A 72,089-nucleotide genomic window follows, 5' to 3' on the forward strand; every position below is an offset into this window, starting at 1 on the left:
GCACAGGGCTGCCCATTGCAATGCCTTTAATCTGCAAGAAAAACTGGTCACAATATTGAAAATAATCGTGTTCTAGAATGATATCTACTAAGTCAAGAAGTAAATGTATAGGAGGTTCAGTATTAGGTCCCTTTCCAAAAATAGCCTACAATGCTCCTCTAGCGTCTAAATGTGGGATGTTGGAGTGGAATGAAACTGCATCCAATGAAACTAGAATAACATCGGGAGGAAGAGATTCTCCTACCAGTTTGCTAGTGAGATCCTTGGTATCTCTCAAAAAGAAATCGATATTTTCAACAAATGGTTGTAGAATCTGGTCAAAATATTTTGCAATTTCTAATAACAAGCCACCACCAGATACTATTGGCTGGCCTAGAGGGGAGCATGTTTTCTTATGAATTTTAAGTACTGTGTAGAACACTGGCATATGAGGAAATTCATTGAACAAATATCTGTAGTTTTGTTTAGAAATATAAACAAGAGATAATGTGTTTTGGAGTGAAGTTTTTAATATGAATTTAATATGTTCTGTAGGATCTGCATCCAATTTCTGATTATATAGCATCATTCAGTTGTTTTAAATTCTCTTGTTCATAGTGACAGGTGTTTAATTCCTCCTCTTTTGTCTGCCTGACATAGAACGATGCTAGCTATAGTTAGATCCTGTATAATTTCCCTATCCCTTAAAATAAGGGTGTGTTTCCTGTGGTATTTTTTTGTTTTTCCAGGGTGGTTAAGTCCTTAAATCTACTCTCTCAAAAATTGTCATGATTGGATCAGTATTAGGAGGAACAAAAGTAGACTTTGGACATAATGGGTTAAAATGTTGTTGAAGGCTTTAATGGCCAGAGTTCATTAGTTGTAGATTTTCTGGCTGTATAGTCATGATCTTAGCATTGTGAGACCTGATGTTTCACCAGCAACTGTGGTTGGGACCACACAATGTAGCATCCAAACAAGAATAAAAGAACATGAAAGATACTGCAAACTTGGCCAGCCTGAAAAATCAGCAGTGGCCTAACTCAAAGAGGACACAGTATCTTATTCCAAGACACTGTAATGCTGGACAACACATCAATTATCATCACATGGAAAGCCATTGAAATCTGTATACAGAATTTTGACAGGAAGGGAGTTTAAAAATGAACAGGGCATGGTTTCCACTCCTGAAAAACACAAGATGCTCTACAGCTTACAACAGCACTACAGATAAGATTAGAATTTCAATAGCCAATCCATATACAAAAGAACCTCCTCAGGAAAGCTCCTCCATTAGCTTGTCACAGCTTTGGGAAGTTCCTCCAAAATAATGACTCAGCCCCACCTCACCTTCCTGAGTAGATATAAATTACCTGCCTACCATCTTCTTCTCACTTTGACCCAGAGAGAACTCCAGTTTTTTTGGGTTATACCTCTGAGGATGCCCATCACAGTTGATGGTGAAACATCAGGTCTCACAATGCCAAGACCATGGCCATACAGCCCGGAAAATCTACAACAACTAATAATGGGTTAATATCAATAGATTCTGTATGCCCCCAAAACCTTCTTAATTTCAATAATCAAATCATTTATACAATGCTCAATTGAAAAGGATCATATTTCAGGGTAGGAACAAAAGAGAAACCCAAATTAAGAATCCATTAAATTCTTCCATAATGCCCCAAATCACCATAAGTATCCAAACACAAAGAACACCAAATATCCATGGACACAATATTATATATAAGTATTAAGTATAATTCAGTACAATTTATTGCCATGCACAGTTGCAGGTGTGAAGGCTCCAACAGAACTGGGGTGATTCTTGGCTTTGTGGGCTTGACTAGTTGGTTAGAAAGAGACTTTGGAAGCTGCAGTGAGTTGAGGTGGTGGTAGTTGGTCAGAGTACAAAGAACAAGGCAGGGCTATATCTCAGGATGAAGGAGCTGACCCAGTCTCCTCAGATTCCTGGACCATGAAGGACGCTCCTAGGGGCTGCCTCCATCTGGGATGTTCCAAGTGCTCAGCCTCCTCATTTGAACCTTCTATCTCCTCACTTGGCAAAGGAGTCCATCTTCCCTTTCCCCGTCCCCAGCCTTAATTTCTTGCCCCCAAGGAATTGAGGAGAAAAAAATGTCCCTAGTGGTGCTCTAGGAGGCAGTATAGGGCATCACCTGGAAGTGATATCACATCCTGCCCAAACTGTGCCTGCCTGAGCACTTGCCTCCAAAGCTCCTTGCATTTGCTGAAGCAGTGTACACTAGAATGAAAGGGATAAAACATTAGGTGTTGTTACATAGAATACCATTAAATATTTTGTGTTTTCTTTCTCTTCCCTTTATCCCCCAGCTGAACAAGAAGGAATAATATGCACAATGTACCAAGTTCTCCTGAACAAGCTTCATTGAACTGAATGCATGGTAATGCTGTTATGCAGTTAAAGAAATCTTGCTTGGGAGAACATTCAAGTGGATTGTGTTTAATGTGCTTTTATTTTAAAAAATCATAAGCACAGTTTTTTTGGGGTCAGATAACACTGAAGGTTGAACATGTTGTTTTAAACTGCCAAATGATTCTGGGAAGACACAAGCAGGTCATGAAAGCTGTGAGGCAATCATTTTTCCCCCCTTCTATTGCCATGCTGATTAAAGGGGAACAAAATGTCCACACGTTTGATTTGGAGTGAGGCGGGAGACAACCAGATGGAATTGCCAACATGGATTATTCCTTGTTTTAAATCATTGGCTGAGGCACAATTGATTAGCCTTATTATCAACTAAAAATTGTGCTGGCTAAAGAAAGGAAGAATAAACAAGACAGAAAAGTCTTTCCAGTAAACAACATGAAAGGAAATTAGCTTCAGATGATCCAAATATAACATTATTAACATTTACCAGAATAAGAACATTCATTCTTTTCACATGGGAATAAAATCTAAAACTATATGGAGGGGACATATTCCTTTGTTCTTCTAGCTAATATAGTTCTTATTTTAAATATTTCTTTTAAACTGTGGACTGTCTTGCAGAGACAGAAATCACAAGAGCACCTTAAAAAAAACCTGTATATCTTGCAGTAAAATCCATTACCAGCCCTTTGTTTGAATTCAGTTCACATCATCTTCTCATGGGCTATAAAGAGGTTCACTCTGTTCCAGAACAGTAATCACAATCCATTAAATTCTGTTCCCTGTAGTCTTTGTTCCCAGTTACATTTGATACTGTAGGACTGCATGTATGTGTATGAGAGAGAGAGAGAAATCTTTCCTTCATAATTCTGTAAGGAGCTTCATAAAAATCAAAGTGATTTCTTTCCTGTTTAATGCACTTAAGTCTATTTGTTTTCCTTTAATGATTATGTATCTAGGAAGTTAAACCAAAAGAGGATGTTACTTGCTAACTATAAAGAAAGAGTGTGTGTGGGAGAGAGAGAGAGAGAGAGAGAAAGAGAGAAAGAAAGAAAGAAAGAAAGAAAGAAAGAAAGAAAGAAAGAAAGAAAGAAAGAAAGAAAGAAAGAAAGAAAGAAAGAAAGAAAGAAATTTTGTTAGGATAGTTTCCCAAAGTTCTACTGTAACCTCAGGGGTTTACTATAGTCAGCGCTCACTTTCTAGTTGACCCCTAACAAGTCCTTCGGATGCTAGGATTTTTGTCATGAGCAAGTGTTTGCAAGAGCCTCTCTAATGATGGGAAGTTGATGAATGGAACAGCTCTGAGACAGAGCACCCAAACAAATTATTCCACCCAAACAAATTATTCCACTTTTGCCTACAATTGTCTTTGATGCTTCTGGGAAAACCAAGACAAGGAAAGCCAATTACTTTCATTTTTCTAGAGATGTGCATCTCTAGAGATGGTGTACCTGTAAGTGTTCTGAAATGAGACATGCGAGTCACAGCAAGATATGCTTTCCAGTTTGGGTGCAAGTTCTATGTGCACTCTCTGTATATTTCCCATAACCAGAGTAAAACACTGTGTGCTCCAATGCGCAAGTCAGACACCTCAGAGATAGAGTCCCATGCCACCTGTCCTATTATCTGAGCTATGGGTTGTCCTGACTCAGACTTATGCAGTGCTGGGGGCTGTGATGGGGTGCAGGAGAGGGTGTAATTGGCTGCATCTATAGCTGGCTCCCGTGCTGTGCTTGGGCTTGTGGTGACACTGTGCCTTTGATGTGCATTTTGCCTTCTCTGTTGTATGGGTGCATAGGCACTATAGCAGGAGTGGCCAGCAGTAGCTCTCCAGATGTTTTTTTGCCTACAACTCCCATCAGCCCCAGCCATTGGCCATGCTGGCTGGGGCTGATGGGAATTGTCGGCAAAAAACATCTGGAGAGCTACCGTTGGCCACCCCTGCACTACAGGATGGCTTCTGCTGGCATAACTCTGGAGGATGGGTGCTCCCAGGCTGGGTCAGCTTAGGGAGCCAACTAACTGCTGCCACACTTCTTGCCCTGCCCTTCTCCCACAAGTTCAGAGGGTTGCACCAGCAGTTCTCTGGTGGGGAACCACAGCACAGCAGGGCACTATGCCAGCATATCTACAAAATATGCCAACATATCTCAAAGATACACTGGCTGGTGGTCAGCTCCCTGGACAGCTGGTATATCTCCAAGATACACTGGCTGGTGGTAGCAGGTGGTCAGTTCTCTGGACAGTTTTGCCCAGCCACCTCAGGACTGTGCTATGGGTGGAAATGTCAGGCAATTATTTTGAAACATAATTGTCTCTTTCCTTTGGTCTGTTCCTCACTCATTTTCAGCTAGTAGTCAGTGTGACAGGAGATACTGGAATGCTAAGTGTTTTCCTCACAGCAGTCCCTTGACTGTGTATACATGCGCAATGAATGCCAGTACTGATTGCAACAGCATGAGCCAGCTTGAAGGAACAAAAGCTGTCTTCCCCCTCCTCACTCAATTACCCTACCCTGAGTACTATTCTCACCGCTCTGCTATTCAAGATCTTTTATCTGCCTCCTCTGTGTGCATGTGTACGTGCGTGCGTGCATGTGTGTTTGTTTGTTTGTTTGTTTGTTTAAAGGTGTATGTTAAGTGTAATTAAGTATAATTACCAAAAATACACAATATAAGGGTAGTTTAACAGATATTAAGGACACTTCTTAACTAAAGTACATACATGCATAAGAAGAGTATATGACATAATAGCTTAGCAAATGCATAACAATATATATATTAGATATTGGCATGGGAATATTTCATGAAGATATATACATAAAATAATATAGGTATAGCATAATATAGTTTAGAGTAAATGAATAGCATGATGTATGTAATGTATTGAGGTGGAAATGTTTAATAAAAGTATGTATATAAGATAATATATGTATAGCATAATAATATGGTATAATAATTTAAAAAATCAATATAAGTACCTATTTTAAATTTGAATATTATATTGTCATATATAAACATATATACAGAAACATATAAACAGTAGAAATCCATACAGAAATACAAACAAGTTTGCACAATGAGATGGGATTACAAGATTAAAACAAGATGAAGTCAGCCTATTTTGTGGTAGTTTACATTTAACCAAGTCATTTGATTGGACATAATCAAAAAAAGAAAACTGTTTTTCTAAAAATTTATCTTTTTGGGGGACACTTCAGTACATAGTATTTACCTCGCTAATGTATCAATTATAATTATATCCAATGCCTTAGAAAACCACTGGGATAATGAAGGCATCTTAGCTTCTTTCCAGGTTTGTGCAATAAGAATTTTTGCTGCCATTAATAATAATGACATTAATTCACCTTTATGTGGTAGAATCTCCTGAGTTGACTGAAAATTCACTAATACAGATGCTGGAGTTTCAGATACTTTTTTTTTTTTGCTGTGTAATTGCTTCAATAGCAACTAAAACCTTTTTCCAGAAATCAAAAATTGCTGGACAGCTCCACCAACAATGAAGGAATGACCCTACACTTTTACATCCCTTCTAGCGAGTACATGTTGCTTTGAATTTGGAATGGAACAGTCTTAAAGGTGTGAGGTACCATCTCGAATAGATGTTAAAGTTTTGCAGTTTTAGGTTTAAGGCAGGAATACTATAAAGAGCTGATAACCAGATTTTAGAGCAGTGAGATTCAGTTAGGACCTTAGAACAGTCTTTATTCCAAGAACTTTGTTGCAAGGTTACTTTCTTCCACCGAGGACCTTGTAAAGCTTAGTGACTGTACCCTTAAGGAGTAGGGAGCCATTTTTAAGGATTTCCTCAAACTGTGTAAGAGGCCTATGTAGTTGAGACAGTTGGCTGTTTTAATGCAGTAAATGATGAACTCGATGGTATTAGAACCACTACATGTCTAGGTTATGCTTACTTTTGAAGTGTTGCATTGAATACATATGGCCATTCAGGGAGGCCCCTAGGCAGTCAAAACCTTGGGGGCTCCCTCAAAATTATCACAGAATTGGAGCGGCCACCCCATCATCTGTGGGCCCTGCTGCAGCCTGCAGGCATTGTCTCAAATGCCCCTTTAACAAAGCTGTGGGGGAAAGGCAAACTTGGCAATGATGCTGGCATCAGCCGCACCAGGCAGGTCAGGCAAAGAGCAGCTCAGTTGCTGGCTGTGTGGGCAGGCTGAGAGGGCTGCAAGCAGGGGGGAAACCGGGGGGAAGGCTGCCTGCAGCCTCTAAAGGTATGAAGGCCCATAGGCCTGTACCTATTTGGCCTAATTGTTAATCCAGACCTGTGGCCATTATTAACGAATGTCTATGAATCTATACAGTCCTTTCTTTCTTCATTCCTGATATTGAGATGTTGGGCGACCTGCTAGAAAACATGATTGGCCTTCAAAAGCTACAACTGGGGAGGAGTTTGGTGCCTGAATAGATCTATATTTGTTCCATGTGTCCAGAGTGCGTTTCAAAAAGAGGTTAGCAGCAATTTTTTCATTTCCTTCCCTATAAGTGTTCCAAATAATTTCATGAAGGTGATCTGGCAAAACATAGGTTTTTTTCAATATTAACTCAAGCCTTATCAGTTTGGGGGGAAGCATATAGGACAATATGTTTTAGCAGTGCTGCTGCATAATACTATTCCAGATATGGGAGTGCAAGGCCCCCCAAGTTAGATGGCTTAGTAAGCAGTGGAAAGTTTACCCTAGGTTTTTTGTTTGCCCATATATAGTTAGTAAATAAATGTTGCCATTCTCTTGATTCTTTCACTGAAATGAAAACAGGTAAATTCTGAAACAAAAATAGTTGCTCAAGAAATATAAATGTTTTAATTTGATCAATTTTTTCTTAAAAAGTCAAATTTAACTCCCTCCAACCATCCAAGGAAGATTTAACAGAGGCAGTGATCGGTTTAAAATTTACTATGTAAAGTTAATGTAAACTAAGGGGGATAAGAATCCTTAAGTGCCTCATCGATTTAGACACCCACTTGAAGGGGAACTTTGATTTTATTGTTTGTTCTACATCTGGGAATATAGATATCAGATTAATTTTTGATTTTGTATAATTGATAGTAAAGCCAGAAACCTTACTAAATGCACCAATGTTCTCCAATAAACAAAACTATGAATTTGAAGGGTGGGAACAATATAAAAATTGCATCATTTGCAAAGAAGCTCATTTTATGACATTCTCCATTAATAGTTATTCCAATTATAAGCAGATCTTTCTTACTGCATGAGCTAATGGCTCCAGGGAGATCACAAACAAAATAGGAGATGGGGGCAACCCTGCCTCATACCTCTGGTTAACCTCAGGTTTTCTGATCTGAATTCATTAATAGTCACTTGTGCTACTGATAGCATATATATGGCTGTTCTCATGAATTTAGGCCCAAATCCAATTTTTCATATCCAATATGTTTCAAATATGAGGTCCATCATATGAGGGTTGGTTGGCTGGGGGAAGGAAAGAAGAAAATACTTTGACGCAATTATTCATTCTTTAAACATTCATTATAATCTACCTTATCAAAGGCTTTTTCCACATCAAGTGATAAGTGATTGATCAAGGGTTGATTCAGTATGATTCAATCTAGTGCATTCTATACAAGGTCTAGAAAAATTGTAAGGGGGCTGAAGAATGCACTGAAGCTAATTTCTTAGCAGCATTAATAGGACCTGTCCAAGACAAGTAATAAGGAAATAGAAAACCCAAATAACTAAATTTGTTCACCTGTTCAGCTGAGTGACCATTCATAAACCAAGTTAGATGGCATGGTGGAGGATCTTTAGAAAATGGCTAAAAGCTCCTGGGAACAATAAAGTGCAAAAGAATTGAACAAATGGTTTAAACCAAAGCGTCATCACCATAAAACAAATTTGAAACAGGTGTTTGAGACAAATAAGAGCAGTGAAAGAATTCACCAGAGATGACTATCAGTGTAATTTATATAAAGGTGTTGCACCTGAACTGCCCTTCTTCAAGGGACAGCTTGTTTTTCCAACATCTTTTCTTTCAAATAAATGCCTTATAGCATCAAATCATGAAATCTGGTAGTAAACAGTAAAACTAGTATTATATACAAGTGTTACCATTGCTCAATTATTTTTGTGGAGCTCTTTGCAATCTGGTGGATCTCAGTTGAGGTGGCAGTCTGTTCTGTTCTTTGATCTATAGAATGCTGTGTTCTTCATACCATGTAGCTGAAAGCTAAACTAAGTCCTGTAAATTACTCTGTGTTCCTTTTCCTACCTTAATCCAAAGCAGTTTGTATAACTATCTTTTCTTTAAAGTTCCTAAACAGAATCCTTCAAGCAGAGGAACCTCCAAAATATTCCAACAAGGAAAAAACAAGAAGAAAAGGGAAAATACAGCCAACTTAAAAAAAAAATGAAATAAAAAACAAGCAAATCAATAGAGCAAGGCAAGAAGGGGGGGAGGTCATTGCTTAGAGGCAGCCCTTCTCTTTCTTGTGAGAAGCAACAACTTTCTCTGGCTTATCTAATTATCTAGTTGTACTATATCCAATTATTTTCTTTTGGGAGTTCAACATGACGAGTGTCTTCCAAGAAAATTCCCTTCCTTGTCCATAGTTCTCTTCAAAGGAATCCTGTCTTTAATCGCTATAAGGCCAGTCCTGTCCTCAACTAGGTCCAGGGACTTTTTGGCCCTGGCCCCCACCTGGTGGAACTCTCTGCCTATGAGATTGACTACCTTTCCGTAGGGCTTCCAAGGCAGAGATGTTCTGCCAGGCATTTAATTAAGGACAGCAATGGTCTGGCACTCTCACATCTCTACCTTCCCCCTCCTCACTAGATCTCCTCTACCCAGGAGGCTAGTGGACAATGAAATTATCTGTAATCTTTGGTATAGTATTGTCTTTCTAATGAATTGTTTTCATATATTTTAATGTTTTAATCTTACTATGTACTGTCTTGCCCCTGATGCAAGCTGCTCTTGAGCCCTGCCTGCAGGGAAGGATGGCCTAGCAAACAGAACATAACAATAATAATAGGAGGATGCAGTGCTGTTGGCTCATCATATAAGCAACTCTGTTACTCTTCAACTTTTATGTCAGCAATTACACACTCCTGTCTTTTCATTAAGCATACTGTTAAATTAGGACCTTCTGGCTTTCACTCCATCTACAGCTCCTGAGATCACATGGTTAGATCACTTAGAAAATATATTTTTTCACCATCACAACTAGGCCCATAACAGGCCAAACTCACAGTTCTTCAAATATCAGATTTGGGTACCAGATCAACAAGCAGTACAGGAGCATGTTTTATAAATATTTCTGCTCCCTCACTCCCGTTAGATACTGACTCATCCTTTAGAGTCAGCTGGCACTGGGTGGTTGCTGGCCCCAGGGCCAGGGAGGCTGTGCAGGGGTGGGGGGTGGGGGTGTCAGAGCTGCTGGTGGCAGTTCTGGCCAGGAGCAGGCGGGACACAAATAATTCTTGTTAAAAGCTTGATAGAATGCAACCAGAAGCTTAGGGTGTTTTCGCACTCACCTTCAGCCGGCGCCGCGACCCTCTTGACGACGGAGGATCTGTGCTGATTTCCCACACGAAGCGCTGGAGCAACCAGAAGAGCCGCCAATTTCCGGCGCGAAGCCCGCTCAAGCGTTTTCCTGCTTCTTGGCGATTTACGTTTGAGCGGGCTTCGCACCGGAAATTGGCGGCTCTTCTGGTTGCTCCAGCGCTTCGTGTGGGAAATCAGCACAGATCCTCCGTCGTCAAGAGGGTCGCGGCGCCGGCTGAAGGTGAGTGCGAAAACACCCTTAGTGTATTTGTATTCCACATCAAATCTTGTGAAATGTTACATAAAGAAAATGATATATTATAGTGTTTATAAAGTGTTAGGCAATATGGATGTGTCCATGCCACCACCAATTTCCCTCTATGATCTGGTCATATATCCAGACCTGACTGGCCACATGATATTGTGACATCAATGCATTCACTACATAATGGCTGGGATCCTACAATGAAGAGGGCCATTTAAGTTAAAGTTAGTGGTGAAGCACTGGCTGTGAAAGAACTTAAGGTAAGTCATTTTCACACAGATTTTCTCTCTTCTCCTGTAATGAAAACTTCAATCAAATTGAGCACCACATTTAAAGAAGCAAAGAAATGAACTCTAATCATCTAATGGAAATTGCAATAAGCCTGGAGCATTGAAATCTACCATGTCACCAAACTTTTCTTCATGAGAGAACAGGCAAAAGTGGTCCTTCTTAATTTATATCAGCTCCTTAATGTCTAAACATAATCTCAGTTTTCCACCTTTTTTTGCTATTTTTGCTAATGGGTGCATCCATTCTGTTGATAGCTTTACCTTTCTAATTTTGTCAAGGTCAACAAATACTTCTATGTACCTTCAAAGAGTTAATATTGTCAAAAAGTTCTTCAAGCAATTTTATCAGAGCATGCTATCTAATGTATTTCTTCTATTGATCCCTAAATCTGTAAAGGAAGAATGACCCTCTAAAAACATTCTTCTATTCTTTGTTCAGCTGCATTTTCTTCTTCAAATTACCACATGGGCCTCTATTATTGTTTCCCTAAAATTTCATTTTGGAAGATAGTGATCATAATTTCCCTCTTCTCTCTTTCTCTCCTCTTCTGCCAAACCAAAATTGCATATTGCTTTGGCAGAACAACTTCCCTTATGTAAATATCCAGAACTATCTATCTATCTATCTATCTATCTATCTATCTATCTATCTATCTATCTATCTATCTATCTATCTATCTATCTATCTATCTATCTATCTATCTATCATCTATCTATCTATTTTACTGGATTTATATCCCGCCCTCCCTGCTGAAGCAGGCTCAGGGCGGCTCACAAAAGTAAAAACATTTACAGGTTAAATATTAATTAATTAAAATCGTACAATAAAACAATGAAAATTACATTGAATAGACACATCATTCTATCATTCATCAGGACTTCATCTGAATTAAAAATAGTATCTCTCTTCTCTCTTGTCTTCTTTATGGGATTCACACACACCTCCATCACTTATGTTTGCGTGATATTGTCATTCCTGACACAAACGTAGGAGAGGAGCATAAAACAAAGCAATGAAAGTTGGTCAAAATAGATTTTCTAACCTGGTGCCTGCCAGACACTGAAGATCCAGGCATATGAGAGTGGAGTGGGAATTCCACAGTCAATGGAAAAGGCCCTGTTGTTGAGGCTGCCTGCCTGATGTCAACAAATGGGGGCAAAACTCAACAGCTTCTGTGATCGTAGCATCTCAGTATGCTCACATAGGGAAAGGACCCAGGTTCCAGCCCATTAGGGCTTTATAGGTAAACCCTAGTGCTTTGAACTGGGCTTGGAAACAAATCAGCAGTCAATATAGATATTAGCAGATGATTATTTATTTATTTATTAGTTCAGTTTATACCCTGCCCTCCCTGCCGAGGCAGGCTCAGGGCGGCTTACAACAGCTAAACCAGCATAGTTCACCATAAAACAATTTTTAGACATTAAAAACAGTAAAAATATTATAAAGTGCTATACATGCAATGGCAAAATGCAGCAGTTCATGATTGCCATATACAGATAGGAGATCCAATCAATACTAGATGGCTCTCTAATGCATAGGACACCAATAGGCTTGCCAATCCCCAGGTCCCAGTGGGGGTTTCTCTGCTTTTCCAGGCTCCTTCCCACCCCCAGTCAGCTGGCCAGCAGGGGAAACCCTGCCCCCACAGCTGCCATGTGCTTTCAACCCTTGGAAGGCTTAGAAGACGTGAGAAGGGCTTGGGTTTTTGTTTTGTGTTTTGGAAAGGTGTGTGTGCCTTTAAAACTTTGCTAGGCTGATTGGGAGTAGGGTGAGCCTACAGAACAATGTGGCTGTGGGAGGAAGTTCCTTCTGTTTGTTTTACAGCCTCTCCAGAACTTGTTTGCACAGTAAAATAGAGCCTCTGATTTCCCTGTGTTAGTCTGACGAACTGGGTTGAATGTACAGCTTTCAACAACTCCCATGGCTAGTAAAGTGTGTGTTTTCAAACTGTGTTTATTTCGGCTGGGTGTGTGTGTGAGAGTGAGAGTAAGAGAGAGAGAGTGCTGTTAGGAATGAGGAAATGAAGACTGTATTCAGGGGAACTGCACTGTTGTATTTTTATTTATTTTAAAGAAAGTCTCCTGGTTCCACCCCCAAAGTCCCCAGGTATTTTCTGAATTAGACTTGGCAACCCTATGCACCAAGCACAGGCGGCCGTTATTAGATTAGTGGGCACAGCATCTTAATTGAAAGCCTGGTGGAAGAGCTCTGTCTTGCAAGCCCTGCATAATTGTAAAAGATCCTTCAGGAAGCTCATTCCACCAGCATGGGCACACAACTGAACAGGCCCTAGCCCTAGTCGTAGCCAGTCTGGTGTCTTTAGAGCTGGGGAGTACAAGGGGATAATTTGAAAAGCTTCATCATTGAATAAAGTAAATGATCTCTAGACACAAGAAAGGAAAGTATTTATTAAATATGAGAGAATAGGAAGGGATATCTCACACAAGGAAAAAGCACAATAATAAAAATGCTTGCGAAAATAATCGTTCTTGTTGTTCAGTCACACAGTCGAGTCCGACTCTTTGCAACCCCATGGACCAAGTCATGCCAGGCCTTCCTGTCTTCCACCATCTTCCGAAGTCTGCTCAAATTTGTGTTAGTTACATCAGTAATGCTGTCCAGCCATCTCATCTTTTGCTGTCCCCTTCTTTTGCCTTCTGTCTCTCCCAGCATCGGGATCTTCTCCAGTGATTGTTCTTTTCTTATTTGGTGGCCAAAGTATTTGAGCTTCACCTTCAGCATCTGTCCTTCCAGGGAACAGTCAGGGTTGATTTCCCTTAGGACTGACTGATTTGATCTTCTTGCAGTCCAAGGGACTGTCAAGATTCTTCTCCAGCACCACAGCTTGAAAGCATCTATTCTTCTGTGCTCGGCATTCCTTATGGTTAACTATTACACTATAGATTTTAAACAATCTTTATACACACAATAATCACACACAGAGCATGGAACACTTCAGTACATACATATTTTAAAATAATGTATTTTTCCACTGGTTGCTCCTGTCTTTACATCATTTTCTATACTATGACTCCTATTACATCTCCTTATTATTGGCTAGGCTCTATATTCTCATTTAAAATACCAGTTTTAAATAGGTTAATACATATTTTTAAATCAGGTACTGCACGATACCTTTTCCAGTTTTCTTACGTTAAGAAATTTGTTTTTCATGATCAGTGACTTGCTCAAGGACTACAAAGGACATTAATCATTTCTTTTGTACATACATTAGTTGACAGTGTGCAGGAGAAGGGATGAATCACCCAACCTAAAACGTACAAGGCTAATTCTTATTGTCTGCTTAGTAAGAGGAGATGGTACAAGGTGAAATATTTTGGACAGGACATAAAGATAAAATCTTTTTTTCTGATAAAAAAATCAGGAAGTGAAGAGCCAACTTTCAGGTTCAAAGGCAAAAATATCAGATGTGTACTACTGGTTGGAGCTGTCATCTTGAAGTTCATTTGGTAGATTAGAGACACAGTAACCTAAAGTCTCTGCTTTGTACACTCAACACACACATGGTTTCTTTAAAACATTCAAACCTCCATAAAAACATACTATTGCCATTTTCTCAGTTGTTCCTAGATACTGAGAATGCCCCAAAGTGTCTTAAATACCCACCCCCAAATCTCTTTAGCAGCAGACTAAGCACATGCAGTGGGGTAACATATGTAGAATGACTGGAAACTTGGCAGAGTATTGCAGTAAAATAAAATGAATTAATTATAACATGTGGAGACTTGATACTTGTGTGAGGATCTCTTTATCCTCTTAGCTTTCTTGCTGCCCCTCACTGCTTCCAGGCCCACTATAGTTTCCTCCCCCCCACCACCATCAGAGATGTTATTGGGTCCACTGTGGGTCCCCCAGCTAGTGCTCCCTCTAAGGTTAGTTAGTGTGAGCCTAGCTCACAGTTTTTTAGCCTCCGGCTCACACTGTTTGGTCTTAGCTCAGGAAGGATGGCCCCAGAACAAATTAATGTATACAGTAGCTCACAACTTTAATGCTAGTACCTCATGAAGTAGAATTTTCGTTCACAAGACTCCATAGCTTAGAGGGAGCATTGCCCCCAACCCACCTCACAATCACATGTATCATTGGGAGACTCATCTGCCAAAGCACCCATTCCTCATGGATGTTCATGAGTGCTGTGAGAGAAGAGAGTCTTCCGACTTCCCCCTTGTGTTGTTTTTATGAGAGGAAATGGATGGGAAGGCTCTATTTTCCACTTTCTCTGGGTCCTTGTATCTTAGGCTTCCCAATCCCCCGGTCCCAGCGGGGGATCCCCCGTTTTGACAGACTTCTCCCCGCCCCCAGCCAGTTGGCCAGTGGGGGAAGCCCTGTCCCCACAGTCACAGTGTAGTTTTAGAGCTCCTGCAGGTTTAGAAACCTGCAAACTGATCTGTTTTTAAAATGTGTGCCTTTAAGGCTGAGCAGGAAACAGGAAGGGCTTCATAGGAAAGGGTCAGTAACGGTGTTTTAGGAGAACGGCTCCTCCCTTTCTTTTGCTTTTGTTTTCAGAGCAAGTACAGTTCAGCAGGAACAAAACCCAGTAAGTATTTGTGTGTGTGAGAGAGAGGGCGGGGGCAGGGGATTCCCTGGTTTGGAGGCCCTCCCCCCACTTTAGAAAGCGTGGGGGGAGGGAAATGTCTACTGGGCACTCTATTATTCCCTATGGAGAATGATTCCCATAGGGAATAATGGGGAATTGATCCGTGGGTATTGGGGGCTCGGGGGGGGCTATATTTTGAGATAGAGGCACCAAATTTTTAGTATATTATCTAGTGCCTCTCCCCAAAATACCCCCCCAAGTTTCAAAACGATTGGACCAGAGGGTCCAATTCTATGAGCCCCAAAAGATGGTGCCCCTATCCTTAATTATTTCCTATGGAAGAAAGGCATTTTAAAAGGTGTGCTGTCCCTTTAAATGTGATGGCCAGAACTCCTTTGGAGTTCAATTATGCTTGTCACACCCTTGTTCCTGACTCCACCCCCCAAAATCTCCTGGCTCCACCCCCAAAGTCCCCAGATATTTCTTGAATTGGACTTGGCAACCCTATTGTATCTGGTATCTTGTGTCTAAGGACATGTGAAGCCCAAGAAAAGAACAAAGGAACTCAGGGAAAACGGCATGGGAAGGAAGCCTGAAGCTCTCCTCTCCTCTTGAAGAGTTTATGAACTTTCACAAGCAATGGGTACTTTGCCAGTGAATTCCCTGACTGTACAGATGACTGTAAGCCAGTTGGAGGAGGGGGGAAATCACTGACCCAGTTCAAATTACATGCATTGTAGTATCTAGATTCTTAGAAAGATATAACTCTGCTTAGGATTGCCCAGTAAGGATGGTTCTGGACAGAATGAGTTATAGCTTTCATGTGAAAAGCATGCAAGGTTTTAATTTTTATTTTTTTTAATGCATTGCTCCTTACTCTTGGCTTTTTTACCCTTACTTTTTTAATGCATTGCTCCTTTTCATGCCATAGGCTCCTCCCAAGTGACTGTTCTACTAGGCATCCTTCTCAGTCTCTTTCTCACATTCTATTGCTCATTTTCATGTTTATGGTTTGTAGGATAATTGCAGTCTTAATCAAGATAGTTAAAGGGATTGTTAAATGGTAACTCTATCAATTATTTTCCAAGAATACCAATACAAATAATGGGTATTCTAATAAATATCCATGCCCAAGGATCTGAAGATAATACGCAGCCAATGTTATGGTGTAATAGTGTGAAAGTTTAATTAACTACAGTTAAAAATAAGATGATCCTATCTTATCTATGTTTGCTGTTTTAATTTTGCAATGTTATGGCACTCCACATACAGTAAGGCATGAAAGAAAGGGAAAAATATTAATTTATCTACCCAGGTCAACAAAAACCTATAGAACAAGACGGCCTTTGCCTGCTGGCTCCCTCTTGCAGAATACACTGGGAAACTTTGCCTGCAAGGGAGTGAAGATTAAGGAATCTTCCTTCGACTGTTCCTGTGGCACAAATATTTTAGTATCAAAGCTAAAATTACTAACATCCTTTCACTATATACAGTTAAATTGAACATAGAGACAGAAAAGGGTTGAAAACTCGCAAGGAAGATGGGAAGAGTGTTTCTTCTTGCTGCAGTTCTGTGGGTAATCATTAATAAAAAATAAGAAAAAGCTTTCTGTAGCAGCTGTCATGGATGCACACCACTAACTTGTGCATAATGAGGAAAAAAGGCTCTTTCAGTAATTGAAAATCTGCGGCAACCTTTTAAAAAGAAAAGATCAGCATGGAATGAACAAAAGGCTCATTCAATATGCTATCACTTCTGTGGGGGGCGGGGGGTGAGCCTTGTTTTCTTCTTCTGGGAATTTTTGGAAAATCATTCCATCAACTGTTTAATTAGTAGGATTGCCACCTGGCCATTTTAAACCCAGACAGGGAATTCAAAATTGGTATTTGGTATATGAAACAAGTTTTGGCCAGGGCACTCATAATCTGGGCTACTCATACATTCGGAATACAGAGGGTCCCCTGAGATATATGCAGTTTTCCTTACAGGACAAATAGCACCTCTAAGGAATGTTTCAGGTTAGAATAATGGCACAGATGGGAAGACTAAAGTCCATTCTCCATGCTGTTGTCATACCAATCTAAATTGCTTCTATGTGTTGGGAAAATGTAGCAGAGTCCAACATAATGCACAGCAGAAAAATGAAGCTGCCAGAGCCAGTGTGTTTAGCTTATAGAAAAATAACTTTACTAGAAAATAGGAAAGGTTACATGGAAGAGAAAAATAATAAAGGCATTCTAAGTAAGCTCCATTTTGTCTACATCACAGATAGGACTGTTTTGGTGTAGGGAGAATGTGAGAACAAAGGAAAGGTTGTTGTTCAGTCACACAGCCAAGTCCGACTCTTTGTGACCCCATGGACAAAGTTACTCCAGGCCCTCCTGGCTTCCACCATCCTCCGAAGTCTGCTCAAATTCGTGTTTGTTACATCAGTTTCCCCAAAGCCTTCACTTTCTTGTGCATGTGCCAAACTACACATAGCATCTCTCAAAAGAATGACAGCCAACAGTCATTCTCAAACTAGGCTCTTTAGGAATGAGACCTCCTCTTCCTTGGTGGGAAGAACTGCATGATAGCTAATTGGCTACATGTTAACTAGCTAGCATTAACATAATAAACAGTTTAACTTTTTCATGAGGGCATGACACTTGCAAACTTCAACAATATGTTCATGGGAATTTAGTCAAAGACCAAGGTGCTCCTGAGGAATAATGGCATATTGTTTGAAACTGGAGGCCTATGACACCACCACTGTAATTCTGCATTCCCTAGCAGCTGACTAGATTCTACAGACACACTATTTTAATTTTATCATGCATTTTATTTCACACTGTCCATTTGGGTGGGATGTACATTGGGCCCCAGTGGCGATAGACTTCCTGGGTGTTAGCCCCACTGAGCATAGCAAGCTGGGGATGTGCTCCATTTTGGTCAGGAGCTTTGATAAAGCACATGAAACTATAAGTTTGTGCAACAGACTGCCCAATGGAACCTCTTTATTTTTTTTCTTCTTGTAACAATCACTCACCACCAGCCCTATGCGAAATGGTTCCTTTATAGTCCCTAGAATGCTTTGCTTGGCCCTTGGTAGCAGTTCTGACCATTTTGCTTGTCAGCCATAGAAATGTATAACACTCCTGCAAACTTGGAGCTAAGCTCCAGTACTAGCCAGCAAGCCCCAAAGACTGCTGTACCCTTTTCTTGGAACTACAGTGGACCCAGTTTTAGAGAGTATGAAGCTCTGCTTAGCTTGTAAATCTTGCACACTTGTTGCTAGATATAACTCTCACTGTATAATTCTGTCACTATCTTCTGTCCTAGGTAGTCCCTGCAGGGGTCAGTCCCATTGGCTGTAGTAAGTTGGGCTGCCAGTCCCCCAGGGGGTTCCCTCGTTCTGAGAATCTGTCTGCTGATTTGGAAGAATCTACCAGTGGCGAGGGGGGATGGTGACATCATGTGACACTCTAACCTCTCCTCTTAATCTCTACGGTAGGAAGGCTAGAGTGTCCTGGCTGCTGGAGGACTCCATGGTCCCCCCCCCCCGGCCTGCACTAGCACATTGATTTCTCTCCTCCCCCAGTGCATGCACAGCTTGGTCTTCATGGGCTCTGAGGAATGGGTGGCCCTGTTGCTCGACCCTCCAACCTCCTGCTATAAAGACCCCTCTGCTCTCAGCAGCCCTCTTTTTGGCTGGAGCAGAAAATAGGTCACATGAGCTGCTGTCTTGAGTCACTGAGCAGCCACCATCCAGGCTGCCCACACCACTGTAATTGGAGGAGGAGAACTGTGTTGCTGCTGTGTGGGCCCCTTGCTGCAGGAGGAAGGTGGGTAGAGAGGTCTGTCCTCCTGGAGCTGTGGGGCTCGGAGCTGATGGGTAAATTGGTAGAAATGGAGTGAGTAGGGTTGCAGCCCCCTACTTGCAGGTGCCACTGGGATGCTGTCCTGGTCTGACAGGCTCCTGGTGGGCCAGGCCAGGCAGGCAGGTCAGTATGGCAGCCACTGACTGTTCTCCAAAGAAGCAGCCAGGTGGGAGAGTAGAGGTGGGGGCAAGGCTGCAGGTGTCCTTCTCCACCCTGGCAAATGGCCCAGTGCCCCTTGTGTGCTTGTCGAGCTGTCCAAGGGCGGTGCATGTGTGTGGGAATGAGTGGGAGAGTAGTGTTGGGACTGGGAGAGAGGCCACTGGCATCCTTCTCCTCCTCAGCAACTGGCCTGGTGCCCCTCATGAACTTGCTGGCCAGAGCTGACAAAGGTGTGTGTGTGGGTGGATGTGTGGAGAGTAGGGAGGAGGAAGCGTGTATCTGGGAAGTCTCCACTGTAGCCCAGAGTATCCATTCACAACTTGTGTGTGTCCTATATTTTTACCTGAGCTGAATTTTTTTTTTAAAGATACATTTAATTCAGCTGATGGCTATAGGAAGTGTGCCTGTTGCTTCTCAGCCTGCATCTAATACAGGAAGCCAAGCCCTATCTTCAAAATGTGAAGATGTTTCCAAATTTCCTCCCTTCCTTTGAGCTCCCAGCTGAATCATACAGTACAGCTCTGAAATCTGGGTCCTGTTGTGTCCCTCTCCCCCTAGAATCAGATTTGGGGGTACATTTCAGGCTGTATGGGTGGAAATATGTTGATTTTGAAGAATAGAACAGTTAACATTTAGTACTCATCAAAAGTAGAGAGATAAGCAGGGAGTAGAGAAAGTAGAGAGATATTAGTTACTTCTAGAGGAGTTGTAATAATTTACTTTAAATATTATTTGAAGTTATACATATAATGTAGGCTGGGTTTTTTTGGTTATATATGATAATTTAATCAGTTGTATGCAATTCTTCAATAAAACTCAGATTGTAAACAACAAATGCAGTGTTGAATCCCTAACTACAGACATAACAGAGGCAGGTTGTCATTATTCAGTGGTCAGCAAAAAAACCCCTTCGCACATGCCTTGAGGAATCCAATACCTTGTCCTTTTCATTTTTTTCTCTGAAAGTATTATTCACACACATGCTGCTCACTGACACTAAGACCAGGCTGCATCCTGGCATCTAGTAGTAAGCACTAAAGAAAAATATTTCTAAGTTACATTGCCAGACTGGATGATTGGAGAATTGACTTGCAAATCAGTCCTAAATATTTCTTCATCATGGGGGGGGGGGGGGGGATGGTGGCTCAGTGGTAGAGCATCTGCTTGGTAAGCAGAAGGTCCAAGGGTCAATCCCCGGCATCTCCAACTAAAAAGGGTTCAGGCAAATAGGCGTGAAACACCTCAGCTTGAGACCCCAGAGAGCCGCTGCCAGTCTGAGTAGACAATACTGACTTTGATGGACCAAAGAGGGTCTGATTCAGTAGAAGGCAGCTTCATATGTTCACATATGTTCACAAAGTGCCTTTTTATCAGAAGGGGGTGGAGCTTGGGTGCTGAAATCACTTGACCTTGAACCTGGAAGTGACATCACAGGACATGACATCATGAAAGTCTCCTGGCTTCACCCCCAAAGTCCTCAGATATTTCTTGAGTTGGACCTGGCAACCCTAGTGGCATGCTAGGAAGGGGTAGTTGCTCCGTTCTGGCCTAGGGCCTTTAAAAAGCATGCAGGGCCTTGAATTGGTGCAACGATCTCCTGTCCCAACCTCTCCTGAGCTTCAGTTTATGCACTGTTATCTAGCAGTCAACTCAGCTTGTCTACACCAGATTTATCAAATGAAAAGGAAAAGTAGAATTGTATGTTATACACACCTATAGGTGGAACTAAACTTCAAATCCCTTGACGACTTTAGCCAGTGATCGTTATGCATGTATTCACAGTTTTGCTTCCAGCTTCTTTTAAATTCATGTTTTGATGCTCATAATTATATTTTATATCAATATTTTTCACTCTACCTGTCTTTCTTTCCTTTCACCAAACTCACTCTATGTATCTGGATTTTTTCTTTGTATTTTCATTGTATTTAGGCATCCTCTCATTAATTTGGTTTTTCTTCCACAGAACCTTTGAAGCATGTGTGTTGTTCTATAGACACATAACATGCTCAATATAATTAATGCACTGTGTTGCCTATAAAAACTTAGTGCCTGATAACCTGGCTAGCAAAGTCTTTAAAGCTCCATGTGTCTCTGTCTCCTCCCCAACTGAGTTGTTTTTCTTTTTCAGCAATGTATAAGCACAATGAGTCAAGCTAAATATGATGAGCCACCAACTGATGAGAAGTATGAATTATTTCCTCTGAACTGCAACGTGAGTGATTTGCAGTGAGGCAATTATGCAGTATTTTCTGTTTTATGTATTTTTGTCTCGTTTTTTTGGAAATCTGTAGATGATTTGTTAATTGCCAGATAACTGAGTTATCATGAGCTTTCTTGCTCATATGAAAGTAAGTTTTTAAAGAAAAATATTGTGGTGATTCTGACTAGAACTCTGCTTTTCACACTCTGTGGCAGTTGTGTTTGCCATGGGCATAGCAATCTTGCAATGCATTTTCTACGTCATACATTTTTTTCCCTGGTATAGAATAGAAGTAGTAAAATGGCAGCCGGGTAAGCTCTAGAGCGAAATTGTCTGCAGCTGCTTTTGAGATTGCTTCTGATCTGAGGAAATGTATGGAAACCCTTATAAAAATAGAGAAGTCACATCCTGTAACTATAACGTACTGCAAGATTTTCAGAAGTTCTTTGTTGTTGTTGTTTACTGCTTTTACAAACCATCACTACCTGCTTCAGATTACTGCTTGATAAAGGGAAACTATGATCTTTTTATGCAGATTATAGAACTGAAGCCAGCCTTTGCTACATTTAACTATAGACAAGAAAAGCACTTTGATGGAGTGGATTTTATTAAATCTCATGCATCTCTTTTCCATACTATCTGTTCGATAACAAAATCTTACAAGAGGCTTTCAGAGTATGATCGAATCCAAAAGCCAAGAGAAATTTGCCAAGGAGTGCCACAAAATGATAATGTCATAGAGGAAGACCAAATTTCAACTACAAGCTCGCAAGACCCAGTTTTGTCTGAAGATAGGCAAGAAGATACACCACTGGGTCCACTTTTGTCCCAAAATGGGCAGGTGGTTCCAGATTGGGCTGAAAACGGGCAAGTGGTTCCAATTTTGGCCCAAGATGAGCAGATGGATCCAGTTTTAACTGAAGATGGTCAAGGGGTTCCAGCCATAGCTGAAGATGGTCAAGGGGTTCAAGTCATAGCTGAAGATGGTCAAGAGGTTTCAGTCATAGCTGAAGATGGTCAAGGGGTTCCAGTCATAGCTGAGGATAAGCAGGAGTATCCTGTCTTCACTGAAGGAGAACAGGCCAGTCCTGTCTTGACTGAAGCAGGACAAGAGGGTCCTGTGTTGACCAAACAAGAATCTGTTTTGGTTGAAGAGACACAAGAAGATACACAAGAAGACAAAGGTCTCTGCAAATCTGTACATTCCAAACAACTCCTTGCATCAGAACGCAAAAGTGTTATTGCTGTAAAGCAACATATACTGAGTTGTGAAGAACAGTCACCGGCACAGATGATTCCTTATGTGATTTTAATAAACAAAAGTATTCCCCTGCCAGTATCCATTATCCAAAGCCTATGTCTTGCAAAGAAGATATTATGCAGGTTGCAGTGTTTTACACTGAGACGAAAAAAGAAGAAGCTGCTACCTCAACCTGCATCAGTAAAACAACCCATTCTGAAAGTACAAACAGATCAAGGTTAGCAAATTATATTTGAATTCAAGTAGAAATTAAGTAAGTTTATATACAGTGAGTACAGAACTTTATAATGTATAGCCCAACAAAGTCTGTGGGGTTGTTATACTACTCTGACTTGAGTGGTTCATGGTTAGCCACCTTAAAGTGTTATATTGTGGTTATGATATGAAGCATTTGCCCCCCCAAGTCGGAATAAAGAGACGGACACAATTAGATTGGTGAAATTATGGGCCACTTTATTAAATAACATAGCAATGGCAAGGGCAACCGAACTGCGGCCAGGTCAGGGCCAGGGGTCTCCTCAGACCGCTCCCATGCCTTTTTAAGCGGGCGAGAGACCCGGCCCCCAAGCCAGAGCTGTGTGCCACAGCTCCCGCCCAGCAGGCCCAGCAGGGAGGCTCGCACTGGAGAGCCCAGACAACAGACGCGAGTCTCAGCGAAAGGCACCCATCCAACCGAGTCTCCAGGACAGTCTGCATTCACACACCCTGGGCCACACCAAAAGGTTGATCCTGCCAGACCTCCAACTCCCCAAAAGGGGGAGGCTAACCGCATGGTGCCATAAACCCCGTAAAACCTGCCACTACTAAGGCCAAGTCTCTACTTAGGGCTTAGCACCCACCAAAAGGCCCAAAGCCAACACAAGCCCTTGCTGCAGATCCCTCAGGAAAAGCATATTACCCTTTCCCGAGAGATGCACCCCATCCCCTCTGTAGAGGTCGGGACATTCCCTATAAATATCTGGATGAGGCAAATAGTGGCCCAAACAACCCTCCAAAACCTTGCGAATCTCCTTTTTCGCTCTGTAACGTGCCCTCTCTATCCCAGCTGGATTCCAAGCACTGCGCCACACCAAGCGCAGAATCATGGCCGACCAGACTATAAGGTACCAGGCCATCTGTTCCATATGTGCTTGAAATCATCTCGGGCTTGCAAGATCAACGCCTTGCCTTTTACCAGCCCGAGATCATTCCCTCCCAGGTGAACAATTAATACCTGTGGAGGAGGGCCCAAACACCCATGAAATAAAAGGGGGGGAAGCAAGCCAGGCCACTGAAGACCCCTGCGCCCCCGCCATTCAACCGTAACATATTTGCTGAGCCCCAGCTGAGAGCCAATAGCAGTTCTCCAAGCTTGACTGTGCCCGCAGATGAGAACTCTGCTCCTCCGGCCAGGAACAACAGCATCTAAAAGGAAAAACAGACAAGTTATAAAACCCGAACTTAAACTACCCCCCCCCCCCGCTCCTAATAAAAAACTACCAGTGGAGCAAAGGGCGAATAGAACTTTTGTAAGCCTGAGACCACCAACGGCCAAGGCTGAATGGACAAAGTAGGATAACCCAGAGCAGCAGCCGTAGAGGCCGCGCCGATTCTAAGAAATGGATACAAAACCTCACTCCAAATAACCCCAAAATTGATGTCTTGCCAGAGGGCTACCCTCAAAATGGCAGAACAACAACCCTTCGCAACCTCAGAGCTACCTTACCCTCTGATACTTAACATCCCTACCTGAAACTAAAACTTTTAACAAATATAAACTGTCCCCCTTACGTGGGTACCTGCGAAGCCATTCCTCAAGAGGACCCACCTTCATCGGGCTGAGGCCTTTCTCCAGATTGAGAAGGCCCTCCCCTGATCCTTTCTGACCCTTGCGCGGCCGGACTCTCAGGCAGTTGTTGAAAGAGTGTGGGCCGGCGCACAGGGGGCATTCATGCTTGAACTGGCAAGCTTTACGACTGCACGCCCCCTGGGCCCCAAACTCCCAGCAGAGCAAGCGGGGCTGAACCGCCTGCCCCGCAGCACTGCGGGAGGATACTGAAGCACTGGAAGGAGAAGAGGAATCCTTGGATACAAGGTGACCACTGTCGGATCGGTCCCCCAAATTGGGCCGAGCAGGTGACATCACCTGCAGCCACAACTGCTGGTGAATCCGATCCCAAGGGAGTGAAGGGTACAAAGCAGCCCTCATCCTGAACTCCTGGTCGTATTGGATCCAGGCCGGGCCGCTGAACATCGTATACCCCTTGTATATGATGTCCATATATTGAATCAACGCAGCAGCCCGCCAGGGCTGCGCACACGCTATCACTCCCACATATATGAAAAACCTCGGAAGCCAATTGGCCCAGGTCTGATCAACCTTCCTTTTCCTGAGCTTCTCCTTCTCTTTATCATCCAGTTCCTCCTTGTACTTTTTTTCCAACTCTCTAAATAAAAGGGAAAATATGTCAACATACTCCCCTTTTAAGATTTTTTCCCTAGTGGCAGGCAGCAGGTGATCACCCAAAGGCAAGGCAACCTCGCCAAAAGGCATAGCGCCAAAAGGGACCACCCCGTAAGGAGAAGGTAAACCCCAGCCACCTGACCAAGCCGCTGCCGACCCCTGCTGCCCCACCCCAGGCCAATTACCCAAGGGACAGAACTGACCCTGAGGCCACATCCAATTGTTCTACTGCCCTAAGCCCAAACAGAAGGAGTCCCTAAACTACCTGACGTAGCACCAGCCCCAGTAGGACCAGCAGCCCCCCACGCCCCCCAAGGCCACCCAGGCCCAGTGAGAGGCAAGGAGCCATCCCCAGACTTACCAGAAGGTATAGCAGGCACCAATGCTGACCCAGCACCAGACGATGGGCCCGCTCCCGCATCTGAGCCCACCAGCCCTAAAGCTCCTCCAACAGCAGCTGCAGCAGACCTGCCCTCTAAAATAGACAAACGGGTCAGTATATCTGCCTGCAAAGCCCGTTTAGGAACCCGCCCCTTATTAGGCAACTAAGAAGGTGGGAACCCTGATGCCTGCTCCAGTGCCTGCAGTCGCTGAAAAATGACTGCGTTCACTTCATCCTTCCCCCTCCCTCATCAGAAGGCGAGGGGGGTGGAGGACGCTTCAGGGGCGCCTTAGGAGCCTTAGGGGCAGGCTGCTTCCCCTTCGATTTCCCACCACCTTTACGTCCAGACATGGCAAAGCACAAAATTAAAAGGGGAATAAATTGCCCAAAGCTGTTGCCTAACTGAGCAGATGGCTAGATCCCAGAAAAGTTTGCACCTAAAATGGCCGCCTGAGAGCAAGGTGTGATGCAGAAGAATGGAGCATAAAATGGCCGCCACGCCCCAGAGGGAAGGAGAAGAACAACCACCCCAGAGACTATGAAAATGGCCGACCCACCGATTGCCACCTCAGCCCAGCTCAAATGGCCCAAAAACCACAGGCCACTCAAAACAATGATCTGCCCCCAATAAAGAAGAAGATGAAGAAGAAGATATTAGATTTATATCCTGCCCTCCACTCCGAAGAGTCTCAGAGCGGCTCACAATCTCCTTTACCCTCCTCCCCCACAACAGACACCCTGTGAGGTGGGTGGGGCTGGAGAGGGCTCTCACAGCAGCTGCCCTTTCAAGGACAACCTCTGCCAGAGCTATGGCTGACCCAAGGCCTTGCTAGCAGGTGCAAGTGGAGGAGTGGAGAATCAAACCCAGCTCTCCCAGATAAGAGTCTGCACACTTAACCACTACGCCAAACTGGCTCTCCAGGTAACTGGGGCCTCTAGAAGAAGAAAGCCACCCCAATGACGCTCCCCTGCCCACTAAAATATGGGCAGATAAATTCCTGAGTGCAGGTAGCTAACGACCCCCCATGAAACACTGGGCCACCGTGACACAATAATACAGCCAGCCACGTCCCACGCCGCTCCGCTCTTCAAACCCGCGATCCTCTTCAAACCTCCGACGCACCAGCCTCAAAGCCTAATCCCCTCCCTTGCTCAAGCTGAGAGCGTGCTAGCACGCACCCTGCTGTCCAAGCAAGCCAAGAGGACTGACGAGCCGGGGATCGGAGGCTTCAATAAGAGCGCTAAAGCCCCGCCCCCTTCAGACACGCCCGAAAGCACACCAACAAGTTTGCTCTCCCTCTGGTGGGGGCAAAATCTCCCCTGCAGCCACGCCACGATGCGACGGGCTGCAGGAGGCTCCGATGTATCAGAAATTGTCCCTTTTCAGCCAGTAAACATATATCAAATTGAGTGGTAGAAAAGGTGGTACTTTGGCTGGATATTGTAAACTTCACAGGTAGGGAAGAGAAGAGCTGGCAGCATTTACTCAACAGGAAGCTAGGGTTAAGTATTGTTTGAAGCATTAATTCCTTAGGCAATAATTCTCACTCATTCAAAAGTTGATCAGCAGTCTGATGCAGATCATTTGGCCTTGAATTTATGAACTATGGATCTCTTTTTCCAGATATATTTTGTGATAATTTTCACTACAGGCAGACACAAAGTGTTAAATAAGGTCTCAGTATGTGAAATGGAATTAACTTGGGAAGTGATGACCATGGATGTTAGTCCCATTTTATTCTGTACATATTCCAGAACCAGTTTCAGCAGAAATAACATCTGGCCATAATGTTCATCTATAGGAAAAGAAGTTGATATATTTGATATATTTGCTTTCATTCAGAGCATGTACATGATATTAACACTGTGTGCGATCATGGATTAGACACCATTTGGAAGTGGTTGCTAACATGATGAGAATACTTCAAGGTAAATATGTGTGCAAATACATTTGTTGCATGGTAGTTGGTGTGTGTGAATGCTCTGACATATTCATCATGCCCTCATTCATCCTATCTTGGGAGTTTTCCAGGGGATTGGGAACTGAGATCTTGACACATCTCTACAATGTGCCAAAGCACTGTAGATACACATCACAGTACCCTTTATGCAAATTTGAAACTAGTTAAATTGCCATGCCCAAGGTAAGTTCCCAGTTCTGCGCTGACGCCAGAATAAGTGGTGTCTTTTTAAACCTTTGGATCTTTAAGTGGGCTGCAGCCGAAATTCAAAGTTCTATTTACTCTGTCTTTTGTTAAAAAAAAACAAACTGGACCGATTTCACATTCACCTTACTCTGCCCTCACATCCGTCTTTTCCGTGCGGCGTCCTCCCGATTTCCCACTATTTGTGCCGGGGCTGCAGCAAAACATTGCGGTTTTTGCACAGCAAACGGAAACCGCTAAAAACTAGTTTCCATTTGCTGCGCAAAAACCGCGATGTTTGCTGCAGCCCTGACGCAAATAGTGGGAAATTGGGAGGATGCCATACGGAGAAGATGGGCGTGAGGGCGGAGTAAGGTGAGTGTGAAATCAGCCCTGGTGTGCAACGTAGCAAGTCTCTGGGGTTTTTTTCCTACTACCAGCACTACTGAGTAGCTGAATGTGTTTGACTTAATAGGCTTCAAACATACATCCAGTTAGAAACTGCAAAGGTGTCATCCTAGTTGGCTTGCTGTTCTCATGAATCCTTTGATCAAACTGGTATCAGCCTGGGTGTCCAGATTCTGTGGACTTTGTAGAGTGGAGTTTTGCACTTCCTTCTCTTGCTGCAATCTAATGAACTGCCTGATATTTTGTTCCTGGGTGGGTCATCAGACTTCCAGGAACAATGTAAGGAAAAAGTGGTGGTCTGCAGTGGGAAGAGGGAATTAGTAAAAAATGCCATTCTGTTGGAGGAACTGCATGGTTGGATATGTACTCCACTATCTTGAAAGCATACTTGAAGTATTGCATATTAAGTTCATTTTAGGTATCAAAGTTGGAGTGGAATAAAAGTGCTTGAAGTAATGGTGTGCAGCCAGGGAAGGCAGAGGAAGATTAGCTCCTACCACCTGCACATTCCTTTATGTGTAAAAAACAAACCAACCCATAGGATACCTCCCATAGTGCCACTCAGTATGTTAATGAGGCAGATACATTTAAGTAATCATATATGTAAATTTCCAGGCAAGCAGTTTGGCTTTTAAAATGGATACTGGTATTGTGTAAGGATGACGTTTTTTTCCTGCTAGATCGTAGATAAAATTCTAAGGAATTTCAACAGTGAAAGTAACTCATGCACCTCCTTAAATGAACAAGATGAGTACATCTTAAGATATAAGTCTTAAGGTTGAAGTTGATGGAATGAAATGTTGGCAGTGAAATAAGGTAAAATGTGCAATGCAATATTTACATCTTATTTGTTTTTATAAGCAGATTTTGTAACATTTGACACCCTGAAGAATTTGCAGTGGAAGTTATACAAAGGCATAGCAAAACGGAAACCAAAAACAACTGTAATACGGAAGAAATCCAATTACAGCATTGGCAAAACTCCAGCTCCCTGCCCCAGAGATGCTGAGTACATCCTGCCGTTGATTCCCAAGAACTGGGTAATTCATGAATCTCTCAAGTTGACCAGTGCCATATTTCCTCTGATTACACCAAAGAGTTCTACAAGTGGGAACTAGCAAATGAACTTCTGGAGAAAATCCATAAAAAATTCATTGAATAGCTAACACTGCGGAGTATGTTTTATGATGCTAATCAGCAATTTGCTTGTATCCAGTTTCTGAATACATTTTGATCCTAGCCTTGATAATTTTGTTTTAGTTTATAATTCTCCTCACCTGGGTTGCTTAATTATTGCTTGCTATACTGAATTTTCTAGAACCAATGATCTTATTTCTTTCCCTTCTGACATATTTCTTGAGTAGCCCAGACTAGCCTGATCGCATCAAAGCTCAGAAACTAAACATGGTTGGTACTTGGGTGGGAAAATGTCAAGTAAAGCTGGGGCAGCTGTGCAGAGGAAGACACTGGCAAGCTGCTTCTGCTCATCTTGAAGCAGGGCTGAAATAAAAAGATATTAAATAAGGTAAATTGAAAGCCATCAATGAGGCACAAGGACAAGAAAACAAAAGGTCAAAGAGATTTTAAAAGTGCTTGTTAGATGCCTCTGTGAAATAATCCTTCTAGAGTGCAAAAGGGAGGAAAGGGGAGTTAGCAATGTGTCTAACTTGTAGAAGCATAAGGCAGCAAAAGAGGAAGTTAATCCTTCACCCACTGACTCTGCTGCAGCTGCCTAAAAGAGGAACTAGAAACTGGCTGGAAAAAGCACTAAAATAAGCATTGAGCAAAGGTACCTTGGAAAATGTCTCAGGAGCAGGTCAAAGGTGCAAATGTGTTTTTGATGAAGAATATTGCTGCAAGAGTGTTAGCAACATCAATGTCATGTATGGAAAGGCCCTCCTTGTTCCTTTAGTAATATAAAGCTTGTAATGATGTATGGGATATGGGGTGGTCCTTTCCTGTAATTGTGCAATTGTTTACTGGAAATGATTGTCTGTGACTATAAAACTGTAGATTTTCCTGCTATCGGGGCTCCCAGATTCATTTAGATAAGAGTCTGATCTGGGGTCCATGTACACATTAAATAAACGGCTGTTTCTTTCTGATTTCGCCTGTAGCCTCATTTCTGCCTGACCAACAATGGCTAAGGTTGCTGCTACAATCTCATGCCTCAAGGTGGAACTTTGTGGGGTCACTATGAGTCAGTTGTGACTCAATGACACATTATAGCTTAAGGATACTGTTGTCTTTGTTGCACTCGGAGCCAGAAAAGCTTAGCTTTGTCAATTTTTTTTTCAGAATAAACAGTAATGTGATGGTCCTTCTGAGTGACTGAAAAGCCACCACATTCAGCTACAATAACACATCACGGGCTATGATCACACACACTAAACAATGCACTTTCAATCTGTTTTCAATGCACTTTCCAACTGGATTTTGTCAGTTCACACAGTAAAATCCATTTGGAAAGTGCATTGAAAGTAGATTGAAAGTGCAATATTCAGTATATGTGATTACAGCCTTATTTTTCATGGGAATGAACTAATGAAGCCCATAAGAGAACATAAGAGAAGCCATGTTGGATCAGGCCAACGGGCCATCCAGTCCAACACTCTGGCCATTTTCGCACTAGCGTTTTCTCCGGCGTGGCATCCCATTTACCTCCGGATCTTTTCCTGGATTTCGCACTTGTTGCTCTGGCGCTGCGGTTTGCTCCGGGGCTTCAGGGGTTTCATGCCGGAGTATCTTGATCCACATGCTTCCGGAGTTTTTGAAAACCTGCGGATCCACACCGGATCCACTCCGCGGAGTTTCCTGTGGGAAATCCATCCACCTGCGGATCGACCCCGCATCGACTGCTTTGTGGGCGGCACCCTCTGCCTTTCCGTCCTCCCACCCCATCCACCCCCTTGGCCAATCATCAGCCGTTCGCGGCGCTTCCCAAAAGTGCCCGCACGGCCATTTTTTTTAAAAAAACTTCATATTTCTTGTGTAATAGCGATATTTCGAAATAAACAAATAATAGGGGGAAAAAACCCCTCCTGGAATAGCCTCAATTGCCACTTCACTGTTCTTGTAGTTTTACGCTGTTCCTGTAGTGTTACGCTGAGTAAACCAAAACCATTTTTAAATTGGTTTCGTTAGAATTTTTTTAAATTATTGACTTTAGTTGCGTTATTTCGCTGAAGCGGCGGGTCAATTTATTTTCTATTTTCTACGGAATTGCATTATACATTATACATTGTTGGGGGGGGGAATCTAGTGCCGGCGCGGGCCAAAGCGTTCATGTTCATCTTGTGGAAAGGCCGGGAGGGAGCGAGGCTGGGAAGGGAAGAAGCTGCCACACACACACACACACACACAAACACACACACTCTCTCTCTCTCTCGATTATTGCGTTATCCGACCCATTTATTCATTCCCCTCTCGCGATCCCTTCACGATTGAGGCATGTGTTAGGGGAGCCAGGGGGGTTCTCCCCCCCTTCCCCGCCCCCACTCTGAATCTGCGCCTTGGGCCGGAGGGACTTGCCTGATTGGGCTTGTGCTTTTTAGTGCAGACTTGCATTTTCTTCCCGGCCCGAGAGATACAATCGGAACCTCCTGCTTTCTCGTGTGTGTGTGTTTTAAAAAGGCAATGCCTCCCTCAGCTGTGCCACCAGCATTTCTGGACCTGCACAAAATCGCCATGTATAAAATGGGAAGTTGGAGTCCTGCATTCTCCTCCCTGGCTACATTCCGCTCGGTTAGAAAATAGACGCGAGCTCGCTCTTCACACGCGCCACAGAAGGGAAAGGAGAGGATGGGGGGGGGGAGCTCTGGCAGCAGGAGTCAGTCAGGTCCCCGTTGCAGCTGCAAGCGCCAGCCGGGGAGGGGGAAGAGCGGGGAGGAAATCCCAGCTTCGCCACCCGGGAGGGAGCGAGGCTGAGAAGGGAAGAAGCTGCCACACACACACACACACACACACACACACACAAACCCCTCGATTTCTCTCTCTTCGTTATTGCGATATTTCGCAACTCCGGAATTTGTGTTGGGGGGGGGAATCTAGTGCTGGGAGGCTTCTCATGGAAGTGAGACTCCTTGCATATGCATTAATCAGTTATCCAGATTCTCCACTGTGAATGCTTCTGTTAATACATAAAGGGCTGTGGAGGATGCTACAGCTGCAGCCAATCCATAAGCAGAAGTGGCACACGTGATGCGGTTTGTCCACGAAAAGAAGGGGAAAGAACAGCTGTGACTGCTCGTTGTTACGTTGTTACGTAGTTACGCAACCAGACTTGCACTTAAAAAAAAAATGATTGACAGGGCATCGAACTCAAGTCGATGCTAGTGCGAAAACGATTTGAGCCGGGGCTTCATGGAAAGCGACTCCACTAAAGAGGCAATGTGAGAAAATGAGGAAAATGATCCGGACATAATTGTGCCGCGGAATAAGGGGAGCAAACGCTAAGTGCGAAAACGACCTCTGTGTCACACAGTGGCAAAAAATTTTATATATACACACACACTGTGGCTAATAGCCACTGATGGACCTGTGCTCCATATTTTTATCTAAAACCCTCTTGAAGGTGGCTATACTTGTGGCCGCCACCACCTCCTGTGGCAGTGAATTCCACATGTTAATCACCCTTTGGGTGAAGAAGTACTTCCTTTTATCCGTTTTAACCTGTCTGCTCAGCAATTTCATCAAATGCCCACGAGTTCTTATATTGAGAGAAAGGGAGAAAAGTACTTCTTTCTCTACTTTCTCCATCCCATGCATTATCTTGTAAACCTCAATCATGTCACCCCGCAGTCGACGTTTCTCCAAGCTAAAGAGCCCCAAGCGTTTCAACCTTTCTTCATAGAGAAAGTGCTCCAGCCCTTTAACCATTTTAGTTGCCCTTCTCTGGACTTTCTCCAATGCTGTAACATCCTTTTTGAGGTGCGGCGACCAGAACTGCACACAGTACTCCAAATGAGACCGCACCATCAATTTATACAAGGGCATTATGATACTGGCTGATTTGTTTTCAATTCCCTTCCTAATAATTCCCAGCATGGCGTTGGCCTTTTTTATTGCAAACGCACACTGTCTTGACATTTTCAGTGAGTTATCTACCACGACCCCAAGATCTCTCTCTTGGTCAGTCTCTGCCAGTTCACACCCCATCAACTTGTATTTGTAGCTGGGATTCTTGGCCCCAATGTGCATTACTTTGCACTTGGCCACATTGAACCGCATCTGCCACGTTGACGCCCACTCACCCAGCCACAACAGATCCCTTTGGAGTTCCTCACAATCCTCTCTGGTTCTCACCACCCTGAACAATTTAGTGTCATCCACAAACTTGGCCACTTCACTGCTCACTCCCAACTCTAAATCATTTATGAACAAGTTAAAGAGCATGGGACCCAGTACCGAGCCCTGTGGCACCCCACTGCTTACCGTCCTCCACTGCGAAGACTGCCCATTTATACTCACTCTCTGCTTCCTATTACTCAACCAGTTTTTGATCCACAAGAGGACCTGTCCTTTTACTCCATGACTCTCAAGCTTTCTAAGGAGTCTTTGATGAGGAACTTTATCAAAAGCTTTCTGGAAGTCAAGGTAAACAACATCTATCGGGTCTCCTTTGTCCACATGTTTGTTCACCCCCTCAAAGAAATGTAACAGGTTAGTGAGGCAAGATCTTCCCTTGCAGAACCCATGCTGAGTCTTCCTCAATAACCCGTGTTCATCAATGTGCCTACTCATTCTGTCTTTGATAATGGTTTCTACCAACTTTCCCGGTATTGAAGTCAGACTGACTGGCCTGTAATTTCCCGGATCTCCTCTGGAACCCTTTTTAAAGATGGGGGTGACATTTGCTACCTTCCAGTCCTCACGAACGGAGGCAGATTTCAATGAAAGATTACAGATTTTTGTTAGAAGATCCACAAGTTCAACTTTGAGTTCTTTCAGAACTCTCGGATGTATGCCATCCGGACCCGGTGACTTATTAGTTTTTAATTTGTCTATCAGTTGTAGGACCTCCTCTTTTGTCACCTCAATCTGACTCAGGTCTTTCAACACCCCTTCCAAAATTAGTGGTTCTGGGGCGGGCAAAAAGTTCTCGTCTTCCACAGTGAAGACGGAGGCAAAAAATTCATTCAGCTTCTCAGCCATTTCCCTATCCTCCTTCAGTGATCCTTTTACCCCATGGTCATCCAAGGCCCCCACTGCCTCCCTGGCTGGTTTCCTACTTCTAATATATTTGAAGAAAGTTTTATTGTTGGTCTTTATGTTTTATTATATTGTTGGTCTTTATGTTTTATTATATTGTTGGTCTTTATGTTTTTTGCAATATGCTCCTCATAGTCCCTTTTTGCCTGCCTGATCACAGTCTTGCGTTTGATTTGCCACAGCCTGTGTTCCCTTTTACTAATCTCACTTGGACTGGTTTTCCACTGCTTAAAGGAGTCCTTTTTACCTTTTACAGCTTCCATTACTATGTTTGTTAACCACGCAGGCCTTTTCTTATGCCTGTTTGTGCCTTTCCTAACTTGTGGTATGTATTTTATCTGAGCTTCTAGGATTATAGTTTTATATAGTGTCCAAGCTTCCCCAAGGGTTTTGATCGTATGTACCTTTCCTTTCAGTTTCCTCCTCACATGCCTCCTCATCTCAGTGTATTTACCCCTTTTAAAGTTAATCGTGGTTGTGGCGGTCTTTTTGGACAACTCCCTATTTATACAAACGGTGAAGTCAATAACATTATGGTCACTGCTCCCAAGAGGCGCAATCACTTTTACATCTCTCACCAAGTATTGGGCATTACTTAGGACCAAATCCAGGATCGCCCCACCCCTGGTAGGTTCTGAGACCATCTGCTCCATAGCACAGTCATTGAGAGCATCTAGAAACTCAATCTCTTTCTCTCTCCAGAACACATATTGACCCAATCAATCTATGGGTAGTTAAAATCACCTATTACGACACAGTTTTTACGTTTAGCCACTCTCTTTAAGCCTTCCATCATATTATAATCGTCCTCTCTCTTTTTATTTGGTGGGCGATAACAAACTCCCATAGTTAAATTTCCTTTTGGGCCCTCTATTTCAACCCAAAGCATTTCTAAAAGTGAATCTAATTCTCTGACCTCAGTCTTACTGGACCGTTTATCCTCTCTGACATACAGAGCCACCCCACCTCCAACCCTTCCCTCCCTATCCTTCCAATATAACTTATATCCAGGAATCACCGTGTCCCACTGATTCTCCTCATTCCACCAAGTTTCTGAAATCCCCACAATGTCTATGTTTTCTCCCAACACTAAACATTCCAATTCACCAATTTTACTTCGAACACTTCTAGCATTTGCATACAAACATCTATAATTTCCCAGGCAAGCTAGGCCCGCCACCTTCCTCCTGCCGCCTCTAGACTCTGGCAGACAGTCCATACTGTTTGTCACCTTCACAGTGGACAACTCTGGTAGAACAACACAGTGGACAACTCTGGTAGAACAACCCTTCATCTCTTTGAGACGAGTCCTCCCGAACCAGAGACATTTCATCTCCTGTCGGCTTTCCCCCAAGATTTAGTTTAAAAACTGCTCTGCCACCTTTTTGATTTTAAGCGCCAGCAGCCTGGTTCCATCCAGGGACAAGTGGAGACCATCTCTTTTGTACAGCTCCCGCTTGTTCCAGAAAGCATCCCAGTGCCTAACAAACTTAAACCCTTCCTCCTTACACCATCGTCTCATCCACACATTGAGACTTCTAATTTGTGCCTGTCTCTCCTGCCCTGCACGTGGAACAGGTAGCACTTCCAAAAAGTGCTTGGAGGTCCTACCTAGGGAGCCCCCAGGCCAAGAGCCACAGGCCAAGAGCCCTTTGGCAAGGCTTGGCTTAAAATGCAAAGAGGGTGGAGCAGAGGCACTCCTCAGCAATCAGCAGCAATCACTCTCAATCACTCTCAATCTCTTTCTCCTTTTTAGCCCACTCAACCAAACAAAGAGCAAACAAAGTTCCCCTGCTATCACACCTCAGAATTTTAGGCAGCGCCACAAGCTCAGAATGAAGTCTTCCAACACTCAGAAATTCCCAGCAACTTCTCCAGCTGCTCTGCCCTGTTCTGCTCCTCTCAGACCTCTGTGAGACCTCTGCTGCTCCTCTTCTCCTCCTAATATCGAAGACTTTTGTCATTTCATTCCAATCAGCACAAATTACAAAATGCAGCTTGTTCTGTTGCCCAGAAATTAAACCATGGTTTGTAGTTCTGGCTTGTGGGCTAGAGAACAGGCTATATTTTGTCTGAACTAATGCTAGATTGTCCAAAATAGACAATTTAAAAAAATGTATTTAAAACATTTTATACTGCTTTTTCACCTGATCAGGGTCCCAAGGTGGCCCACATAAAACCATTCTCAACTTTTAAAAACATTTAAAATGATAAAATAATTAAACCATATAAACCAAACAATACCTGAATTTAGGAGGAGGGCCAATAACAGGGACATCACTGGGGTACAATTCACTCTCCTAGCATCCATTTTTTTTCCAGGGGGACTGATCTCTCTAGTCTGGAGAGGAGTTACAATTTTGGGGGATCCCCAGGTCCCACCTGGATACTGACATCTCTGCCAGTGCTTAACAACAAAACAAAAACAAGTTTCCTTAGTGGGGTTCCATGCAAGTGGCATCACAATTAAACCTGGACTACCTTTGTTTTACGAGCTTCACGCTAAAATCATGTGTCATTGTAAGTGCAGGAAGATCTAAATGCAAATGTAAATCAGCCTTCATACACAACCAAAATTTTATTTGTTTTTTTTAAAAAGGATACAAGTGCATTTAGAAGTGCTCTTCCATTTTTCACACTGGCATATCAACAGTAGGAAATGATAGAAAAGTGATTTAAGTGGCACATGTGGGTTTAAGCTAAAATAACTCTATGAAATTATATGTTATGATACTATTAGATGACAGCATCCATATATTGTTACCATACACACAGCCACCAGGTTGTTTCTTCACATGGTGGTAAAATGTGGATGCTTCCAGCAGATTCATACTGCATTAATTCCGAAATTCAGCTTTTGTAGAGGTTTTTTAACCCTTCACTGTAACATATAGACATACTTGCCTATTTTATTGTTTTCTGTTATAGTGTTAATAGAGGTACACTTTATTGCATTATGATATTGTTGGTGGGTTGTTCTGAACTTGCACATCACTCAGTGTGTATGTGCATTCAGGTGGGCAGCTGTGTTGGTCTGAATGGGTAAGGAGAATGGTAAATGTTTCCTTAAGGGTAGGGGTTTTACTATCTGTGCTGAAGGAGACAGTGATTAGACCTGTTGTGTGGGGGGACGCTCTCTAATCCCTACTGTGCTGGAGAACTTCTGCCCAGTCTCCAGTCCTCCCATATGCTTGAGTGGGTGGTTGTTTCTCAGCTCCTGAGGCTCTTGGAAGAGACTGATTTTTTTCTGGATGCCTTACAATTGGCTTCAGGCCAGAGTTTGGAACAAAGATTGCTTTGGTCACTTTGGTTGATGACCTTTACCAGTAATAGACATGGGGGAATGTGATCCTGCTGGTTCTGCTGAATCTCTCAGCAGCCTTTGATACTATTGACCATAGTATCCTACTTAAGCATCTCTCAGAGGCAACATGTTACAGTAGGTCGAGTCCTATCTGGAGTGGCCAGTCTCAGAAAATGGTGCTGGGGGTTTTCTTCTCTGCCCCATGGCTGAGGACCTGTAGGTTTGCTCTTATTCCCCACGCAATTTAATATCTACATGAAGTCTCTGGGACAGGTCATCAGGGGGTTTGGGCTGCGATGTCACCAATATGGTGACACACAGCTCTACTTCCATCAAATTCCAAGGATGCTTTTGGTTTTCTGAACTGGTGCTTGGAGTCAGTAATAGGTTAGATGAGGATGAACAAGCTGAAACTTAAGCCTGCCAAAACAGAGGTTTTATTTGTTAGTAGAAAGACAGACAAGGGACCAGCTCTTCCCTATCTTGGATGGGTTTATACTCCCCTTGACTTGGATGCTGTGACATGATTTCCAGAATCTGCTCCAGAAATGTCAGAATCCCAGAAGTCATTTCTTACACAGTGTGACCACAACCTCCTCTGAGCCAGTGATGGTATAGGCTGCAGAAAGAAGAGAACCTTCCTCTCTCTTTCTGAGGCATTCCTTGGGAATTGACATGTGTGTGTGTGTGTGTGTGTGTGTGTGTATCTTGCCAAGTCTGGCTGGTTATTGTGGTACTGGATTGCCATGTTGGGTTGACTTGGATTCTCTGCTTTTTATTGGTTCCGCTTTTCATTGGTTTTGATTCTCTGGATTCATTGGTTTTGCTGGACTTCCTGTCACATTGGCCTTGGCTTCTGTGATTTGACACTGGTTCTGTTGCGATTATGATCCTGAAGTTCTCTATTCTGATATTGGTTATGTGAAACTTGCCACACTTGCCTGTAGTTCTGCTGGGATTATTTAGTTTTCCTGGATGAAGCAGCTTCAGGTTTTCCTGGATGAAACATCTATCCTAGACCCATTCCAGTCTGATTTCTGCCCTGGCCATGAGATGGAAACAGCACAGGTCACCCTCATACATGACCTCTAGAGACAGCTGGATCAAGGTGGGTCAGCGCTGATGTTGCTTTTGGATCTGATGGCAGTGTTCAACATGGTTGAATACAATCCATTGACCCACTGCCTTGCCGACATAAGAATTAGGGGGACTGGCCTACAGTGGTTTTCCTTCTTTCTTTGCAGTCAGACACAGAGGTTGGCACTTGGTGAGCAGTACTCACTTGAATGTGGGGTGGCACACAGGGCAATTCTCTCATTTTTTTTGGCAATTATCTCATTGATGTTGCTTAATGTCTACATGCACCCACTCACCCAGCTGGCATGGAGGTATGGGCCGGATTGCCATCAATATGCTGATGACACCCAGCTCTGTTTGTTGATGGACAGCTGCCTGGACTCTGCCCCAGGAAATCTGGGCAGGGCACTAGAAGCCATGGCTGGGTGGTTACAACTGAGTTGGTTGAAACTGAATAATTGAAGATAGAGGGCCTGTGCCTGTGCCATGGTGGGGAATCAGGCTCCTAGTCCTTGACGACGTGCTGTTGGTGCCCGTACCGAGGGTTAAGAGCTTGGGGTAATTCTGGGTGCCTCACTTTCTATGGACACTCAAGTCACCACTATTGCCAAGTCTGCCTTTTATAATCTTCAGCAGATCAGGGAATTGGCTACATTTACCCATGCAATGGTCACTTCCAGGTTACTTGCTTTATGTAGGCTTGCCCTTGAACATGACCCAGAAACTCCAGCTGGTGCAAAATGCAGCAGCTCACCTGCTGATAATGATGCCCGTGCAGGTGCGTATTCAGCTAGTGTTCCACCAGTTGCACTGGCTACCAGTTGAGTACTGGATCCACTTCAGGGTGCTGGTATTAACCTTCAAAGCCCTGAGCAGCCTGAGACAGCATATCTATGTGACTGTCTCTTCCTATACTCCCCAGAGAACCTTGCACACAGCCGATCAGGATCTACTGGTTATGCCTGACCCAAAGGACATCTACTTAGCCTCAACTAGGGCCAGGGCCTTTTCTGTCCTGGCCCCTACCAGTTGGAAAATGCTCCCACCTGAGATTAGGGCCTTGCAGAATTTATTACAGTTCTGAAGGGCCTATAAAATGAAGCTGTTCCACCAGGCTGTTAGTTGAGGCAGTGGACATCAATCATCTGACTTCCCTGCTTAGTAGCTTCCCTGACTTCCCCATGCAGAGTCCTAATATGATATGAGCTGATGACTCTCTTTACCATCTGTTCAGTATATGGGGGATCCTGACCTGTTCTATTTATTTCATCATCTTTTAATTGTTAATTATTTTAGCTATTTTAATGATTTTGTGTTAACTGGTTTTTAATGTCTATATAACTTGATGTTACCCACCCTGAGCCCGCTTTGGGAAAGGCGGGATATCAATTTAATAAATACATAAATATTGAGCATGTTGGTTTTGTTTGCATTGGAGGGCTTTTGGTCAGTGGTTGTGGATTCTTGTGTATTTCGCTATTGGCTTTGCTCAGGAGAAGACATGGAATTCTGCCCTTCTTCCCTAAGAAACAATGGAGACAAGTAGGAGGATGGCTATGGGCACCTTATCCAAGAACTAATATAATTGGATCTTTTCATTTAATTCATTTGAAACTCAGGTGATCTTTAGTAGATAGAGAATGCTAGGATTCCTGTAACACTGGTGACATTTAGTTGATAAACAGCCATGACAGCACCTGATCAAAGAAGTCTCCCATAGGGACTAATAAAAAGGTAAAGGTAGTCCCCTGTGCAAGCACCAGTTGTTTCTGACTCTGGGGTGACATCACATCACAACGTTTTCATGGCAGACTTTTTTACAAGGTGGTTTGCCATTGCCTTCCCCGGTCATCTACACTTTCCCTCCAGCAGGCTGGGTACTCATTTTACCGACCTCGGAAGGATGGAAGGCTGAGTCAACCTTGAGGTGTCTACCTGAACCCAGCTTATGCCAGGAGCGAATTCAAGTTGTGAGCAGAGAGTCTGGACTGTAGTACTGCAGCTTTATAATAGAATCCATATAATTCTGAATCCTAAGGAAAAAACTTAACTTCTGAAACAGTATCAGATGTCTCAAATACATCTGAATCCTGGTATTCACTCCCTTTCCAAATTCCAACACGCCCCCCCCCCCGCCCCAACATTTTCCCCAAGGTGCACATCCCTAGTTCTAACAGCTGTTCAATACAGTTCACTTTCTTCTGTAGCACTCCAGGTACTTCAATTTGTTCATCTAGTACTTTCTTGACAAGCTGAGCACTTCACTTGCCTTCATGCATATCTTAATTCACAATATCCCTTGTTTAAGGTCTGTTCTTCTTTTAAACCTCTTTTCATGATAGTAGCAAATAACTTCATTGGAGAGCACTTCTTATTGGTTTTGTCTTATTTCATAGCAAATATATGAAATAGCTACATCTTTAATTAAAAGTTTCAAGAGAGTCTAGTGTTGAAGGGCTTTATTTTTTTTTAGATTACTATTGCTTTTCACTTTCCTAGTTACCTTCCAATTTCCTCTATCTCAGGAGAATCTCTAGGCATTTCTAGGCAAAATGTGAAAAGCATTTTATAAAATCATAGAGCTGTAAGAGGTTTTAAAAGCCATCTAGTCTGAACAGCCTACTCAATGCAGGCAAAACTAGATTACCCCCAGCAGATGACTGTTCAGCCTCATCTTGAAGACCTCCAGAGAGGGAGAGGTTACTGCCAGTGCCTCCGAAATAACTACTGCATTTAAATGCATTTCACACTGTTAAAACACACGTACGTAAAATGCCAAATATTGCTCATCCTCCTCCTATTTCACCTATAAGAATTTTACTTACATACTACATTGCTGCTCACTGATTTTGGTACGGCTCTGAGTTTATTTGAAATAAGCCGTGGTTCTTCTGTTTTCTCTAGGCCAGGACCCACCAGATATAGAGACAAATGGTTTGTTTGCACCCCTGTGAACACAGACAGCTCTGTAGATGGAGAGGAATAGAATCAAGTGGTTGTTATTATATTCTTCCCTGGATATCAGCCAGCATCTGCCATGCAATTTAAAAGTCTCTTACCTTATGTACATGGCTGCTAAAAATTGCTTATGGGTCAGTGCACTGTAAAACACTTTTTAAATATTATACTTGTGAGTGTTGACTAAGATAAGCATTTTTAAGAATCCTTAATGTTTGAAGCTGTAACATTAATGCTTGTTCCAAATTTCCAAGGTATAAACAGGTTTCAGTACAATTTACACCACACTACAAACCATTAATGGAAACAGATTATGGCCTTCAAATATAGGCAGGAATGGGAACACAATATATTGATGCTTAAGAACTGTGGGTTCATATTGGAAAACTAGCTCTTCTCTCATACTTTTGAGGAATTTTATAACCTGTTTCCACAATCAAAACTATGTTTGGGGCATTTCCTGACCACAGGAAAAGGTAAAGGTAGTCCCCTGTGTAGTAACACAGAAAGAAGAAAAAGTTGCGTTGACAGTGACTGTTTTCTTCAAAACTTTTATCTGCTGTTCATACTATTGACTAGGATACCCCTAACATCCCTAACATTTTATACTTAGTGCAGTTATTTAACCTAACCATTATATATAGCATATAATTGATCTCTTGCCTGTAGGAGGAATACAGAGAAGAGGAATGTTATAATTTTGTGTGTCTCTTTTCCATAATGACAACCTGTCATTTTCTGTTCTTTTCTTGAGATTGCAAATAGACAATACATGTAGGCTGGATGCAGTTGCTTGGTAACCAGCTTTTAAAACTTAAAAAAAATGTAATTGCCTCTCTGCCAGAAGGCATTGATCAGTTAAATTTCTTTAGATGTTGAGGCAATAAATTTGCATTTAACTTTTTTCTGAGCATCTCAATAAATAAAACAGAATTTTTCAACCTCTAGAAGATTCAATTTTCAGAACATTTTGAGACAGCCTACCTAATAGTCAATGATGTAGAAAGAGCGTGGGATGCTACACGATTCAGGGCTTCTTTGGTGGAAAAGAATAAGACTTTTTCTAAGAGGTAACTGTTCAATGCCAGTTAGCTTTCCAAACTGACTGAGTAGAAAATTGTCTCCTAAATTCTCTGAGTTTGAATTTTCTTGCAAGAATTGGAATGTTCATATTTAAATTGTTTTTAAAAATATTTATAATTATTTAATTAAGAACATAAGAGAAGCCATGTTGGATCAGGCCAGTGCCCATCCAGTTCAACACTCTCACACTTAGTTGGCATTGACAAAAACCCCAGGTGCCATCAGGAGGTCCACCAGTGGAGTCAGGACACTACAAGTCCTCCCATTGCTGCTGCCCCCCAAGCAGGGGCAGCAGTGAGGTTTTTGCTGCCACAGGCTTCCCCCATGCCTGGCCCCCCATGGGGGTTGGAGTGATTACTTTGCTAATGAGATTCTTCATACAGTAATATTTTATTAAAATTTGGTATTCAAGACTTACCACGCATCGACAGCTGTCAGCAAGCCTGTGCTGCTGTGATCAACTGCAAGTTATTTCACAATGTCACTGCCAATACTTCTTGATTATTATTATAATTCCTATAATTGTTATTAAACATTGTGAGATATTATCACTATAGGCATCAGTCCTGTATATACTGCAAGTAACAAGTAGCTGTGTAAGTGCCATAAAGAACTCCATGAAATCTGACAGGGTTGTAAAGGCCAGATTTTTAAAAAGTCCAGTTTTTATTCCATTCCTATTTTCTAGGAGCTCTGACCTGGATGGCCCAGGCTAGTCTGATATTATCAGATCTTGGAAACTCACCACAATCAGTTCTGGTTAGTACATGAATGACAGACCACCAAGAAAGTCCAGGGTCACTATGCAGAGGAAAGCAATGGCAAACTACCTCTGTTTGTCTGGTGTCATAAAAATCCAATAGAGTCACCCTAAATCAGCTGTGATTTGACAGTACTTTACACACACCCATTGTTTATTTAGTTTGTATAAGGAAAGCTTGATATTATAAAAAATAATATGCTGTTTATTTATTTACATTATTTGAAAAAATTTCTTTGAAATGGCTTACTTCCCTCTAATACAGCAGTTATTTCCTTTTCTGTAATTTCAGTACTAAACATTATCTTCTGAAAAATATTATTTCTTTCCAGAATAGTAGAAGCACTATATTATTAAACACTCATTATAACATCATGTTCATGAATTGCTTGTGAATTACAAAATCCACACAGGACTCTAAGCTAGTGGCAGTGAATTCTACATGGTAATTATGCAGTGTATAAACAAGTACTTTTCTTCATCTGTTCTGAATCTACCTGAATAGTGCAAAATAACCCTGACTAATAAGATTGCAGTTAATAACTGAGATGTAGATCACTACTTTATGTTCCTTTTTGATACCTTGACAATCCTTCCTAACTATATAGTATTCCTTGGGGGAAAATGCATATTGCAAAGTTAAAAAACGTTAACAGGTAATGTACAATTCCTCTGATAGTTGCCGTAAAGTCTACAGTGTAAGTATTTAACAAATGGTTCTGCAAAGGCCTTTGGCAGTTATTTCTGAAAGGCTGTCTGGAATCTGAGTCACACCTAAGGTCAGGTTTTCACTGATCATGATTTTTAAAGTCTATACTTACCTATATGATAGTTGTACCCAGTGTTCCTCTGTGAAGTCAAACTTAGCAGTAGCTGAATATCTGAGAGTCATTTGTACTGAAGCAGCAAGGATACTGCATAGGTTCAAATCCAAACTCAACCATGACACATAATGACCTTGGGCTGTGAATCATCAGCCTTTCTTATCTCACAGAATAGCTGGGAAGATATAAGAAGGGTATGATGTATGACCCTCAGTTCCTGGGTGGAAGAGCTAGATAAAAGCGGAATAAATAAAAGTTCAGAATACAACTGTAAACAAGTAAACAAGCTTGTTTTAAATCTCACATGGTAGTCTTAAAAGAGCTACTCTGTTTCGTCCTCATCCTCCTTTCTGGGTTATAATGCTTCTGGGGGCAGTGCCTAGACTTTGATCAGGGAGTCATGGTTCAAATCTCTTCTCAGCCATGAGCCTATGAGGAGGGTACATGATGGGGGGGGGGACCATGTACACTACCCTGAGGATGAATGTTGTGATTTTAAAAATATAATAAAACCAATCTCTCTCTCACACACACACACATGTGACTATACTTTTTTGATTGCTTTAGTAACATGCAGGCACTCAAATTCATTGTTTAAAAGTATTCATACATATATTTACACATACAGTGCTTAAAGTTTAAGCTTGAGGAAAGCAGAACATTTCAGTGTGAATTATGGCTGTCCGCTAAGTTCTACATACTATTGTGGAAATATCTGTGAATTAAAAGGAGCCACATTCAGTACTGATTTACTGCTGTTTCTCACCAGGGTTAAACAAACATAATACATTTTATAGTTTTCTGCTTGATAACTCAGGACAAAGCTTTTGTGCCACCAGCTTATTCCTGATAAAACTGACAGTATGATTAATGTTTTTCCCTCATTGCTGGTATTTTTAGCTTCTACCATTTTTTCTCACTATGCCTTTGATTTAGATTAACATGGTGCTATCAGCAGCATAGATCATATTCTGGATGCTGGGAGTCAAACTATGCTTAAATGAGACATTATCATCTCAACACCTCAGGCACTCAGAATTCAATATGCATTTATACCCATACACCTGTCCTCGCTAGACTGTTTTTTCTCTCTTTTTTCTATTACTACAGCCGATTAAGACCCAGATACTGCATTATGTCACAGTTATTGTTTTATGCAACTGTGGGCCATATGACTTCTATTGCGAGACAATAATTACAGGCATCTCAAGAAAAAACAAGGAATCTGAGCCATAATACTTCTGAACCCAATAAGGGAAAAGGCTGGGTTAGAACCCTTCCCTGTTATTTTCCTATGAGCAGGCAGGTTTTTGTTTTTGTTTTGTTTTTTAAAATATGGAGGATGTATATCTGCAATGTGAAATTGTACAGACCAGGAAGAGTACATGATTTCTTTGCAATGAAAGGATTATGTGATCAATGTAAGCTGTTGGTGCTTTCCCAGAACCTCTGCTTAAATGTCCTGGAAAACTTCTTGACATCTTGAAATGGTGAAAAGCTTTCTTTACATTCTGCCTTCAGAATTTTCCCCTTGGATCTGTGTGGGGGGAAAGCCTTTAATATCCTGAGGGAATTTTGATTGCCCATCAAGGAGAGGTCTGATTCTATAGGCTCTATCACAGGGGATGCTATTTTATAGCTGCAGTGTTTGGTCTAATCAGATGGATATGAATATAAGCAGTTCCATGCTTTCTACTTTATGGGGTGATTAATGAATTTGCAGATTAGTTTTGGACAGCCTGTTTTACATCCTGCAGTTTTTTCCTCTAACATGTCTTCATTCTGCATCTGTAGTAACTGTAGTTTCTTTAAGTTCTCCCTTATTTTTGTGATTTCAGACATGATGGGTTCAATAAAGGCTTCCATTTTATGGGTTCTTGTTGGGTAGTTAGGATAGATATTATACCCCTCTTCATAGCGAGGGTCTCAGAAGCTTGCAGCTACTGCACAGCCTGATTTTGTGATGGTGCAACTATTTTAACCTCTCTCTATATCCTTTCCTTGGACACTCCATTCCCACTATTTGCCAGAAACTCAAGTTTTTAACATCTTGGCTTGCTCTAGCCTTTCCTCCACCTGAATTGCTCATTCTCACTATGATTTATTGCCTGGAAATGGTTGTTTTGAAGTGGGGCTGAGGATCACCAGCCTGAGGTGTTTATTGGTGAGTCACAATGTCTAGTATGGAACTTTTTTTAAATGATGAAGGATTTTAAAAAATCTTACAAAAATTTAGCCTCAAAAAGTATAGAGCTTCTCATCACAAAGAATATTTCACTCTGCTAAACAAATTATCTAACCTGATATGAAGAAGATTATAAGCATGGCACAAGTCTCTGTTTCAGTATGATCCATGTAGTCTTTCAGGATATTATCCAAAATACCCAAATTGGCATCTGATAACATTTGCTCCTTGCTAGTTAATTAGCCATGGCCACCATGTCTTTGAGAGAAACTTTTATTCCTAAAGTGATCAATCCTCCCTCCCAGTAGTCCTTCACATAAGTGTCATCTAAAAGCCTACCCAGATGTAGTGCTCTTAACTACCAGTTTAGTGCAGATAAGGAAGAAATAGAAATAGGTCAAGAGGCAGACGTTTAGCTGTACCCTTCCTCTTGAAATGTATGTGGACAGATTATGTGGGGTTTAATTCCCTTACAATTAAAAAAAAATTATTGATAAGTTTTTACAAAAATTCATTCATTGCATCACAGCATAGTATAAAAGCTAAAACAGAAAATAAGCAAGGTGGGAAAAGAATTCAATGCAGAACCTAATGGGGCTTTTTCAGACTGACTGCCTTCTGCAATTGTATTTCTTATTAGAATTTTTTCCTCAAATTGAATCTTACAGAAAAATGATATATAGGACAGCCAACTAAGTGTGTCTCAATGCATTAAAATTATCCATAAAGGATTGTCACAATTTCCCTCTTAATGTATGTGATGCTGCCGCCAGGAATTTAATTCCAAACAGTTTAACATTCCCATCTGAATTGTGCCTAAGCTCTAAAACAGGGCTGTCAAACATGTGGCTAGGGGGCTGAATCAGGTCCCAGGAGGGCTCCGATCAGGCCCCTGAACAACTGGTTGCCATCTGCTTCGTTTTCTCTCTTGCTTGCTTACTTCTGCATAACAGCTGGCTTTGCAAAGCTTGCTCAATCGCACAGGAGCCTCAGAGCAAAACCTCTGTTTTCTCCATTGGCTGAGGCTCCTTCCTTGAGGAGGAAGGTGGGAAGGCAGAGTTTGTTTTTCCAGCCTCTCTCAATTGCACAGCAGAGCTACTGAGCCAACAACCCTCTCTTCCTTTCCCCTCCTGGTCTCTTGGGGAAGGAAGGAAGGAAGGAAGGAAGGAAGGAAGGAAGGAAGGAAGGAAGGAAGGAAGGAAGGAAGGAAGGAAGGAAGGAAGGAAGGAAGGAAGGAAGGAAGGAACCAGAGTTTCCTTTGCCAAGTTCCCTGGATCCCATGAGTGAGATACAAAGAAAGCACCTTTAATATCAACAAGTGCTAACATTTTAAGCATGTTTTAAGTTTTTTTAAAAAAAATTAATTGTGTTTGTCGGTGTGTTTTATAAAGTTTATATCTCCGCTACCTAAACTTAAATAGGTATACAAAAGGTCTGGCCGAACATGACCCTGCCCAACCTGACATGGCCCAGTCCAACAAGGTCTCATTTATATCAGATCCAGTCCTCATACGAATGAGTTCGACAACCCTGCTCTAAGGTTTCTTCATTGGACTATTTGGCCCTGAGGATGAGAATCTTATATTTTAAAATTATAGGACTCTAGGTTAATATAAAACAAAATAAAACTTTATTTGTACAATAAGTGCATTGATTCAAGATGTTCATAGCTTAATTCTTCATTGAATAATAACTTCTGGCTGAGGTGTCACTCTTTCACTTCACACACTCCTCACTCTCCTTTCTCTTCCTAACTCAGCTTTCTGACAGCTTCTATCTCTCACATTCCTATAATACTCTGATAACATTAGGTTTTCGCTCTTTATCTAGCCCCTAATATGTCCTCTAAAGTATTCTATTTTTCTTCCCTAGAATCTTAATGCTTTTTACAGCACTAGTATGGGATTCTAACCAGAAGACTGCTTCTCAAACTCTGTAGACTGCTGATTGACCACAACTGACAGTTAATTGCTGCCACTCTGCTGAGAGTTAACTGCCTCTCTCTCTCTCCACAGATAGCTCTGCCCACACTCTCCACAGATAGCTCTGCCCACACTCTCTGAGTCACCAACCAGACACCTCATTCCCCTCTTTCACCCCCTTTCTCTACTGCAGTTTACCGACAATGAAAGGAACACACATATATAAATTCAAATCATTACAAGGATGTTCTATTATTACAATTCAAAAAGTGTTGTGGAACAGCTTCCTATTAAAAATTGGCACCTGAATTTACTAGGGGCCATTTTAAAGCACTGGTTTTTCCAAAATGTGATTTAGGCACAAAAATAATGCAAAGCCAGAACAGTAAAATACAAATTTCACATAATTGGAACCAAAGTTCTCAAATTTACTGGGCTTGGATTAGGCTAAGTTTCAGCTTGATGCTCCTCACATGTAACAACAAAAACCTTTTCCATTTAAGTTTGGGATTGTGGAACCTGTATTTAATTCGGTCCAGATATCACATTATTTCTCAGGTATCTAATAAAACCCAGGATATACTTTAAAAAATCTATTGAACTCAAGTTCTTATTCTAAGATGAGGTGGGAGAGACCCTTTAAATTGGACTCTCTCTCATTTCAGGCAAAGTTTAAAAGATGTACCATCAGGCCTCATTTTGGGCAAGATCTCATGGGAACAGATCTTCGGAACGTCTAAATTTTATTGTGCTCTTTCTTTCTTACCCCCCCCCCCAAAAAAAAACTTGCTTCTGGGCTCCATTGTTCAAACTCCCTGTAAAAATTTTGCTGAACTCTACGATTTGAAAAACTTTCTAATATTTTTCCTCACAAAAAATGGGAAAATAATCAAAACATATAAAGCATACAGATGGAAATCTTCCTCACGCCACTGCGGCCACATAGGAGAAAGTAATTTTAAAAGTAGGATGAGAGTAAGGTTTTATTATGACAATTGTAATTCAAGAAGCATTTTAAGAGAGATGCTAAACTGATATAATTTAGCACGCTTTCTGGTGATGTCAGGGGTGTGTGGCATATGCAAATGAGTTGTGTTAATGAGCTCCGGCACCTGTTTTCTACAAAATTACCTCTATGTACCATGGTTACATATTAGTACAGTAGAGTGTGGAAAAATAAATTAATGGATATTTATAAATATTTATGGATAATCTCAATTTTTAGATGGAAGACTCCTCTCTTAATCTAGAAGACCCTACTCTAACCTGGAGAACAATAATTCTTTGTTCACTTTAAGAGTGTCTATCTGTTACATCATGTTATTTTAGCAGGAACTGTTGCTTGGTTTGGCCAAGGTTCAGTTATAGCAGCTAATGTCAGTTGGGTCTTGGTGCCTTTAATACAATTGTGTCAAACATGCGGTCCGTGGGATGCATCTGGTCCACATAGGGTTCAAATCTGGCCCCTGAGCAACTTCCTTCTCTTGCTTCCTTTCCCAGGGCTGCTACTGCAGACACACCATAGCTTTTTTCCCCAAGCTCCCTCAGTGACTCTTGGCTTCTTGCCTCCCTCCCTCACACAGGTATACAGAGAGCCCCGTGGCTACTTCGTATGGGAGAGATACAAACAGGGCTGGCTTGCCCACTAGGCAAACTAGGTGGTTGCCTAGGGCACTGGGAGGGGGTGCACCGAATTGGGCTTTCCCCCCCTTCCTGTGCCCAAGGTGACCACCTAGTTTGCTTCCCTCCTCCCCTGCTGCCACCAACTTCCTTCCTGCCCCTCAGAAGCTCACCCTGCCACCGCCAGCTCCCTCCCGCCCCCTGCCCCCCCCTGCGCTCACCCTGCCACCACCACAGCCAGCTCTTGCCCAGCCCCTGAGAAGCTCACTGTGAGGACCCTTTCCTTTCTCAGGGGTGGGGGCAGAGCTGTGCCTAGGGCACCAGAAAGGCTTGAGCCGGTCCTGGATACAAATACACGCCTCTCTCTCTCTCTCTCTCTCTCTCTCTCACACACACACACACACAGAAAGCTTCTGCTTCCTTCTCTGGGGTTGCTCTTTCTCTTTTGAAGAGAGAGATAGAACAAAGTTTGAGTCCATGGCAACTGTAATATCAACAATTTATTCCAGGTATGAGCTTTTATGTGTAAGCACATTTCTTCTTCTTTGGAGGGAGGATGGTTTCCTCTGCCAAGTACAATGTACGTTGAAGACAGTATTTTGGCTTATTCTGTTGGGCTTTTTTAAAAAAAATGGATTTCTCTTTTTTTATGCGTTTTCTTACAAAAAGAACACTTTGATTGGTCCTTATATCTTGGAAAGTGGAGTGATTTCAGATGCCAAATGATAATAATACACACTGGTAACGAGACAGGAAAACTAGTTTTCAGTTCAGTCCAGGATGATGCATGGAGCTTCATTATCAATTGCAATTCAGCAGTCTCTCTTTCTAACCTTCCTTTGAAATTCCTTTGTAAAAGCACTGCTACTCTTAGATCAGCAACTGAATGTTGTGGCTTCTAATGTCAGACTTATGTCCATTTATTCTTTGCATCCTTCTGGACTGAATCCTCCTGGATGGAATTGAGACCTAGGTTTCCTCTCTCATTACCAACGCTGGTATCTCCATGTCCACTACCCCTCTGCATATCACACCTAATCCAACCATGCTTGCTAGTGTCATTCACCTTCTATTGTCATTTGACATCTGAAATCACCTTTATAAAATTTATATCTGGGACCTGGAACTACGTGTTATGGCATGCATGGCCCATCCAAACGAAGTGACATTTATGTCAGATCTAGCCCTCATAACAAATTAGTTTGACACTTCTGCATCAATAGTTGACATTTTATGTCCTGTCTCCATAATCGTCTGTCTTTTATGGAGATCAAGGTCTCTAATTTGATTTTGAAGAGCTGGAATCAGATAACTGGGATACTTCTATTGAAGGACAAGCAACAGCCTGCCTGTTTGTGGTTTTAATGGAGGGCGATGCAAGTGAGGGAAAATCCAGAGCTGTAATTTCCATGTGACCCATTTCTGGATTCTGGAAGGCTCAGAAGATTTGCCAATTCCTGTTTCACATGATTTGCTGGAGAGCATACGTTAGTCTCACCGTTTATATATTAGTTGAGGTAACTACATTTAATTTTTCCTCAGCATTTGATAAATTAGTCATGGCAAATTGCTCTGTCCTTATCAATATTGGGCTTTTCTTGGTTGTCCCATGACTGTAGGGTAGATCTCTTTTGGTTTATTTTGGAAGGCTTTTGTGTGCAAATTTTAGAACATGTTTAATGGTCCGTGTACTTATCTGGTAATGACATATGCTCAGGGCTTTTTTTGTAGAAAAAGTCCAGCAGGAACTCATTTGCATATTAGGCCACATTCCCTGACAACAAGCCAGCTGGAACTGCGTTCCTGCTCAAGAAAAGCCCTGTATATGCTCATAAAAAAGTCCAAGCAGATTCTGAAACTGCTTTCTGCAAAATACGCTTTATTTATAACCCCTGTCGGTAATGGATTCTTCCATTCCTCTGCAAAGACTGACAGGGCATATATAAAAGAAAGCAAAAAACTTCCGCATTCTCATCTGCATAAGAGGGCTACTAGATGCCTGAATGTCAATAACACTCTCCAGCAAGGGGAAGTAGCAAGGTGTCTATAAGGAGCAGCTGGTTCAATGAACAAGTAATCTCTCTTCTATTCACCCAGTGACCTTGATTTAGGGCAGGAGTGGCCAAACTGTGGCTCGGGAGCCATATGTGACTCTTTCACACCTATTGTGTGGCTCTCGAAGTCCCCACTGCCCTGTCTGCCAGCTTAGAGGTGGCATTTGTCTCTTTAAATCACTTCTACAAGCCCAGTCAGCAGACAGCTTGGTGAATGCATTTAAAGTTAAAGTTGCTTTCTTTCCACCTCTCACTCCTCCCATCTATTGACCTTCCTTCCTTCCTGTTTGTCTTGAGGCTCTCAAACACCTGAAGTTTATTCTATATGGCTCTTATGTCGAGCAAGTTTGGCCACCCCTGATTTAGGAAGTTCTCAGCAACTGATAATACTCTTTGATTGTTTTACAGGATTAAACTACCTGTTGTCCTTTTAGTTGGCTGCCCCAATTTGTTAGTTTGAAATCTGAGAGTGGTTGAAGGCAGTCTTCCCCTCCTCTGCATTTTTACTAAAGAGGTGGTGGTCAAATTCATTACTTTCTGATTTACTTCACCTGACTTTCCAAATTCATTTAACACATCTCTTAGACAGTGTTCCCTCTAAGCTGAGTTAGCGTGAGCTAGCGCACAAATTTTTAGCCTCCAGCTCACACATTTTTGTCTTAGCTCTGGAAGGATGACCTTAGAGCACACCAATTTATGCAGGAGTTCACAACTTTATTGCCAGTAGCTCACAAAGTAAAATTTTGCTCAAAAGACTCTGCAGCTTAGAGGGAACATTGCTCTTAGGGTGTCCAGTTTAGTTGAAATTTTTATAAGTTGTTGGAAAATAGCTTCCACAGTGTCTGCAAACATTGATCCCCTGTGATCTTTAGCAGATCCTCTTTAAGTAGTCATCCTGCATTTACTCCCAGAGCTGCCACATCTGAGTTAATGGTCTTTGAATCAGCTGCCGGATGGCAAACAGCTTCCTCCCTTTTGGCCCTGCTGTGTCATTCCCATATGGGTATGGTATTTGAAATGTACATGGACATATTCTGCAGAGCTTTATTCCCTTATAATTCCCACATGCAGCACACAAGGAAGACATAGAGGATCTGTACATTATGAACATCATATATTCATGTGGCTCCTGTCCCTCATTTGCAGTGCTCAGTAGCTTGGCAATGCAGTCTGCTTGGAAGGTATTTGAGCTTTGCATTCTCTACAGAATTCTTTTCAAAGCCGCCAACTTTCATCTGGAAGTGCTGCAGAGATTCTGCAGTAGGTGGGTGGACATTTTTAGAAACAAACCTCAGTTGGAAACTGATTGCATTTTTGATAACAACACAAAAAGATCCTCCCCTAGAGATCTTTTGTGGGTGGAATTAGCAACCATTAAACAGGATTTAATTATATGTACCATTATTCTGCTCTGCACTCTTGACAGCTGTTGCAGAATCTCTCTAATGTTTCTCTACTGTTTTTTTTTTTAAGTTTGTTCTCTTTACCAAAAAGAATATTGTGAAACAATAGTGGATCCTGGGGAAGCGGAAACTGATCAAAGCGTTTCTCCCTATTTCTGTATATGATAATAGGACTTCCTTTTATGTATAAGTGTGTGTAAGTCCACTGTTCTTTAGGGTCATACATGATAGGGGATATGAAGAGAAGGGCATGAGGGCACACCTCGGATTTGTCAAATGTTCTCTATCATGGCTATCACATTTACAGCAACTTTACTGAATCTCTGCTAAATAGGATTGCCAAACCAGCCAGTTTTCTATCAGAATTAAAAGGTTTTCCCCTTCTCACTGAGGGGTTCCCCCCCCCCCCCCGAGGGAACAGGAGAAATGCATTTATCTATTGTTTTCCTCATAATCAGAAAAATGTTCACTTTAGGTGAAAGGCTGAGAGCAAAGATTCCATTCTGATCTCACCTTTGCAAATAATGTCAAGAGTGCCTCTTGCCGTAAAGATGGGGGAGTCGAATTATGCTTGTTGAGTAAAAGGTAAAGGTAGTCCCCTGTGCAAGCACCAGTAACTTGTAGTAAGCTTTGGGGTCCAGCTCAGCTGCTATCTCTTTACTCTCACACACTGGCCTGTTGTGTCTGCAATATATTATATATCCTTTTCACCCTGAGAACTAGCCATGGAGTGCCTCCGTTCAGTTTCTGCTGGGTTAGGGGGGCTTGCATTACTTATGGGCGGAAGGTGATTGGTAGATTTTGGCACTTTAGCTTTTGAACTATGTAATGGATGGACCCTAGGTATATCTGTATGAGCAGGAGCCATTGATTCCAGTTTCAGCAGGACCTGCTTGCCTGCCATGTCTTTGCTTATTTAATAAACACCATTAATGAAACAGAGTGTTGATTGGTGAAGAACTAGCAGTGCTTGACAAATAATCCAGTTGTCCCAATTGTTAGGAAGATGAATGGGAGGATACACAGGAGGGTTTTAAAAAGCTCTCGTCCCTTGTCCCTTCCCCATCCTCAGCAATCTTCATTGTTAACTTGGGGCTTCAGAGAGCATTTTTCTGAGAGCTGAATGTCTCTATGCGTTTCCATTTGTGTAATTTAGAGTATTTTTATACTTCTCTCCAGATGCCCACCTTTTTAATGTATACTCTGCTTAGTTCCCAGTGGGGACTTTAATCTGTTCTCCCTTTTTATCTTCACAACAACCAGGTGAATTTGTTTAGGCTGAGAGTGAGGGACTAGCCCAGAGTCACTGAGTGAGCTTCCATGGCACAGTAACCAGTCAGTCACTCTAACCACTACACAACAGTGTGGGGTTTGGATGCAGGCCCTGTCTCATAACCTGGACCTACATACCACCATGTTTGCACTGTGCTCCAGTGACTGAACATTTGAAGAGGGCTGATCTTTACCCCCCCCCCCCCATACATGCTTTATGACAATTATGAAGCACCTATTAGATTATTGCTGATCACCCACTACCCCATATTGCTCAGAAGTACCTAGTGATAGCAGAGGTGCATCCAGGGCACTTCTCTTCATCAATTCTCTGGGCCCATTACAAACTTGCAATGCAAGCCACCACCACAATTTTATCCTATATAGACAAGTCATAAAAGAAAAAAAAAACTATTTTATTTATGAATGACATTAATGACTATCAACCTGATAGCTTTGCAGTCCAGGATAGAACCCCCTGGACCTCAGGGCACCAGTACAATGTATCTGATAAAATACACACTCACACAAACACACACAGTGCTTCAGCTCCAGCTTTACCATGCTTATGAAAAAACAGCTTCTCTGGGGCATCACATGATGAAGCCAAAACATATCTGTGTTTTCCAAAAAGTAACTTCTTGGGTGATGCTATGAACAGTGGCTCTACAGTTCCTCACACAACACCCCCCCCCCCAAAAAAAAATGCTACTCAAGGTCCTTTTGAAGTGGAGACGTGAGTAATAGAGGTAACCAGGAATGTTATACACAAGGTCCCTTACTCTGCCCCTGAGATAGAACCCTTTCCTATGAAGCTGATCTTTGTTGTCCTAGAAACCTGATTCTCAGGGACAGTTAAGCACACTTAAAGTGTAGATGACTGAGGAAGGCAATGGCAAACCACCCCGTAAAAAGTCTGCCATGAAAACATTGCGAAAGCAATGTCACCTCAGAGTCAGAAACGACTGGTGCTTGCACAGGGGACTACCTTTACCTTTTAATACTATTTAAATCAATATGCTCACCCTACTCTACATAGGCTGTACATGAAAACATAGTTATTTCCCCCACCCCCGTCAGAGGAAAGAGATAGACAACAGGTTGAGTTTTAACCAGGGCCACTTTATTAACTATTTACACTTTTGCAGCAAGGGCAAACATCGAGTGCAAGAACAGGCCAAGGCCAGGCGTTGCCCCTGACCACCTCCTTGCCATATATTGGACGAGCCACTTCTACCCTGCTTGTGAGGCATCCCTTTTGCTCACTACCAGCTGGTCTGGCAAACCAGGTACCACCCTGGCGATCCCCCCCCCCCAAAAAACTGCGAAGTTTAGTGGGAAGGAGCCCCTTCAGGTCGGCCCCAAGGCAGTCCTCATTCCCAGCCCTGGGCCATAAAACCCAACGGCTGAGCCTAAAGCCCCCTTAATCCCCCATAAGGAAGGTGCCATATGGTGCTCATCAGACCCATTTCTCCCTTTTTCCCACACTAATCTGCCAAGTGACCAATACTATTTAAAGGACTCACCACATCATTTCCTTTCCTTGCTCACTGCTAACAGTACAGGTAGGGTTGCCAATTCCCAGCTGGGGGCAGGGGATCTCTTGGTTTGGATGCCCTCCCCTTGCTTCAGGGTTATCAAAAAGCAGGGTGGGGAATTTCCCCCCTTAGAGTATAATGGTCCCCATAGAATATAATGGAGAATCAATCCATGGGTATCAGGGACTTGGGGAGGGGGCTGTTTATTGAGGTAGAAACACCAAATTTTCAGCTTAGCACCTTGTACTTCTTCTCAAAAACCCCCCAAAGTTTCAAAAATATTGGACAAGGGGGTCCAATTCTATGAGCCCCAAAAGAAGGTTCCCCCGTCCTTCATTATTTCCAGTGGAAGGAAGGCATTTAAAAGCAACACGGTCCCTTTAAATGTGATGACCAGAACTCCCTTTGAAGTTCAGTCGTGTTTGTCACAACCTCATTCAATCGTGGTTGTCACAGCAGAGTTCAATCGTGCTTGTCACAACACCAAAGGTGGGGTGGAGCTGCCCTAAGAACTCTGCTGACTCCACCCCTGCATCAGGACACTTCATGTCTCAGAGTTCCCCCAGCCACCTCCTCCTTCTGGGTAGGCAAAGGTGCCCCCCCCCCCAAAAAAACCCTCTTCAAGGCTCTATAGTGGAGGGGAGCCAGATTTTGCCCACATTTCTCTATGAAGTTTTACATTTAAAAATCTCTTCCTTCGTTTTTATCCCTACTCCATTAAACACATTCAGCTTCCTATTTTCAGCAACTCTAATTCCATTGCTTGTGCCATAATTAAATTTAACACTGATCTGGTTTTTCCTTTTATTGTTGTAAACAAGGAAGTCTGGTAGAAGCTGGAAGAACAAAGCTGTGCCAGCTTTCTTATGTATCTCCACATCTTTTGATACTTCTTCATGAGTTTTGAATCATTCCTCTTAAAATGCTCTACAGTAAGCATAAGCTGCATTTCAGTTCCTAAAGCTGTGCATCACTTCAGCTTCCAGCAGTGATTTTGTGAAGTTCTACTTGCTTGCATGACTCTTAAGAAGGGTCTTTCTCATCATGGGTAAACGAATGGTGGGTGGAAAAGCAGTCAGTGGGGGATTTGTAGACTCTGTTCCTGCACTGTCTCTACTACTACCTTTGTTTGTGAGGGCAAATAGAGCTTGGTGCAAGGCCCGTGGATCAGACTGTAGAATGAAGGTTTTGCATATGTTCAAGAATATCTCCCACTTTCTCCATCAAAGGCGAGATCTTGCATCCTTGTATGAGCTTCAATTGCAAAAGCTGTTCATCCCAGCAGTGCATGCTGCCTAAAAGTAAAGGCACTGGCTACAGCAGGGGTCCACATCTTTTTGAGCCTGCAGTCATCTTTGGAATTCTGACAAAGGGTGATGTGCACAACTAAAAAATGTTTCCCACATGAGGTGGAGTTAACCATAAAATGTCAGGGAGTGAGACCATGCATAACTCTAATAGGATTTTTTTCAGCATTTTAGGCAGAAGCTCTGCTTAACAGGATGCTTTTTAAAATGAACATATTATATTAAAATATTTCTTGAATACACACACACAGAGCTTACCTTCAGTCACATGGTGAATATCCTTGTGCTGCACTGGCCGCTGCTGTCAAAGCAACTTAAAAAAATTTGCACAGACAATCAGCTCTCCAATGGCCAATCAAAAGCCCTGATGGGCAAAAGCCCCATCTGGCCCTACCCATTTTCTAAAAACACTTGATGGGTAACCAGGAAAGGTGTCATTGGGTACCATGCCACCTGAGACAGAGGGCCTCAGCTTGAAACCTACTCACAGCCTCTTGTTTATCTTGGGGGAGGTGATCCAGTAAGGCAGGCATATATTCCCAGATCAAATACTGATACCTCACCACCAAGCTAAGTAATTCATGATCTGTGAAAAGAGCTGCAGAAAAGCAGACTTTTCTTCATGTGTTGTCCCAAATTTGTACCTTCTATGTCAACGGACAGAATATATCTTCTACTTCCCTTTATATTGCAAGTCTTTCACTGTGCTGGATCTGAGAGCAGGGTGAGACAAAAGGAAGGCAAAATTGTACAAATCCCCAAGTCTCCTTACTACTGGTGGAGTAGACTATGATTTAAAGTTGCCTGTTTGCAGGTTAGATAGAAAGTTTGGGAAGAATTTTTAAAGAATCTGCCACTTATCCCTAGAGACCTCCCTGTCTCACTTACACTAGCTTTCTGAGGCACTCCACTCATTACTGGTACATGCCATTTCTTCTGGTATAAATCCTGAGATCAGAATGCTAAGGGAGAATCAATCCTCCTCAGCACTGAGCTAGAACTTTAGAAAATCAATTAGCAATTTTTTTTCCAAATAGTAAGACTAATAGCTTATTTATCCAGAACCTAGCCCAGTTCATGTCATCAAATAATACTGGGGAGGGGCAGAATGGTAGCCATGTTTTCTCTATATTCAAAAACGTTTTTTTCCATCCTGATTTATACATTTTTAGCTTTGGAAAGAGGATTGTATGAGATGGATGGATAGATAGATACAGGGCTTTTTTTTTGAGCAAGAACGCAGTTTCAGCTGGCTTGGTGCCAGGACTGTGGCTTAATATGCAAACAAGTTCCTGCTGGGGTTTTTTCTAAAAAAGAAAGCCCTGGACAGACAGACAGAGACAGACAGACAGACAGACAGACAGATACATAGATAGATAGAAAAAAATTGATTTATTTCTCGCCCTATACTCTGAGTCTAAGAGTGGTCACAATCTCCTTTACCTTTCCCCACAACAGACACCTTGTGAGGTAAGTGAAGATGAGAGAGCTCTTATAGCAGCTGTCCTTTCAAGGACACCTCCTACAAGAGGTATGACTGACCCAAGGCCATTCCAGCAGCCGTAAGTGGAGGAGTGGGGAATCAAACCCGGTTCTCCCAGATAAGAGTCTGCACACTTAACCACTACACCAAACTGGCTCTCTGTTGGAGATCTAATTGAATGAGAGTTTCAAATAGTGGATCAGTCTGTGTCCATAATTCTATTAACCGTCTTGCTGCCATAATTGCTTGATAGGGTAAAGAATGTGAAACTGGAAAAAGCAATTTGTAAAGGTTTGAAACCAAACTTTTATGATCTCCATTTATTGCCAATTTCAATATGTTCTTAAACTCAGTTAGTTGCCTAGCTATAGTCTCTGTTATGAGATGGGAGGTAAAGACATACAGTTGAAAATATCTGTACCATTTAATAGGCATTTGTAATCAATTTTCCAATTTTGCTTTATTTAACAATTTTTCCTTTTCCACCAGATCTGAAATTCTTTTCATACCCTTTAGCTTATCTCTTAATTAGGAGTGAAAGTATGGTAATAGCAGAAGTTGGCAACATCTAAAAAGTGATACAGCTGGGAGTTTATCCTCCCCACCTTTAAAAAAAAAAAAAGTCCATGTAATAACTCATACTAAAAGCAATAAAACCAGGGTTTCATTGTAGAAAAAGCCCAGCAGGAACTCATTTGCATATTAGGCCACACCCCTTGATGCTAAGCCAGCTGGAACTGCATTCCTGTGCATTCCTGCTACCCCCCCCCCCCCCCCCCCGGAATAAAACAATTTTCAAACATTCAAAATAACTGGTAAACTAACACAACTTCCACAGAATCTCAGAACAAAATTAAATACAGCAACAAATCATTCAGTCAAAGACCTTTGGAAATACTATGGCTATACAGACCCTTCTAAAACACACACAACACAGAAGAGGCTTGGTGTCCTGCCTCAGAAAAATGCAGTAACCAAGAAGGACCCACAGGATCTAACACTTGGAAGAAATAGTGAGAAACTATGGAAGGTAACACTGGTGCATTTGGGTTTGAAAAGCTGCATGTAATAGATAAAGGGGTACGTTACCCTGAGTATTTGTAAATTACTTAATTTGATCTTTAATATGGAGTTGCAATCTGTCTTTCAGCTAGAAATTCCTGGAGATTTGGGAGTAGAGCCTGGGCAGAGTGGAGTTTTGGAAGAAGGGAACCTCAGCAAGGTATAATGTTACAGACCCCACTCTCCAGAATTGCCATTTTCTCCAGGTCAACAGATCGCTGTAGACTGAAGATCCATTGTAATTCCAGGATATCTCCAGGCCTAGCTTGGAGTCTGGCAACCCTACCTTTGCTCTCTTCCCTCACCCAAAAGTGTGTTGTACCAGTTTAGATAACTGGTTTAGATTAGTCAGGTAGCTCACACCATCTAACAGTTATGATTAACGAATATTATGGTCAATAATTACTAGCACAAGTACATTGTTACCATGTTGTGTTCATAAAGCAACAACATATTATTTGTTATTATGAGAATTAAAGTAATCATACACAGCTTGATATCAATGGCACAAAAGCAACTGCAGTGCAATCAAACAAAATAACAATGCAGGGAGCTTCCACTTATCATTTTCTAAATTACCACTTTTCAAAAAGTCAAGCATTTATTAATGGTGCCATAAAACCAATCATATACAACACTTTTATTATTCCCTTTTGTGCATCTGAAAGATGTTCTTAAAAATGGAGAGCGGTATGATAAGAACACAATCTGGTCCCTTTAATCATTTTATAAAGCCAAATTATTATAGGAATACAGCACAATTTTTAAAATCCTAATTAATTAGTGTGGCTCTTGTCTTTGTTCATCTTGTTTTGGATTACTAATCCTAAGCAGTCCTTTCATCTCAAAATCAAATTCAAATCAAGTTGCATTAAAAATTAAATATATCTCTTTCCCCCCTTATACATTAAAAAGGGTAAACTTGCATACCCAAAGCACAGCTGCTGTGCAATCTCTGCCTCTTTCACTGTCCTACTGAAGATCCTTGGTATTTAGAAGTATCCAAAGAGCCCCTTCTTTTCTTCACTTAAGTGATAAAAGACCTGGCATGAATGCCCCTGGAAAGGAGTGGGTCAGAGCTTCATTTCAAGCCTGCTTCTGTCTTCAAAAATCTCAGAATTCTAGCAGAATTGTAATAGCAGGAGCCAACCACTGCTTGCCCATCTGTAGTTGCAGCTGGTGAGAAAAGTGTTGGATTGTCCTGGGAGAGAGATAGTATCAGAGATAAGTGATTTGAATTAGGCTTGTTCTGGGTGGAGAGCCCTTTTTCCCCCCGGCGCTTCTCTCGGTTTTTGCACAAGCTGCCCTGGAGCTGCGAGTTGGCACGCCACTTTTCCGCAGCAAGTGAGATCCCCTTACAAGTGGCTTCTGCTTGCTGTGGAAAAGCAGCAGGCCAACTCGCAGCTCCAGGGCAGCTTGCGCAAAAACCGAGAGAAGCGCCGGGGGCAAAAGGGCTCTCTACTCGGAACAAGCCCTAGTGCGAAATTGGTCAAAGTTTCTCAGACTGTGGATTCCTGATTCCCATCCCAAGAGCATTTTGTAGAAATATTTTCCCCGGTGAAATGAGAACCAAGGAAGGGACGGCAGCATGGTATGACCCAATATTGTCAGATCTTAGGAGCTAAGCAGGGTTGGATGGGGGACCATCATCAAAGACTCTATATAGATAGGGTTGCTAACCTCCAGATGGTGGCTGGAGTTTTCCTGCTATTACATCTGATCACCAGGCAACAGATATCAGTTCACCTAGAGAAAATGGCTGCTTTGGAAGGTGGAGTCTATGGCATTATACCCCAGTGAAGTCCTTCCCCTCCACAAACTCGCTCTTCTCAGAACCCTACAAATCTCCAGGTATTTCTCAAATTGGAGCTGGTAACCCTATGTAGAGGAGGGCCACAGCAAACTACATCTGCCTCTCATTTACCTTGAAAGCCCCCTGCTGGGATTGCCATAAATTGTCTGGAATTGATGGCACCTAGATATGATGGCATCCCCAAGGTTGACACCAGGCCACTGCCACCATTTTAAAGCCATAGAATCAGATTCATAAAATTAGATAAAAATATGGAGCAGAGGTCTATCAATGGCTATTAGCCACAGTGTGTATATATGTGTGTGTGTTACATGCAGGGTCTTTCTCTCCCCAAGTGGGGGCGGTGGGGGGGAGAGAGGAATCCTGCCTCGAAGGCACCTGAAAGTGATGCTTTTCCTTGCCCCATTCAGTATTCTTTCAGCCTTTTGTTACTCCCTTCCCCCACTTCTTATGTGCCAATGTGAGTCAGAGAAAGCAAGAGAGATAAGGGAAAAATAATTACAGTCTGTGCCTGAAACTACTGGATCCTTTTGAAGCAAAATTACTCAGGAGGAGTCTAGATTCCCCTGCCAGCTTGAAAGAGCCTTGTTCAAACAATGCAAGAGAACACAAAGAAAGTGTGGCCGGCCTGCCAGGCAGACAATTGACCAGTGCCACTGAAGGCATGACAAAAAGTCCCACCCGGCTTTCTGCTAAGGAGGGAGGAGCCTAGGGTGGCCAGACCGTCCCGGTCTCCCGGGACTTTCCCGGTTCTGGCCACCAATTCCCGGCTCCCGGGCTGCCTATACCGGGACCATTAGAAAGTCCCGGTATAGCCAGCAGGGAGCCGGCGGGCCGCGCACGTGGGCTGGGAAGGCGGGGAGTGAGGCAGCCAGTGTCCCTGCGCGTGCGCACGGCGGTGTGCGCACGCGCAGGGACGCTGGCTGCCTCACTCCCCGCCTTCCCCGCCCGCGCGCGGGGTCCGGCGGCGGTGGTGGAGGCCGTGGAGAGGGCGCTGGTCCCTGGAGGCCTCCAGAGGCCAGCGCCGGCAGCGGAGAGGCCAGCGCTGGTCCCTGGAGGCCTCCAGAGGCCAGCGCCGGCAGCGTGGAGAGGCCGGCGCTGGTCCCTGGAGGCCTCCAGAGACCAGCGCCGGCCTCTCCGCCGCCTTCCCGGCCTCCGCAGCCGCCGCCAGCCCCGCCAGCAGCCCAGAGGAGAGGCCGCCACCGCCCTGGATCAAGGTAAGCCGAAAGCGGGGGGGCGGCTGGCGGGGGGGGCGGCTGGCGGAGGGGGGGCGGCTGGCCTTCCTTCTTTCCTTCCCTCCCTCCTTCCTTCCTCCCTCCTTCCTTTCTTCCTTCCCTCCCTCCCTCCTCCCTTCCTTCCTTCCCTCCTTCCCTCCCTCCTTCCTTCCTTCCTTCCCTCCTTCCCTCCTCCCTTCCTTCCTTCCCTCCCTCCCTCCTTCCTTCCTTCCCTCCCTCCCTCCCCTCCCTCCTTCCTTCCCTCCCTCCCTCCTTCCTTCCTTCCTTACCTCCCTCCGCGCGGCGCAGCAGCCTCTGCTCCGCTCGCCGTGGCTGCTTTTCCGAGATGGGCTCAGCCTGAGCCCATCTCGGAGAAGCAGCACAGCGAGCAGAGAAGCCCCGAATCTGGGTCCTTCTAGGACCCTGAGCAGCAACGCTGGAGGAGCAGGAGCAGGCCCCGCCCCACCACTCCCTGCAGGGGCAGAGAGGCGGCCTGCGTGGGCCTGCTTCACTTCTCCGCCCAGGCCCCAGCCTGCTTCGCCTTGTCCTTGGGGATGGACAGCTGCAAGCACATCATTGGAAACTTCATGGTGGGTAAGTGGGAGTCATGGGGAGGAGGAGAGGGGTGGATGTTCATCCCTCCGTCCTCCTGTCTTTTTGCTTTGTTTCCATGTCACCTACCCACCCTCTCTCACTCTCTCTCTCTCATAATATTCCTGTCCTTTCTCTCCATTTCTTCCGTCCACTATCTTTGCTTTCTTTGTTTCTTTGTCTACCCTTCCTCCTTCCCTCCCTCCCTCCCTCCCTCCTTCCTTCCTTCCTTCCTTCCTTCCTTCCTTCCTTCCTTCCTTCCTTCCTTCCTTCCTTCCTTCCTTCCTTCCTTCCTTCCTTCCTTCCTTTCCTCCTTCCCTCCCTGTCACTAATAACACAGGTCGAGATGCAGGACAGGAACCCGGAAGTGACCGACAGGCTGCTTCAGCGTGCCGCTGCGCCGGCCCCCTGGGCCCCACAATGATGGGACCGATGCCACAGGGACGGGCTCGAAACACTCTATAACCCCTCAAAAGAACAGCAGTCTAGCTTGCTTCCCCCCAGCCCTGCCACCATAAGCCTCAAGGGGGCTCATTTTGCGGCATCTCCCGGCGGGAGGGTGGCATCCGCACGGGACACATATCAAATGAAAGAGGGGGCGCAGGGCTATCAGAAACAGCCGGCGGAGGGAGTCGGGAGACCACCCCACTGGGGGATCCACACCCCGAAAGTGATGAAGGTGGCGCAGATAGAGCCAACAGAGTAAACAGGACAAAATAAATAGGCTGCATTATGCAGCACAGTTGAGAAAGTGCCTTATCCCATATACTGATGAAGTATATACAGGATTTGAGAACAAAATTGTTTCCGGCGGTGATATTTGGGGGATTTTTGGGGACGTCACAGGAAGTGCTGTGAAGTCACTTCCTGTTTCCGGCAGTGGCATTTGGGGGAAATGATGTCATTTTGGGGAAGTGATGTCACAGGAAGTGATGTCACTTCCCGTTTCCGGCAGGTGACGCGGGGGAAATGATGTCACAGGAAGTGATGTCACTTCCTGTTTCCAGCGGTGGCATGACATCACCGGAAGTGACGTCACTTCCTGTTTCTGGCGGAGCGCGCGCACACCCCTACTTTCCCCCCCCCCCAAGGTGTCCCTGGCTGGCCTTCAGACATTATGGTCACCCTAGAGGAGCCTCAACAGTGCACAGACACACAAACACCCACACATGGTTTGCTGCCTTGCACACCTCTGGATTCCCAGTAGCTCCTGCAGAATTCATACCCATGCCATGGCCTTGGGTCAACACTTATGGAATTAAGGGCAGCTACTACCCCCCCCCCCCAATTTAAGGAGCTCGGCTACAGGCTACATCTCCCAGAACTGAGGAGTGCAGATACAGGCTAATCTGTCAAGAAGTCTTCTGAGGAAGGAAGAAATCAATCAAGCATGGCTGGGCCAGAGTGGCAGCAGTGTGGTACACCATGGCTGAAGAAATAGTAAAATTCGAATTAATTTAATTTAAAGGGGGAGATGGGGTTGAGGGTGCAGCAGAATCGATAGAGAGTACTGCCCTGTGTGCCTCACTGCTGGCTATGACCCTGCTCCAGGGTCATCTAGGCCAACCCCTTGCATAATACAGGACATTCACAAATACCTCTCCCCACACACCCAGTTACTCCTGCTCCATGCCCAGAAGATGGCATCCCCCAGGATCCCTGACCATTCTCCAGGATCCCTGACCAAACTGGCCTGGAGAAAATTCTTCCTGGCCCCAAAGGGGTGATCAGTAGGGTTTTCTTTGTAGAAAAAGCCCAGCAGGAACTCATTTGCATGTTATGCCACACCCCCTGTTGTTAAGTCAGCCAGAACTGCATTCCTGAGCATTCATGCTCAAAACAAAGTCCTGGCGAGGACCAAGTCATGATTAGGTCTGCAGTGTGACAAGCTGAGACACGAATGTTCCACACGCACTCTGCCCACACCTTATTAAGTGCTGAAATGGCCACATACTCCATGGCTGTTTTGGCACTTGAAAATGCATGTGAGGGAAATGAGCCCCACACTGCAGGACTGATCAGGATCAGGCCCTCATGGCATTTTAAAATGACTGCCAACAAGGACACTGGCACATATAGGCTGACAACAGAAGCCGCCCCAAAGAGAGCTGGCCAGAAATAGAGTGCTCGGGAGCTTCCTGATGGCACTTGGAAGAGGGACAGGCTGCGGGTGCCCAGGGAGCATCTGGAATGCTCACTTGCCCCATCTGCAGCTCCACGGGCACTCTCCGGGTGCTTCCTGGCTTTCCAGATGGCCAGGGAGGCACCTCAGAGGCACCCCAGCGAAAAGGTATCACTTTCAAAGTGGGGTGGGAACAGGTTGGACTCAGAGGGCAGACGTGCTTGTGTGAACATGCACGCTTAAATTAAATGTGAGGAGTTCCTAGGTCGGGTCAAATCTCTAGTGTGAAAGCACCCCCAGATTCAAATCTCCACTTTGCCACAGAAGCTTGCTGGGCACACACTCTCAGCCTAACCTATCTCAGAGGGTTGCTGTGAGGATAAAATGGAGGAGAGGAGAATGATATAAGCCAATTTGGGTCCCTGCTGGGAAGAAAAGCAGGGTATAAGTGAAGTAAATAAATAGAATAAATGAAAGATCAAGCTATTTTTCATTTCCCAAATAGTGTTTCCAATGCTGCATTACATCTAGAAACTGGTTTGCTAAGGGTAGAGGTAGGGTTGCCAAGTCCAATTCCAGAAATATCTGGGGACTTTGGGGGTGGAGCCAGGAGACTTTGGGGGTGGAGCCAGGAGACACTGGGGTGGAGCCAGGAACAAGGGTGTGACAAGCATAATTGAACTCCAAAGGGAGTTCTGGCCATTATATCTAAAGGGACGGCACACCTTTTAAAATGTCTTCATTCCCTCCACCAGGCGCTCTCCTGGGCCTCGAAAGCGGCGGCCTCGGCATGGTGGGGGTGGTGGCCGAGCTGCTGCAGGCTGGGCTGGCGGAGGCGCGGCAGCGGCAGCTGGGGGTGACGGGAGGCGGCCAGCTGCTTATGAACATATGATGCTGCCTTATACTGAATCAGACCCTTGGTCCGAGACCGCACTCTGCACATGCCCCAGAGCCTCCTCCCGCTCCCCAGCTGCCAAGCGCGAGCCCTTCCCCGGCTCACGGGCCGCCCTGCTCCTTGCCTCCTCATCCCCCACAGAGCCAAGTGGCGCGTCTTTGCGCGGCTGAAAACTAAGCACCCCAAACCGCGGGCATCTCCGCCCGCCCTTGCAGCCCCCTGCCCTCCACGGCAGGCCACCCACCCCTGCACCCCTGAGCGCGGCACTGCACGCCCCCCCCACTTTCGCTCCGCCGACCCCCCCCTGCAGCTAGGCACAGCCCTCATCGCCCATCTGGCAGAAAGCAACGCCCGACCGCCTCCCGGGCCAGCTCTCCGATCCCCAGGCAGCCAGGGAGGGCTCAGCGGCCGGCAGCCCGCGAGGGGCTCACACTCCAGTCCCTGGCCGGCATGCTCCCGTAGGCGGGCGGGGGCGCTGAAGACGGGCTCGCCGGCCGTAGAGGGGGTGCTGCGGCGGCTGCAGCAGGCTTGCCGCGCTCCTGGCCTCCCTCCACCCTTCCCTTCTCTGAGCGGCGAGACGCTGCTGAGGGCGAGACGGAGCGGGCGATGCCGCTGCGCTGCCGCCTCTTCTTCGCTTCCCAAGCAGAGAAGCGGCTCCTAGATGGGGCGGCTCGCCATGCTTTTTGGCGCCCTTCCCCCCCTCCCCCCGCTTCCATTTTTGGGGGGAGCGGGGGAAGAGGCTGGAAACCCTGGTTTCCCCCGCCAGGGCGGGAGGGTTGGGACACCTAGGTAGAGGCTAGGGTAAACTTAATTTCAATCAATACTTGGCTTAATCTTAGTCATTGCCCCTCAAATATCACCTCGTTATTTTTAATGGATAGGCACTGCTCTTCCTGGGTCAGAGCTATTCATCAGACATTGTCTGTGCTTGGTTTTTCACTCGAATAATGGTCTTAGATCAAGCTAAGGCCACAGTCAAACAGAGATTACAAGACATTGAAATACAGAACGATATTGCAAAGGTCCTGGATTATCCAGTCCCCCTCCCCAAAGAGATATGTAGTGATTCCAGCCGCTTACGTACCTTTCAAATTTAGTAATGCCATCTCACAGAAGGGCCTTATCTATGACCCGATGAAATATTTTCCCAACTGCAGTCGTAGAAGGCCGTTATAGAAAGGTGCCAGTGGCAGAGTGGGTTTGCCCTTGCCCTGCAGATAAAGTGGAAACGATTTACCATGTTTTGCTTGAGTGTGGACTACACAAAAGCATATGTGCCAAGTATATTCATTCTTTGCTAGAGAGATGCAGGGACTTTTGGGATTTCAAAACTAGAAATATATTGTTAGACTCTAATCCCCAATTTACATATGATTGCGCCAGATTTCTGGTGGCTGCCAGGAGAATTTGTGATGATTTTGTAAAACAGGGACTTTGAGGCGGACCGTTTTTATCTTTTTTGTATATTTTAAAATTTTGCAAAGCCTTTTAAAAATATTTTTATGCTACTGTTAACAACCATGTGCAAATGTCTGAGTACTTTGTACATCGGATTTAAATGGATTGGCGTCTTAAATTGTTTTTATTGGTTATGTACCATAATAATAATAAATAATCTGAGAAATAATAAATAAAAGATCCCTGGATCTTGTCTAGTTGTCACTTAAGTATTGTAACTAGATTAGTCATCTATGATACTCTTAATAGCCTGTGTTTTAGTGCACAGGTAAACATTGGTTAAGTGAGATAAGAAAATATAATGGCACCAGTCTGATTGTTGATTACATCCCCATGAAATGAAGCAAGCAGCTAACTTGTCCCATTGGTTTAAAAAATACAACGAATTTTAGCTGGATTGGAGTCAATGAATTCTTCAGTCTCTGGAATACTTATGTAATGTATTTCTTGACATGAGTAACATGACATGAGTTTTAAAGACTGAAATGCAAAATACTGGAAAAATATAAATGTAAATGAGTCAACTGAAACCAGAGTATGAGAGGTGTTAAATATACTACAATACTTAAAATTAAAGCTAATTAATGGAGGAGGAGAAAAAGAAGAAGACTGCAGATTTATACCCTGCCCTTCTCTCTGAATCAGAGACTCAAAGCGATTTACAATCTCCTTTATCTTCTCCCCCCACAACAGACACCGCGAGGTGGGTGGGGCTGAGAGGGCTCTCACAGCAGCTACGCTTTCAAAGACAACTCTGTAACAGCTATGGCTGACCCAAGGCCATTCCAGCAGCTGTAAGTGGAGGAGTGGGGAATCAAACCCGGTTTTCCCAGAAAAGAGTCTGCACACTTAACCACTACACCAAACTGGCTCTCTATTATGGCCCATTCAAACATTTCTTTGGGTACTTGATACAGTAGTTGTCATATGACTGTATCTCTTCAGATATCCACAAAGGGCATCATATACTTCAAGATATGATTAGGTAGTAATTTCCCAACATATGACAAAGAAAAGGCAAAGGTAGAAACCTTACACCTGATTCACAAAGGGAGATTTCAGGAGTTGATTTCATTCTCAGCAACTCTGACACCATTGTAAACATTTCGAATGAAGACACAGATGTTACAGAAAATTGCTGGAAACTCTTGATTTTACCCTACATTTCTTCGCAACTCCTAAAGAGTTGTGATGTCAAAATAACACTGGTAGAGCCCCTCATGTCACCCCATCTCCTGGTGGTTGCTATGCCTGGCAACCCTAAACTCAACTCAAGTAGAGTTTAGGCCTGGCATTAATACCACATCAGGCTTGGAAGTTTGGGAAATGGGTAGAGGTACACAACTGAGGTACACACCAGGCCTGCCACTGGTCATAGAGAGGCCTAGAATCATGGATCATCCTTTCAGAAGCACAGCAGCATCTTTTCTTGGTCCAAGAGATAGGTGTACTAATGGTGGTACCATTAGACAAGCATGGAATTTTTTCTCTTTCTGTCCAACATCATTAAATAGCAAGTTAAAAATATTTCCCATTATACTGGTTATTACTTTTCACAAACTCTCCAGGGAGACAACTGATGGAATGCAATTAGTACTGTAACACACTGAAATTGATCAAAATACAATGTTGTAATTTACTGGCTGTCATTTTGTTGAATCATTTATTAAAAGAGAGATTACAAATGTCACTTTTAGACAAAAATGAAATGTAAGTTCTTTTGTGTCTGGACTTTTACAGCAATTTTAAAACTACAACTAATTATCAAGACATCTTTTTATAATATGGTATTTTGCTGTTATATCATGCCTTGACAATCTGTTCACCTGTTCCAACTGAGACATAATTAATAATTTAATAGAAAATAAATGTGACTACGTTTGATTTCTTTTTGTTCAACTAAAAGAGAAAAAAGGGGGGAAATGACCTGAATTTGCTCTTGTAGGTTACATTACCCCAAAATAATGATTTTTTATAAAGTCCTACTGTATTCTCAACCCCATATCAATACAAATGCACAAGTTTCCTTGGATTCATAATGTGAAACACCAGGGCTTTTTTTGAGCAGGAACTCACAGGAACACAGTTCTGGCTTGCTTTGTGTCAGGGGGTGTGGCCTAATAGGCAAATTAATTCCTGCTGGGCTTTTTTCTTCAAAATAAAACTCTGCACAAAACTATAGTGACATCCAGGGGTGTGACCTAATATGCAAATGAGTTCCTGCTGGGTTTTTTCCTACAAAAAAGCCATGTGAAACACATTTCAAAGGATTTAGTATGATGTATTTCTGTATATTATGTTGCAGTCTGAGAAATTGAACAATTTTTGAAATTTAGTAATAGGATTATAGAATTATAGGATGTAGTAATAGTATTATAGGATTATTTTCATACAAAATTTGGTTTAATTTCAGTGTTGTGTGGATGTGGGTCATAATGCCAGTGTGGTATAGGATCTGGGAGACGTCAGTTCAAATCTCCACATGGGCCACAGAAGCTTGCTGGTTGACCTTGGGCCAGTCACACACCCTCAGTCTAATCTAACTCACAGGGTTGTTGTGAGGATAACATGAAGTAAAGGAGAATGATATAAACCACTTTGAATCCCCACTGGGGAGAAAGACGGGATGTAAATAAAGTCAAGTAAACAAATTAAATGACCATACTTTGTATGCTAGATTGCTTGCTAACAGTTGATTTAATCAATAGGTACTAAGTATTAAAAGGTTTTCCCCCATACCAGTTAGTAGCTGCTACCAACTAAGAAATCATCTACCAGTCAGGGTTCTATGGCAGTGGCCCCCAACCTGGACGGATGAAAGAGGCAGTGAGGCCTCACTCCAAGGCTGCCTGCCCCGCAAGGGGAGGAAGCTTCAGAGTGAGGCCACACTGCCTCTTTCGCCTGCCTGGGTCCTGGGGTGGGTGGTGGGGCTGCTTTGCTTAGCTCAGCAGCTTGGTTGCTAGCAGCCCACAGACCGGTACCAGTCCATGGTCCAGTGGTTGGGGACCCCTGTTCTATGGGATAGGTGGGCAGTCTACTTTCCCCCCCAATGGGTACTCAAAGCAGTTTGCAATATCATTCTCCTTTCTCCATTTTATCCTCACCATGATCTGTGATGTTGAGTGGCTGGTCCATGATTTCCCAGGAAATTTCCATGGCAGAATGTGGATTTGACCCTGGATCCCCAGTTCCACTCTATCCATGGCAATATGCTTTGTCTTTTCATACTTGGTTCTACTTCCTGAGTTTTCTTTGTGTCCCCACTGCTTTCTAACATCATGCTTCTCTTTATGCAACCCCATACCGAGAAATATTTCTAGCACCTAAAACTTTATTTAACATAGCCTTAGCCTACTCTTCCTCTAAAATCTTTTTAAATTTATAGTTTATTGAATTAATATATTGTGTACAAGCCCGTAACCAAACAAAAAAAATACTATTATTAAAACAGAGATCGAAGGCACTATTTTCACTATTATATATACATTCAAATTCCATTTAATACCATTTAATACATTCACCTTCACTACTGCATTACAAATTAAACCCATTTATCCTTTTCACTTACACTCAAGGAAAACTCATTAAAGCTGTTTTAACGTTGACGCTCGAACCTTACATAATACCTTACTATTTCCATACTCCTTTAATCGTCTATATGACCTGCCCCACTAATCTAACTATTTGCTTTGGCATTCCATTCAGCAGCACCATCCAATTATCTAATTTTGATAAATTCCATACTATCCTGATGAATCCTCCATTTTTGGTATTTCTTCCGTTTATGCCAATTTCTCTCTTGGTTATTTAAAATCTCTCTTGATTTTGGAATTAAATGCCGAATTATCCATAATATCTCTTTCATTATTTTATTTTTCTGACCTCTAGATCTAATAAGTTGCTCCCTTTCCCATCTCCAAACTGCAGCTTTGATCTGTTTCCTTATATCTCTTGAATGCATTTCTCTAAGTGAACCATTCTTTTTTAGCTTTAGAGAATTTAGCCTATATATATATTCAATTTCCCTCTT

General features: G+C 43.2%; 1 protein-coding gene across 1 annotated transcript; it reads left to right on the forward strand.

The window, feature by feature from the left end:
* Nucleotides 1–21,198: 21,198 nt before the first annotated feature.
* On the forward strand, nt 21,199–22,418 carry LOC132570148 (F-box/LRR-repeat protein 17-like). Its single transcript, XM_060236579.1, has 3 exons — nt 21,199–21,278; nt 21,802–22,319; nt 22,403–22,418. The coding sequence occupies exons 1-3, from the start codon at nt 21,210–21,212 to the stop codon at nt 22,416–22,418; spliced, it is 603 nt and encodes a 200-aa protein (XP_060092562.1). The 5' UTR covers nt 21,199–21,209.
* The last annotated feature ends 49,671 nt before the right edge of the window (nt 22,419–72,089 follow it).

Source organism: Heteronotia binoei, chromosome 4 (assembly GCF_032191835.1).
Source record: "Heteronotia binoei isolate CCM8104 ecotype False Entrance Well chromosome 4, APGP_CSIRO_Hbin_v1, whole genome shotgun sequence".
NCBI lineage: Eukaryota > Metazoa > Chordata > Lepidosauria > Squamata > Gekkonidae > Heteronotia > Heteronotia binoei.

What these genes read in the sequence shown, in the direction of transcription:
- LOC132570148 (XM_060236579.1), top strand. Translation starts at nt 21,210, where the DNA reads ATGAGTCAAGCTAAATATGATGAGCCACCAACTGATGAGAAGTATGAA. An exon ending in TATTTCCTCTGAACTGCAAC is followed by an intron (nt 21,279 to 21,801) that starts GTGAGTGATTTG and finishes CTTTTTATGCAG; the next exon opens with ATTATAGAACTGAAGCCAGC.